Source organism: Hyperoodon ampullatus (genome assembly GCF_949752795.1).
Source record: "Hyperoodon ampullatus genome assembly, chromosome: 10".
Taxonomy (NCBI): domain Eukaryota; kingdom Metazoa; phylum Chordata; class Mammalia; order Artiodactyla; family Ziphiidae; genus Hyperoodon; species Hyperoodon ampullatus.
The window spans coordinates 21,932,131-22,004,219 of record NC_136923.1 but is presented as its reverse complement, the minus strand read 5'-3'; the positions used below and the strand labels follow the sequence as shown (position 1 = coordinate 22,004,219).

Sequence of the window (72,089 nt, the reverse complement as noted above, 5' to 3'; positions counted from 1 at the left end):
AAAGAAAATAAAATAAGGCTAGAGAATTAAGAGAACAGGGGGATGGGTTTAATTTTGATTGGCTGCCCAGGGAAGGTTCCTATGACGGGAGTGAGTTTTGAGCAAAGACCTCCATGACAAAGGCCATCCAAGCAAAAATCTGCCAAAAATTGTCCCAGGCAGAAATAACAATTCCTCTTCTAAGAAAACGTCCATGCCATTTATTCTGTAATGCTCTTCCTTTCTCTCTTTGCTACCCATTTTGCATCCTTTGAGGTTGTACAAAATCAGTCAATGTCTTTTTGATAAAAGTGGGGTCAAGGTACTTATCTTCATATGTAAGAACCCGTGAAGGTCGTACCAACAGGGTTTTGCACACACTTACAAAACATCCCGTGATGTGCCTCTGTGTTTACAGGTAGTGACATCACGTGACTTGAACATTGTGTTTATTTTCCTCACTTGTATAACATCTAGCATACGACCAGGCATGTCCTGGTGATTAATCAATATGCTGATGAGTGACTGTGCCTCTGAAAGAACATTCCGAATCTCCCAGGCCTATTTTTAAAATGCTCTTATTATCAAGTGAAGCTTCAGTTCTAAATTTTTGCAATGCTAACGTACTCTGAAGATAATTTTTACTTAAGAGACTAATAGAAATAACAACATTAATCAGGGGCTTGAATGTGGCTCACTCTGCTAAGTGCTTCCCATGGATTGTTATCTCCATCACCCTACAAGGGAAATTCTTTTTATAACATCCGTTTCACAGATGGGAAAACTGGGGATCAAAAAAGGTAAAGTAATAGGCCCAGGGTTAAAACCACTATGGAATTGCAGACTTAGCCCTCGAGCTGGTCTCTTTCATTGTGAGGGTTGTGCTAGGGTGGATGAGCTGAAAGCAAAAGCATTTGTCTATTCTTTTGCATTTGTCTTTGAAATGTTCAAAGCACTGTTTTCTAACTTTTTTTTTTTTTTTTTTTTACACGCCAGCCCTCTAGCTTTCAAGTTCACTTTTCTAGCCAGATATTTGCTTTGCTTTCTCTTGCTTCAAACTGGAAACTGCAAGAACTTTGATAAATGAAATGACAGATATACTTTTTGTTTTCAGCCTGTCTGTTTTTCAGCATCCTCTGGGAAACGTGAGTCAAGCTTCTTAGAGGTCAGCCTACTTTGACAGACATCCGTATCTCATACACTGACAGCTCCCCATCACCAAGATCACCCTCCTCTTGCTCAACTCATAGAGAAAATTGTGCCCCCTGCCAGACCAAATGCTGTGCACAATGCATGATGCCAGCTCTGGCCCTCTTTACACAGATACTAATAGATCCTCCTGGCTGAGAGTGAACATCTAAAAGTGGCTTCAGCTGGCCTTTGTGAAGTGTTTTCTATTCTTGTGGCTTCCCCACAGTCCTGGCCAGCGAGAAAGCCTGGGGAACTTGCAGTGGTGAAAAGATGTGAGGTATCTCTTGTTGGATCCTGGATCCCCCTGCTTCGCTCAGAGAGTAGGCAGCCATTTTCTCAGTTCAATGACTTTCTTCCTGGGATGGCTTGGTCAGGCTTGCTCTAAACTTCCGGAACTCAGACAAGGTATCTGGCTGTTCACTTTGGAAGGCTCAGGTGGGTTTCACTATCCTTCCCTTTGCTAGCCACAACTCCTTCAATAATTTATGCCTTGGAAAAGCACAGCACTTCAGGGTAAATTAGCATAAGATGGACTTATGAAACCACAGTGGGAAGGCATTTTTAGACATCGAACAAGAGCTGGTGCATGGAGCATTATGAGCTAGTTCCAGGCAGGACCAGCCTCAGGTAGAATCATCCAAGAAATAATGCTCCTTTTGGTACCCTTTCTTCTTCCCATCCCTTCGACCCAGCATCTCCCAATGTGGTCATACTCCCCCAAGCTATGCAGGAGACTGCTGCTGTCATTCATTAATTCATTCTTTCATTGATTCTTTTATTAATTAATATAAAATTTTTGTTTGTCAAAGACATATGTGTACATCCATGTTCATAGTAGCATTACCCACAATAGCCAAAAGGTAGAAGCAATCCAAGTGTCCATAAATGCATAAACAAAATGTGATATAGACATACAATGTAATATCATCCAACCTTTAAATGGAAGGACATTCTTACACATGCTACAAGGATGAACCTTGAGGGCATTATGCTAAGTGAAATAAACCAGTCACAAAAACACAAATACTGTATAATGCTTTTTGTATGAGGTACCCAGAGCAGCCAAATTTATAGAAACATAAAGTAGAATGGAGTGGGGAGGTGGTGGGGATAATGGAGAGTTACTGTTTAATGGGTACAGAGCTTCAGTTTTGCAAGATGAAAAGTGTTCAGGAGATGGATGGTGATGATGGTGGCAACCAATGTGAATGTACTTTGTCACTGAACTATACCCTTAAAAAATGGTTATGAGTGGGCTTCCCTGGTGGTGCAGTGGTTGGGGGTCCGCCTGCCGATGCAGGGGACGCAGGTTAGTGCCCCGGTCCGAGGGGATCCCACGTGCCGCGGAGCCGCTGGGCCCGTGAGCCATGGCCGCTGAGCCTGCGCACCCGGAGCCTGTGCTCCGCAACGGGAGAGGCCACAACAGTGAGAGGCCCGTGTACCGCAAAAAAAAAAAAAAAAAAAAAGAAAGAAAATTCTTCTAAATCAACCTGAAATGGAAAATTTTTCAAGCTTAAAATGTGAGATGTGATTCAATTTGTATCACAACTTACCAGACTTAGACTAAACACACTTTCATGTAAACAAAAAAAAAAATTTTTAATCTTTGTGTGTGTGTGCTAGACATTGTACCAGGCAATCTAGATGCAGTTGTAAAAGACATTCATAACCCCTGACCTCAAAAAATTTAACAAAAGAATACCATGATGGCCTGATGGAATCCCTTACTCAGTTCATACTTTCTCCCTCCAATGAATATTTATTGAGTTTCTACTATGTGATAGGCTCTCTGTTACCTGCTCAGATACACTAGTGAACAAGATAGACACAGACCCAGTCCTCACGGGGCTGCCAATCTAGCAGGAGAGAAAAATAATAAACAAGAAATTAATGTTTCTCTAACTCCTCTGTTCCATCTAAATTTACTGATTCTCACTTAGACTCTTTCACGAACGACCTTATGAAGTCTACTAGTGATACCCAAGTATAAAGCTTCTAACTGTCATCCCTTCAATATTTGTAACATATACCTGCGGTAACATTAGAAACAATGTATTAATCCAGTTTTTTCCAAAATGTGGCTTGCATCCCAAAGATGGTTTGCAAAATGGTTTTAGCTAAAACACAGAAGAATTATTTTAACAGTTGTAACTTATTTTAATGCATATTAGGAAAAAAAGGTAAATGATAATATCAAATCTGTGATTTCCTGAAAACTGCTATTTAGAATGAGGCTAAATTAAAAGGTGATTCCAAGTGAAGAAAAGTGTTATGATAACACTAATAATTTAGGCATATGGCAAAATCAGGAAGGTGAGACCCAACAAAATCAGGAAGAGAGCTGACATTTGTAAAAATAGGAGTGACTCTATTGGCAGAAATGCTTGACCAACGATAGGCTGATGAGAATGATATTCTGGGTAAATACAGGTTTTATAGTCACCTTTATATCCCACCACAGGCCTAGCCTGGCTCCAATGTTCATGTTCTCCTCCCTTTCTAACTCTGCAGCTCTTAGAGGCAGCCACCCCACATCACACTGAGTGATGACATGCACTATGACTCTCTTCCTTCCCCATTCACCAGCTCAGCTTCTTCTGAAAAGACACAATCCAGAGGAGGATGGTGGTGAAGAATGGAAGATGGTCAGATATCTTTGGTGCTTGGGTTCTCAGCATGCTGAGTTTGTATTATGCAAATTGATATTGTAGCAAACTAACAGTAGAAACAATAATCACATTTCCATCCTTACCTGTCTTATTTACTCTCCTAGACGTCTAGTGCAAAGTTTTGGGCAAAGCAGAAGAATAAGTATTGGGTTTTATTCCAACTTTCTTTTCACCTGCCCTATTTTAATACATGCAAAAAAAAAAAAAACCCACACACCAGTTGACTTTTATTTTTGGACTTGAATTTTTTTGCCTCTACCTCAAAAGAACATTATTTAGTAAAAGGTCATGAATGTTAAAGTAGGATTTAAAAGGCTTCACTTGGACATCTGACATTTGGAACATCCTTGATCAGAGACTTACCCATCAGGGAAGCCAAATCTATCAGTAGACCTCAAATCCCATGGATTTAAAGACAGTGAAGGACTAGACATTTGCCTGCCTGCCAAACATCCCATCATGAGAAAGCATACTAGCCAGAACTCTTGATTGCAAGTGATAGAAACTCAACACAAACTGACATAGGCTGAAAGGGGTAACTGTCTGTTTACATAACTGAGATGCTCCAGAAGTGCTACTGGATACTGGTACTCAAGGGAGGGCACATCTTCTCCATCTCTTGGCTTTGTTTTTTTTTGTTTTTTGTTTTTGTTTTTGCATGGATGGACCTCATTCTTCCCAACCAAGAGGAGGCTTCTTCCCAAAGGCAGGGAAGAAGTCCTTCAACAGCTCTGTGCCATATTTTTCCAGCCAAATGACCCAAAATGCAACAAGAATTCTTCTTTGGCTTCAGGTTAAAGAAATATGGACCAGCTTGTTTCATAAGCCCATCTACATGCCCAGTTTGAGCAGAGGAGATGGCAGTCCCACCATAATCATATTATAAATTCCTCCAAAAGAGAGAGTGCTGGACAATAAAAACTAATGTCCAGGGGAATCTGCCCTACCTGCTTCCCTGATGGACCAACCCATACAACAACAGCTGATTAGATCAGTTTGGGCTTCTAAACCAAGAACTGTCCATCCATCCAATACTTCTGACTTGTGTGGCCTGCCTAGAAAAGTGGCATGGGCTAATCAGGATTTTCCCCTGGAATTTGAAAATGGGAGCCCAAGAGACTGAACATTTAGATGGGGCAGTTGAACTAAATGACATGACAGACAATTATAGGCAATGTGCAGCCAAAGCTATGAAGAAGCCAGCCTACAGGAACTGGAGATCAGAGCACAGAGAAACATTGACTCTGAGACCACATCACTTCTGAATGACAGGTTCAGGGAGTTGCTGACTCAGTTTACTGCTTGAGGTTCTGCATGTTCTGCACTCTACCAGAAAAAGAGAGATTGGGGCAGAATTGGGGGTGATAACAGTGATCATGCTTCTAGGTGCCATAAGATGAAAGGGACTTCTAATAGTTTGTTTTTGAGGGCTTGGTAATTTTTCTGCCATGCTTATGTGGTTTCATCCTCACAATGTGCCCAGTCTGAAAAATTCAAGAGAATCTCCCTTTTACACATGAATTTCTAAGCAAGCCTTGCAAATTACCACAGGCCTAAAGGGCCAGAAGGCAGAGAATGAGGTGGAACTTCAAGAAGTGGGTGTCAGGTTGAATATGGAGACCCCCCCGCAAGGCAACACTTCCACCCAATCTTAATAAACAAGGTTCCACATTGAGTTGATTTTGCCCCTGGTGAATTGAGGATATTCTAGCATTTTAATAAGATTTTTTTAAAGCGACACAAAATAAAGTATGATTCATCATGTCAGCACTTTATTTTGTAAGGTTATTAGCACACAGTGACATAAATTTTAAGGAATAAATAAATGTTCTGAGATGATTTTTAAAATATTCCCTTTGCTTCCTTTTACTCTATGAACCTCCATCCCTGCCCAAAACAAATTTGAGCAGCTAGACAATATGCTTACCACCCTAGGGGAAAACATACCAAAGCCAAACTCGGAGAACAAAGAGACAAAGCCATGGCTTGTGAGTTTCAAAATAGGCCGCTGAAACCCATGCCAGAGATAATAGTTGTGAAAGGGTTTCTGAGCCTCAGAAGCCAGGTTTTTGAATATCAGAAAGCCACAACATACCGTGAACAATAGATTGGAGAAAAAATAGCCTCCCCTCTAGCTTCCAGATAGAAGAGAAGATAGTTCGAAAAGAAGAAAGTCAGATGAGGGTGAGCGTTACCGAGAGACCACTGTGGACAGCTGCCCCTGAGTTGTGTGAGGTCAACCAGAAGTCTGGCCTAGAATGGAAATGCACAGGGCTCCTCAACCATGCTGTTATTGGCATTTTGGCTGGAAGATTCTTTGCTGGGGGGGCTGCCTTGGGCACTGTAGGATGTTTAGCAGGATCCTTGGCCTCTACCTGCTAGATGCTGGTACTACCTCCAAGTTTTGACTGCCAAAAATAACTCCAGACATTGCCAAAACTCTACTGGGGGAGTGGAGAAAAATTGCTGCTGGGTGAGAACCAATGAGATAGAGAAAGACAGAGAGGTTCCACATACATACACACGCGTATCTTTCTAATAAAAAAAGAAAGTTGTATATTCTTTATATGGAAAACTATAAGAACACACAAAAAAATCACCCCCCCAAAATTATCTATACTCTACCCACTGAGAAATCATTATTGTTCATGTTTTGTCTACACACAATTTTTCATATACATATATGTATCTCCACATAACCCAAAGTGGGTCCATATAAACATATGTTTTGTAATCGGCACTTTTTTTACTTAACAAGATATCATGAACTTTCTTAGACGTATAGCATTCCTTAACATACTCATAACATAATCTAATTAGCCAATCCCCTATTTCCAGACATTTAGGTTACTCCTAGTATTTCACCATCATTGGTAATGCTCTGATGGACATCTTCATATCTTCCTTTGTTTTCTTAAGATAAATTCCTAAGGAATGTTCTTAACAGAGAAAACTGATATTTGGGGGTTGTATCTATAATATTTACTATTTCACTGGTTTAAGCTATAATTTACTGATTTAAAATATACCTTTTATTCCTCTAGTGCTTTTACCTTTCCACAGTGCTTTCCACTTTTCCAAGTATGCAAGGCAGCTACCAATTGTCCCTTTTTGCTGATATGAAAACTGGTGTTCATGGAAATTAAATGAATTGCCCACAGCAACACAATTATTTAGCAACACCATCTCACCTGAGCCCTGGGTTTTCGTTACTGCTCACATTGGTAAAACACATACCGCCAAAATTGAAATAATCCAGAGAAGATCAGAATGTCCCCCGTTCACAGACGATGTGCAATTCTGTGAGCACTAGGATGTTAGAATAATTCTTGGTTATGAGTTCTGTCTCTAAGTACAATTTTGTGCAGATTCCAGAGGTCCCAAAACATAGTCAAGGCTATGAAATCTTAGATGCATGAATCTACCACTTCCCATGCAAAATTCCACAACCCATCTCATCTCCCAATGCTGACTTAGAGGGATAATATTTAAAGATGCTAATTCCAACATCTGCTTCCTTTTTATCCCTGAAGCCAAATTATGTTGGTACAGTCTGTTTTTACTTCCAGTTATACTCTAACACAGATTTATTACCAATTAATTTCTTATTGAGGAGAAAGAACCCCATCATAAGTATTTGAGATAATGATATCGAAGTATTTTATATTGCTTTTACTATGAACAGTTAGAATAGAGAGTGCATCCAGTGTTCATTACCTCTTAATGCTTGCATTCTTTTCCATGTTTTGATTCACAAAAAAGAAAAAGGAAAATGCTACCCACTGCCTAGCCATTTTTTAGGTTTAATGAGATTCTGAGGGGGAAAAGTACAGCTTAATAATGTTTTAAGTGGTTTGTAGAAACATTCCTTCTACCACGGGCATAATTTTAAACCAAAGCCAACTTCTGCAGTGCCACTGAAGGCTAATGAATGCCTTAATAATATGCAGAGGAAAAAAACCGATGATTCTAGATACAGAAATATCTGACCTCTGAAATATGATAAGAAAACAACTCAACTGTACTCAGAGACAGAACTCCTAACAAAGAATTATCCTACCATCCCAGTGATCCATTTCACTACCATTAATAATAAGTGATTTTGGCAGCATATGGGGAGGTAATTGACACTCAATGATTTGAGGGCTAGACTTTAAAGCTCCAGATAAAACTTGAACCAATTTCCCTCCGTTCTAATAATACCTAGAAAATGAGCACAATTTGGAACGTCATATAACTTTTCTATTTTCTAAAACCTGGTTGATGCCAATCCTCCCTCCAGCTAATTAAAACTCTTTTGCAACTTTGTACTTTTTTTTTTTTAAACAAAGTATTCAACAGATTCATCTATAAATTTTATTTTACTTTTCCTGGTCACCTATCTAGTCCTAGGAACTGTTCTGTATGTGCCTGTCTCTGTGTGTGTGTCTGTCTCTGTGTGTGTGTGTGTGTGTAAGATTGTTACCTTCAAACATACTTGATTTCTAATAGTTAGATATCTAATTGTGTCTAACATAATGTAATGTATTTACATTACACAAACCTGAAATAAACAGATTTTCTTACAGTCTGGCAAACTCTAAGATGGTTTTTACTTGATCCTTGGAGTCTGGAACAAAGCGATACATTAGATGTGACACTGCCTGGGTAAAGAAGGCAAATATCAAATAGCATATACTATTAGGGAGGGAGCTGTCAAAAAAAGTGAAGGATCAACAGACAGGAAAATGCAGGGAGAGCAAAAATAAAAAGGAATGAAGTACTGATACATGCTACAACACAGATGAACATTGAGAACATTGTTTGATTCTATTATTAAATGAAACCAGCCAGTTACAAAAGTCTACATACTGTATGATTCTATTTATCTGAAGTGTTCAGAATAGGCAAATCCATAAAAAGAGAAAGTAGATCAGTACCCAGGGGCTGGGGGAAGGGGAAACAGGAAGTGACTGCTAAATGGATAGAGGGTTTCCTTTTAGGTGATGAAAATATTCTACAAATAAGTGGTGGTGATGGTTGCATAACTCTGTCAATATACTAAAACAACTGAACTGTATAGTTTAAACAGGTGAATTTTATGGTATATGAATTCTATCTCAATAAAGCTTTTAAAAAAACAACAAAAACCCCCCAAAACAAAACAAAACAAAAAACAGGCAGACAGAAAGGAGTCAGAAGAAAAGACCTAGAGGGCTGAGAGGTGCAGGAACCTCAGTCACTAAGAGAAGCTTCTTTCCTCATTGGTGTAAGTTGACTGATGAGGTTTCTAGGCAACTTTGACATAACTAATTGGAAATTTTTTAAAAAAAACAAGATAAAATCAATACTGGATCTGTGTTCATCTCAACCAGCTAGATTCAGCAAACACTGCCTAGCACCTACTATGTACTAGCCACCTAAAAAATAAAGAGGGCTCTGCCCTCGTGGCATCACAAGCTTTTGACTAGAAAATAACATATTTTTTTAATAAAGGAAGAGAGTACAAATGTTAAAAATGATTCTTTTCAGATGATGGAATTATAAGAATTTTCTTTTTTTAGTGGTCTAGCATATAATGACTTTTTATATTATATAGAGAGGGAAAGAATTTTTAATGAAAAAATTATAGAGAAAAATATAAGTGCTCTCTTAAAGCTATGGAAGTACAGAGGAAGGAGAAAAGAGTTGGGGCTAAGGAAAATCAGAGAAAGTTTGACGGGCAATCCTTGGTGTTAGTCCCAAGAGATGGGAATCTTGGGCTTGGAGAACTCTGAGGATGTTTCTCCATTCTTCATTCCTGATTTGCAGGACATGAGAAAGACTGACTCAGTCTGGAGCCTGCTAGAGGGGGCCACAAGACTCATCATCCCCCTGACCCCTACCCAAGGCCCACTCTGGGGGAACCAAGGGGCTATAGGCTCTGGGCCTGGGCAAATACCATTCACTCCCCCCAGATACCCACTCAGCTCCACCCACCATTAGGACCGGCTTTTTGTTTCAATAAGGGCAGGAAGATTGTTAACAAACGGAAATCATTAAGAAGGAATTAGCTTCTGGATTTGGGCCAGTGGGTACCACTTCAGACTCTTCTATTGTTGCCAAAGCACGTAACACAGTAAGATGGTTTGCCGCAGAAGTAAACACAGAGAGCTTTGCTAGTAGTGCACACACAGCGTGGGCAACAGGTAGAGGAAAACCTCCATCGGTTCAGTTATTCTGTAGGAGAGATAGCTGCCTTTTCAAAGCTGATGCATGGTGTTCATTTATCATTACGAACTGTGTTCATCACCACCATTCTCACCCCATCATCCTTTGCCTTGCGCTTGCGGTATCCCAGCCTTCTCTGCTGGAACAAAAGAAGATGGCAGAAACCACACTGGCTCAAACCCATGGTCCATCCCTCCCTGCATTCTGATTGCAAAGCAGGGAGGCAGCCTATGATGAGAAAAGAGCATGGCTTTGGGTTTGAATTCTAGCTCAATCAACCCATCAGCTAATTGACTTTGAGAAAGTTATTCCAGCTCTCTGGTGCTTTGCATTTTCCTCTATAAAATGGGCATAGTTTTAATAATGCCCTTGTAGGGTGGTTGTGAAAACTATTTCAAATAAGATACACACAATCACCTGGCAGCATAGGTATTGAATAAATTTGAGGTCATTTTCATCAGTTCTCCTAATGGAAGTTTCTTTATAGCAACAGCTCCCAAAGTTTAAAGACAATGACTATGAATTCTACCATTTTTCTTCATTGATTTATTTAGCCAACAAATATATATTTATGTATACATAAACACATAGACTATACATAGATATATATACAGGTACATGTCTATACAGCATCTACTTTGTTGGAACGGTCTTTGTTGCAAGTGACATAAATTCAATTTCATCAGCTTAGAACCCTTCCAAACATTTAGAGGCTGTTTGCTGATACACATATATGAAAAGTCCAGTGATGGCTGAATTTCAAGCACAGCTGTATTCTGAGACCCAAATAATACCATCACAAATGTGTCTCTCTTTATGTTTTAATCTCTGCTTTCCTCTGTGTGGTTGAGTGAATTAACATACATAAAACACTTAGAATAGTGTTGGGCTCATAATATAAATATTTGTTACTATCATTTCATTTAATCTTCCTACCACCCTCTGAAACATGTACCACTAGTATCCTACTTTTGTATATAAAGAAACTGAGGCATGGGGAGGTCAGATAGCTACTCGATCACTAAGCTGGGCCAGGCTGTCTGATTCAAAAGTCTTTTCTTGACCACTTCTCCAAACTGCCCCCTCATTGGGCTGGAAAAGGAGGTTGAGCCCTGATTGCAAAGGGATGGGAACCCTAAAGACAGGTGCTTCTAGTTAAAGCAAATGCACAAGAAAGTTTGGGTCACTTGCCACTTGATGGGATACTACCCTTTCAAATCTGTTTATTTTTGAAGCACAAAATAAGTCCCTTTTTCTATAATTCACGCATGGATCCTGTCACTGCTACACAAAAGCAGGAGTTACATCCGCTTAAAAATTCTCGAGACAGAACGTGGTTGGAATATGAGTCCTAGTATTGGTTACTCTTTGTTGACAACACCATCTCCCATCCCCAATCTATTTTCTGCTTTCGCCTGTCCTACTCTGTGCCCTACAAGGCTGACCTATGTGGACTGACCTCTGGGTTACTTTTTCTTCTGGCTTCTCGTTGGGTTTGGCCAGTGGTCACCTGCCTGTGTCAGTTCAGGCCCACAGGGGGTGATGGTTACCATGGTAACTAGTCCTTGTGTGCTTTGTTCCCCCTTGTTGGTTTTCTTAACCCAAATCACACCTTTGCAAAGAGCCCCTTCACCTCATTCTCTTCAGTGAAGAATCTTTGAGTCTGCCATCAGTTTCCAGGTCTACACAACGACTTTTATGGACCTTTTATGGGCTTTTATGTAACTAGTCCTTGTGTGCTTTGTTCCCCCTTGTTGGTTTTCTTAACCCAAACCACACCTTTGCAAAGAGCCCCTTCACCTCATTCTCTTCAGTGAAAAATCTTTGAGTCTGCCATCAGTTTCCAGGTCTACACAATGACTTTTATGGACCTTGGCATTTCCACCTTTGTGAATTCCTTCCTCCATAAAAAACTATTAAAAATTTTTGTTTTATGACTACATTGATATAAAGATGAATATAATCCAGGCTGGATTATAGCCACTTTTTTTCTTCTGGTTGTAAAAGAAATTAAAACATTTTCATGGGCTTCTAAAAGTATCATGGGCCCCAGACACTGAGCTTGCTGTGTTTAATGGAGAAGTTGGCCCTTGTTGTTTTCTGCAGTCTCTTCTACCTACAGACCTAACAGGCAGAAAATGGACAGAAGCTCCCAAGTAGATAGGCTACTATCTATCATGTTAAAATAATGATCCTTGGGTCAAGTTTCCCAAACAGCCTGCTTCTGTTACAGTAAACCCAGCACCCTCGTCCCTAAGCAGATCCTATTTCCAAGTCACAGCTATGATGACATGATAATAACAGAAAGAAATGGAATATCTAGTGTTGAATTAATTCCTAATTCATTTATTACTCACCACATTCCAGTGCCTGAAGACACAACAATCAGAGACTTTATCAATAAACCTCACATTCCCATATGTAAATCTATCACTTGATAGTTGTAAAGGAGAGAACTTTTTCTATATGTTCTCAGAAAGATCCCATTGTTTTGCTGAAGAGCAACATTACAGCTTGTTTTCTCTTTAATTGAGAACTGAGAGTTTTCGGATGGTGCAAATCGCCTTTCATTGGTCATTGGTTAAGTATTGACGATACTGAAGGTTATAGTTAGGATTCTATCTGCTTAGCTGGCTCTCAGTCTGTGGCCACCTCACAGCCCAGGGGGGAGAAATGGACCATGTAAAATGATGCCGGGAAGACAAAGCTAGACAGCAGAAGGATTTTTTTTTTAAATTTATTTTTGGCTACGTTGGGTCTCCATTGCTGCGTGTGGGCTTTCTCTAATTGCAGTGAGTGTGGGCTACTCTTCATTGCGGTGCGCGGGCTTATCATCACGGTGGCTTCTCTTGTTGCGGAGCACGGGTTCTAGGCACACGGGCTCAGTAGATGTGGCGCAGGGGCTTAGTTGCTCCACAGCATGTGGGATCTTTCTGGACCAGGGCTCAAACCCGTGTCCCCTGCATTGGCAGGCAGACTCTCAACTGCTGTGCCACCAGGGAAGTCCCAGCAGAAGGATTTTAAAATCTAAGACCAAGTTATTGATTTTCTGTTGGAGGTAAACACTTCATACCCAACTCGAATGTGGGACCAGTGCCACCTCAGATTCACTTCGCCTCTTTATTTAATCTTCATTTCTAATTTCAAGTGAATGCCACATTTAAGCCTCTAAGCCTCTGGATCTCTCTGCATCCCTTTGCCAGTCAGTTCTTTGACAGACTGGAGGAGTGAGAAGGTCCCGAAAAGGACAGGGGAAGCTGAAAATTTGCCCCTCGGCACCCTAAATATCAACCATAAAACTAATGAACTGTGGCAACTGAATTGTCTAAGTTCATTCCAAATTATGTCTTGGTAAAGTTCATTTTTGTTTTCACTTATCATCCTGGAATCATAAATGTCGAATCTGAGGTACAACTTCTCAGCTCTCTGAATCTTGTTTGCATTCTTCTTACTGTTAAGCCCATGATATGCAATTGCTCACTTTGTTGAATACTTAGGGCCATGAATCCTCTCTTGGAAAAAATTTAAAAGACAAATAAAAAAACCAAACTCTTTTATTTTTAAGGAATTAAATATGAAAAGGTCTCTGAAAAAACTGCCCTGATTCAACGAATCTCAGTTTTGATGTGTTGCTGTAGATGGTGTTTTTAAGCATATGCCCCTTAACTATTCATAACCCAGTTATAAGTTCATGTATATTTTATATCTTCTTTTCCTTCATCCTCTTAGGCCTATATAACATTGACCCTGACAAGTTTATAAAGAATATTGAGGTTGATACTTGCTGGTTCTTAGTAGAAATTAATCAAAATCCATCTGTTCCCTTCTCAGCCTGGACAATTTCATCACAACTAAACCAGGGATTAAAGGATTCTTACAGCTTCTTTTTTTCCTACCCAGTTCAGTTGATTTAGAAACAATGATTAAAGCTGCTTATTTTAAGGAAGATTGTTTCCAATCTTCCCTTCTTGCAAGGCAGAGAAAGATGAAAGCATCTTGATCCTGAAATATTGATATCTAAGGCTGGAAATCTGTATCGGAGGCATGATGAATGATTCCACCCAAAGACTTTTTATTTTAAAGTTGTATTTATCTTTACACTTCACTTTCCTCACAAGCTGGAGGAAATAAGCACTAAACACACTCACTGCCCCCTATCCCAGGTAGATTTTCTATCTTTATTTAATTGTAAATCCAATGTGGCGTAATAAAGAAACTCAAAGATAAAGATTACCTTTCTGACACTGACTGTTTATAGGGATAAATATCAGTTATCCTTATGTGGCCTTAGAATGACTGCCTTCAAAGGAATGCAGAACACAAATTAGAGGGAATGAATTTAAGCCTCCCACAAGGACATACCTTGATCTGGGATTCAAGAAATCTGAAGAATTAGAAGTGATTACTAGAGAGTAATTCTGGGTTTACCCAGCCTTACACAGGTGCTATAATTAACTATTCTCACTTTTAAAAAAATCTGGTTTCCACACTTTTTTTTTCCGCTCTAATGCCCTTTTGGTTGAGGTTACAATGCTCAGATCTTCAGTATACAGTTGGATCGTTTTGATAAATGTACACACTCATAGAACCATCACTCCAATCAAGATCTAGAACATGCCCCACTCTTAATTTTTGTGTGTGGGGCTGTGTTTTTAAAATGAGGATGATTACAGCCCTCTGCTGCTAGGAATGAACTCCACTCTAAAATCCAAAAGGGATAAAATAAAACCAAAGACCTGTGAGCTGGTTCCCTATGGAGCCAAAAGCTGTTTGAAACTGGTCCATGTCCAGGGCCTTTGAACAATATAACAAAAAACGGGAACTGATCTTGACTGGCAGGCAGAGGGGATGGCATCACAGCCCAAACATCAGATTAGAAACACAATAATTCCCTGGGACTGGACGCTAAATCCTGGCAGACGATGCAGCCTTTCACCTTCTGAAATGCAGAAATTGAATGAAGCAAGGCCAATTCTGGGCCAGACTGTTGGATGAGATTCTTTTTTTTTTTAAGTTCCTAACTGTTCTGCATAGACATTAAAACTTCAATTACTGCAGACCTAGAAACTGCCCTCCTGCCCTTGACATTTCCTCCTTCCACACAAGTTTCTGTGTAGCAGGAAATCAGTTACCCACCTAGATCCCCAGACCTCAGAACCCTGCCCTCAGGGGCGCTTCCTTGTATGACAGGAATCCTGCTGCATAAAAGTATAAACAGCTATCCTTAGAAAGTTTGAAGGGAATATCGTATAGGCACAGCCTAAGGAGCGCAAAATGCTCTTCAGTTCATTCAGGAATTGCTGCTTGGGGACTTACATACAAAAATAAAGTATGAACAGACTGTAAAGTATAATAAAAAAGAGCTGAATTCTGGGAAGTTGTTTCTGCTAGTTTGTTTAAAATGAGGAGTTCTGGGTTACCAAAGGGGAAAGGCTGGGGGGAAGGATAAATTGGGAGTCTGGGATTGACATATACACACTACTATATATATAAAATAGAGGGACTTCCCTGGTGGTACAATGGTTAAGAATCTGCCTGCCAGTGCACAGGACACAGGTTCGAGGCCAGGTCCAGGAAGATCCCACATGCCGCAGAGAAACTAAGCCCGGGAGCCACAACGACTGAGCCTGCGCTCCAGAGCCCACAAGCCACAACTACTGAGCCCGCATGCCTAAAGCCTGTGCTCCACAACAAGAGAAGCCACCGCAATGAGAAGCCCATGTACCGCAACAAAGAGTAGCGCCCACTCGCTGCAACTAGAGAAAGCCCGCACACAGCCACGAAGAACTGACGCAGCCAAAAATAAATAAATAAAATTTTTAAAAAATTTAAAATAGATAACCAACAAGGACCTATTGTATAGCACAGGGAACTCTGCTTAATATTCTGTAATAACCTAAATGGGAAAAGAATTTGAAAAAGAATTGATACATGTATATGTATAACAATCAGTTTGCTGTACATATGAAACTAACAAAACACTGTAAGTCAGCTACAGTCCAATATAAAATAAAAATTAAAAAAAAAAAAAAGAGAGGAGTTCTGTCCTGGCAAGTTTTACTGTCACCGCACTGTGGTACCAGAATATCCAAGTTCAAGTTCTGACTCTCACATATATGATATGTAACTTTGAACAAATGATTTACTTCTCTGTACTTCCGTCTCCACCTCTGTAAAATGAGGGCAGTAATGGCACCCACCTCAGGGTTCAGCGAACTTTTTCCATCCAAGGCTGGATACTAAGTCCTTTAGGCTTTGTGGGTACCATGGTCTCTGTCACAATTGCTCCGCTCTGTCAAAGCAGCCCCAGACCGTATGCAAATGAATGGGTGTGGCTGTCCCAGTAAAACTTTATTTATGGACACTGAAATTTGAATCTCATATCATTTTAAGGGGTGAAGAAATATTCTTCTTCCTTTGATTTTCTTGTTTCAACCACTTAAAAATGTAAATGATATTCTTAGTTCACAGGCTGTACAAAAATAGGCAGCAGCCAAATGTGGCCAATGGGGCCATAGCTGACCAACTCCTGAATTAGCTCACAGGGTTGTTAGACTATTAACACATATACAGCTCTTACATCAGTGCCTAGCACATCATTATCACTACTTCCGTGTTATGATTTGTGATTATTATCTATTAGAATGTGATTAGTGCAATGGAGAGTACATTCTCCAGGGGTCTGATATCAGTACTATTTCCCAGAAAGTTGACCTTATGGGCTTCTCCTTTTGAGAAAAAGAAATAGAGGTCCTAAGAGAGAAAATGATCTTAGTGTCTTCCTCCCATATCTAAGAAAGATATAGTGAACACTGTCTCCAGATATGGATCCAACATACAGAGTGCGCCATTGTATAGATCCCATCATTTGGGGAGTGATTTTTTAAAGCCATTGCTGTCCATTTTTGCACATTAAATCCCACAAAGAGATTTATTTACAACATTAAATCATTTCCTTGCTGCCTGGCTACGTTTTAACTATTAAAATATTCATCACATATTCTAAGAACCTAATGCCAAGTGTTTTATGACCTTTTAAAGGATGGTTTCTTTAAAAAATCATCTTCAAATGTGGATGTCAGTTTACGGGCAGGTCTGATGAAGAGCAGTCCATTGTCAAACATCAAGGAGATAAACATGAGATCGCTGCCCTGGAAAGCACCCCTGGAGATGGGCCGATTAAACAGAAATGTATGTGATGCACAAAGCCGTTGGTTGGGGCTGGGGAGCTGGGGATGAGAGGTAGGGAGGAGTACGGAGCAAAATATTTTTGCTTCCTACTATGAGAAACACACTCTATTGTCTACGGCACTGGTTCTCAAAGGGGGCAACTGGGTCCCTAGGAGACCTTTGGCAATATCTGTAGACTCTTTTGGTTGCCGTGACTGCCATGAGGGGTGGGAATGGCTATAGCATCTAATGGGTAGCAGCCAGGGACGCTGTTAAACATCCTGCAAAGGCACAGCATAGCCCACCCTGCCCCCCAACACACACACAAAGAATTATCTGACCCCAGATGGTCAGTAGTGCCAATATTAAGAAACTCTGGTCTACAGGAATCACCCCGGCTGACCCCCACCACACATCTGATTTTATTTTGCTTTGACTTTGAATTGGCTATTACAGGCATATGTCAAATAACTAAAGATAAACCCAGGAAAGCATCCCTCCCTGTGTTTCTATTAAGGACCACAATTCAATGTGAACTCTCCATCCACCCACTTTCTCAAAGTCATCATGATGGAAAAATTGCAAGATTGGTGTTCATTTAAATTACACAAATTAATTCAATTACCCTGAAGAAAACTGGTACCAGATCACCAGATTGCTGAGCAACTGATGCTAATTTGGTAATTCAATTTACTACAGAGGTAATTGACAAATATTTAAAAGCTAGTCAGCTGCACTGAGTATCAAGCCATCCAAGGAAGCCTCTTCCTTCTGGGTATCAATTTGGATCCAATCTTACTACTTGTTCTCGACCAAAATGAACCTGCTCAATTTCCTTAAGTAAATAAAGCCCTTTTAGACCAACACAAGATGAAAGGAGAGCTGAAAATCAACTCCCATCCTTTTACAAAGAACCAAAATACTAAATAGACAAAGAGAACTGTTACAAAGCTTCCAGATCAATTTATGGAAAAGTCAAAGTCATTCTGATGATCCTAATGTAACTTAGTCATTCTGATGATCCTAATGTAACTTCAAATTATAAGTACACTCATTAACATTGAATAATTAATACCATTTTTAATTTTTGTAATATCAGTTTAGAACTTTCTTTCCACAATAAAAATCTATTTAAACTGTATTGATAGAGTGCTTTACAGTTCTATTTAAATTCATCTATATTTGTAGAGTGTTTTATAATTTATGAAGTGCATTCACGTATATTATTTCACTTGGGCCCTAAAATAATTCTGAGCAAAAGGGATTGCAGGTATTATCATCCTAGATTTACAGGTGAAAACATAGGTTTTAGACCAATGTATAGGTCCCTTTGGCTTAAGAGAATACTCAACTGATAGCATCATGTTTCAAAGCTGGATTAGGAGGCAGTGTGGCACAGATAACTCTTCCAGTGTTCTACTGCCGAATAAACAACCCCAGACTCGGTGACTTAAAGCAGTAAACACTGCACTGTACCTCACAATTTAGTGGGACAGGACTCCGGGGGGAGCTTGGTTGAGCAATTCTGCTCCGTGTGGTACTCACTGGGCTCACAAGTGTCGCTCTTGATATTCAGCTGTTTGCTGGGTTGCAGGATCCAAAGCAGCTTCACTCACCAATCTGAGAGGGCAGATGCAAGCGGGGCTCAGCACCTATGTGCTTGTTTCTATTCTCTGCGGATTGACGGCTGTCTTGGATCCTATTTATTCCCAAGGCTTCAACCACCATTTCTATGCTGGGAGCATCTATTCTGCCAAGCTGCAAGACTCCTATACCCACAGGATACCTCTGCGTCACAGGCACCTCAAACTCAGCACATCCAAAATGGAACTCAACATCTTTCCTCTACAACCAGCCTCTCTCCCTGCTTCGCTGATGCAGCAAGTGACACGATCATCCAGGCTGTTTTCCAAATCGGCATCCTTAGTATCATCCTTAGCCTCTTCACCCTCAGTTTCTTCATTAAATTGATAATCAAGGTCTATGGATTCTAATGCCTAATATGGGCCCACTTCCCTCCATCCACACTGTCACTATAGATAGTATCCTATCTATACTTGCCTCCTATTTCCCCTGCCCCCATCCCCGTCTTGCTTCCATACAATCCAGATTGACCTTTCTAAAATACAAATACGATTAGGTCACTTCCCACTTTAGTTGGGAGACATATGGTTAAGGATAAAATCCAAACTCTTTAATGTGATTTACAAATTTTGTTCTTGTGTGATTCAATTTGAGGACACCAAATGCCATCCTGCCCCCAAATATTTCTCTCTCTGGCATTGCCAGTAAAAGGTCCCAAACATCCATTCCTTCCAGTCAAGGCATCTGGAGTGTCTGTTAATTGCAAATGGTATCTAAGAGGAGGGGCCCCAATTAACATCATATCAGCCATTAACTCCTCTACTGGGGTTCACTCATCAAAGTATCTCTGTGGCTATTCAATTCTTTGGGAATGGGTCACAGGATAGGTAAGTTCTGGAAAAAGCAAGCATTGTCAAAGTTTGCCTGGAGTCATTTCTAATGCATAACAATTAAAATAACTTATTGATGTACATTTTTAAAAAATCAAGCATCTGGAGAGATGCTGTATTGTGAAATTATCCTGTATGCTATTTTTTGGATGAAGAAATTAGTGATCAGTATTAGTCAAAAAGTAAGTGTTTGATGAATGGAACAGTGGAGATAGCCATCTTTGATCCAAAATTTCAAAATCACGTGGAGAATCATCCAACCATTTTCACTTAATAAGATTGGCATAGCTAGAAAGTCAATCAAATCCCCCAAAACTAAATTCCATGGGATGACTTACATATGTTGTTCACATATAAACTTGCAGTATCAATCATTTCTGGAAATTAGGGACCCATCAGGCAAGACTTAAAAATTATTTCCATACATAGCTCAACTTCTACATTGTAGTAGTATTTATTACTATGGTCTGACTTGACCTTTAACAGAATTTAACATTTTAAAAACTCAAGTTCTCTGTCTTGTCCTTGTCCACCTTTCACGGCTGTTTCACTTCTCCCAGTTTCTATCCTGGTGCCAAAAATGGAACACAGACATGTGGCCACAGTGATCAGAAGACCCACGCCCTCACTGTCCCACATGCCTGGGCTACTGGTTGTTCCTGCTGATGATCCCTCTTCATTGATCTGCTTTTCTTTTTTTCTGACATACTTGTCACATTTTCCATCTTCTCCTTTCCCAGCAGCCTCTTAAGCCTCTATATCTCATCGCTCAGCTTTCCAAAGCTCCCATGTCATTTGCTTATAAAACCAGAATTCCAGTGATGACAATGGCGATGATGATTAGTTAACAGTTTTTCAGTTTTTGATGTTATGTTATCTTGAACTATCTTCTGTAATCCTCCCAATACCACTACCGTGTCCAAGTCTTATTAGTATCCCTTTTACAGAACAGGAATCTGCGGCTCAGAGAAGTCATTTTGCTGAGGATGAGTATTTTCCAAAGATATTCTGATAATGCTAAATCAGAAATTTTAATTGATTAGGACCCATCACCCCAAATCACCTTTTTATACACTGAAATATTTACGAGTAAAACAATATGATGTCAAAGATTGGCTTCAATATAATTCGGTGCTGAAGTAGGTAGAATTTAAATGAAACAAGAGTGGCTGATGATCATTGTAAGTGGGTCACGGGTACGTGGGCATTCATTGTTCTACTCTACTTCTGTGTATATTTGAAACTTATCAAATAAAAAGGGCTTTGTAAATGTCATCTTTTTCATACAATTAAAAACAACCCAAGCCTACCAGGATAGCCATTCAGTGTTTGTAGGTAATTTCAAAATGTTCCATTATGCATCCAGGCTTATAAATACCTTAATATGGGGATATCGGAAGGGCACTCCAGCTTTAGGTACAAGTGTCTCATCTTTGTCACACAAGTTTATTTTTTTTCCTAGACCCCTGTAATATGCATTGCATACTTGTCCAAGTGGAAGAAACAATTACCTAATGCTGTGTCCAACTGCATGGTGTTACCTTTTAATTAACCTGTGTAGCCTTCCTTTTACTTAACCTACTTTGAGAAGTGACAGCCACCGAGGCTGTCTAAATAGTGTTCGCCACTGCTCCTTTATCGGGTCTATTCAATCAAAACAATAGTTCCTGGTGCATGGTTCAGCTCTCCAAAACTGGAGACACTTTCTATTCAGCCATGGTCCTTCTTTTACAAACATCAGGATTGTAACCTGTCTTCCTAACCAGAGTGCTCAGAATTGTTTCAATATATGAAACACAGATTGATCCAATATGTTCTCGTCTCTCAGTGTTTTTGTGTAAAAGCTATTCTGCAACTCTACTTAAAAACCCTTCTGCCAACGTATCCAGCGTTGGAATATGTGGGGTAGTTGCACATTCAGATATCTGCTGAAGGGTTAGATGAAAAGTGCCACATTTCTGGATGGAAAGTTATCAGTATGTTATCACATCGCTAAAAATGAGTATGTCCTGACATTCAGCAGTGCTGTGTCTACGAATTTATCCTAAGAGTTGGACAGATGCATAAAGATGTATGTGTAAGGATATTCAAGGCATGGCAATTTTTTTCCTTAATGATATTAAGCAGCTAGAAAGAGTTTCACTGCTCAGCAATATGAAGATTGGCTTCATGAAATTACCTGCAAACATTAAAAATGTTGATGTAAATATTTTTATGGTAATGGGGAGGTGTCCTTTAAATCCTGTTAGTAAACAATAGGTTATCCAGAAATACACATAGCATGAATATGTATGTATTTATAATTTAGCATGAATAAAGTTATATCTATATTCCTGTGTGTGTACAATTCGTGTGTATGTGTTTGAGGGAGTGTTGGCGGTGTGCGTACAGCCTAGGTCTGCATTGATAAATACTATGATTTCCTTTAAGTGATATTTCCCCTATCTGTATTTTCATATATTTCTCCAATCAACATTAGCAGCTACATAAGAAACAAAAAAGAAACAAAAATAACAGACAAGGTCTTTCAAGAGTTCAGATAAAAGGAAAATGAAATAACCCAGAGAAGATGTAAAAAACCTTTTGCGAGCACTGCTTCAATAAAGAAAACATTTCAGTATTAATTATTGAATAGAAATGATGGAAAAGGTAATGTGGAAGGGAGCAGAGAGAAAAGCGAAGATTTACCTTGCAACTGGTAACAATAGCTCAACTCAAGGCAACAATAGCCCAACTCAAGGCTGGGAGCTGGGAATGGGACGTGCTGCCCCCATCAAAAAAAAAAAACCACACGTGAAATATTGTAGCACATCTTCCCTCCCTTTTTTGGGGGGATGGGTGTTGTCAGAGCTCTTTGGAGCTCCCATAATAAGCCAGGCATGATTTGCTGATCCTTACAGCAAGCCCTGAAGGTAGGCATTCCTAAAGGGTAGCCCCGGGGGTCCGATGGCCTTGTCCAAGGTCATAGAGCTGGGAGCCTTGAGCTGAGGTTATGAACCCACATATTCCCTTTACACTACCCTTCAGGGGCTCTCTAGGACAGACAGAAGAGAGAACTAGGAAAGCTCAGAGAGAGGTATGGTCACTGTTGTGTTAGTGACCAAGATAGGACCTTGATAACGTCTGGGTAGAATTCTCTGAAGAGGAATGGGGTCAAGCTGAGTCGTGCAGGAAGTAATGAGAGGACCGTTTTAGGAACAAGAAGTGAGCCTTTGTGACTGTCAATTATTCAGGCTAGATGTTTACAATGAGCAGTCTAGCTTCTGGCCAATATTGACTTCTGTTCCTATTACTATCAGATTAATTGCATTTTGTTGCTCTTTCTAAATGCACTTCAAATCAGGAAACCTATAATTCAGCAGTTAGTCATTAAAGTAGCGGCGGATCTGCAACTGTGTTATCTGAAGCTCATCTACAAAATGAAACAAAAATTCACGGTTGGTTTTTTTGGCATGATAAACAGAGCATTAATAATAAGTAACGAGTATATGATTTCTAAGTTGAAAAATGTCTAAACTGAAAAATTCTTCAGGTAAAAAAAGAAATCAAGGCAAATAGACAAAAGAGGATTGAAGGAACATGGGTAAATTTGCATTTTAAACAACGGCTCTCTAGAACACACAAAAAATATGGTTGTAAAAACTGTCACTTCAAGATTATAGAAACCATGTAATATACAAATACTGTGTATGTTAGGATGTTCATGTACAAAGGTAAGATAGACTTAAGGGGAGTTGGTATTATCTGACAAATTTCAAATACTAAAATATTAAAAAGTCTTATTTCCCATGTACTTCAGAGACTATATATAAAAATGCATGTGCATCAATATATACACATAAATAAAATAGTCTTCATTTTTCATTGTTCCCCATGATCACATGCCTTTACTTGCAGCTGATTATCAAGTACTGTTCCACAGCTGATCAATAAAACACGGTTTACATCAAATGACCAGAGAGTTGTCAATTTTTAAAAATCCCAGCCTCTCTGGTCGGTTGCTGACTTCAAAGATATGCATTAAGATTATTAAGCAAGTGATGATTGATTTATTACATAACATTAAGAAATGTTTTCTTTGAAGCACAAATTAAAAGGTCATGGATGCCCCAATTTTTCTCCAGGTTGAGAGTTAAGAATGCAGAATAGATCATTTTGCTGGCCGTGAAGGACACGTAAAGGGGATTTGAAGTAACTCTCCTTTCCAGGCAATATTTTAATGAAATGCTTAATATTCTGCAGTGAATTAATGAGGCTGTTCTCTATTTTCAAACAATGGTGGACAATTAAGACCCAATCCTGAAAACAAATTGACATTGCTGTTATTTTGTGACAGTATTAAAATGACCATCGCTGGAGCAACAGGGCATTATTTAACAGGACAGAAAAATAACCATTGACATCAAGCAATTCAGTGGAGATATCTGAGGGGAAAAAAATGTCTGTGGCAGCTGCTGCTCCTAGAAAAAAAGCTGACATTTTAGGATGAAAGCAATTTGACCAGCTGAAACCTCGACGTGCTTTGTGCCATGTCCAGAAGTCACCCAAAATACATGCCAAGGCCTTAAACATTCCCCATAAAGCCAGCAGCAGGCTGTGCAATTTCTCAGCCCTGGTTTCAAAATACTCAGAGAGGAGATGGGTGCAGATCTTTGAAGAGCTCAGACTTGCAAATGAATGGAATTAATTAGCCACAGGAGTATAAGAAAAACCATACATCAAGTGTGGGAAAAGGAATCTACATATACAGATTAACTGGGAAAAACTGACCTTCCAAGTGAACTCAAAATTCAATCCAAGACTGCCATCAATACCCACACGTCCTAAATAATCAGGAACTATATTGCTCAGCAAGCTTGCACCACGATGCAAACAGAATAATAAACGATCTCATAGGTTCCCAGTGCCTTATTATGGAAAATGAGGATGAAATTCCAGTGGTCAATGAGAATGAACTATTTTTCATGCCCAAGATTCGTAGAACATCAGGGAACTTTTCTTATACTTTTGTGAGTTGTAATTGTGTTTACCTCACTATCTTCCCCAAGGAACATTTTTCTAATTCTACTTGTCAAAGCTCCAGTCTTTGCTTCCCAGGTTGCAAAGTTATTTTGCTTGCTATTTTAGATAACTTCTATAATTTAGTCCTGCCTCCCCCCACAAAAGAAAAGTCTATATGGCCAAATTGATGGCCTAAAATGATAGGTTTAAAGAATAATTCATTATACTAACAAGATCTTGGCATGCCAGTTGCTGAAAAGACTATTTTGAGCTGTCAGGTCTAAAGCACCTATTTTTTGATTGACTGACATGTCAAGTGCTTGATGGAATAATGAATTGTTCCCACTGACATGACCATGGCATTCAACCCTTGGACTCGGTGTAGCATTTTTCAGGTTGATGAATAACACTGCCACTGTTTCCGTGGTGGATCAAACTGAGAAGGTGAGGTCAGGTACAGGGACTTGCCGAAGGAGGGGATGGGGGTTTAGGGATGGAGGGAAGCGTGGGGAGAGGACCAGGGACATAATGTCAGCCATGATGGTGGTACATGTTCTACACTTCTCAATTAAAAATATACACAAGTCCACATTTCTACAGGATTGCAGCAAAATAGCACGTTCCAAGTAGTATTCTGCTTTCTTGCTCGGAAAGGGTTTTTTTTTTTCTCCTTTTTTTTTTTCTGACTTGCAATCTATTTGCTGCTACTGCATTCAACTCAGAAACTCAATTCCTCTGACTCAGAGTCGAGCAAGCCAAAAGAAGGCACCCAGACCAAAACCATTCGAGCATTATCTTCAGCACAGGTCCTGTACATATTCCCAAGATACACTCTGCTCCTGAGGTATCATCATCCATCCCTGTATCTCTAGAGTAGGCCAAATCTAAACCTTTCTAGCCAAGGGAACACCTTCTGAAAGCCTGAAGACCCACTGAGCAGACACGTCAGGAGCCCTTGGTGATGTTAAGGGGCAGACGGACAAAATGCTGAATACTGACAAAGGTCTCCGTCCACATAGGCAGTAATGCATTAGGCACTTCTCATTCATGTAAAGAACTTTTTTTTTTCTGTGTTTCAAAGGCAGGCTTGGATATTCATTGAGACAAATCTCTACTTTCTCTATCATATTTGCAAATGATAGGATTGATAATGGGTGACTATCCAAATTTATCACTAGTTCATACAACTTGAAATCAAAAAAAAAAACAAAACCTGATTAAAAGATGGGCAGGAGACCTGAAGAGTCATTTTTCCCAAGACGACATACAGATGGCCAACAAGCACATGAAAAGATGCTCCATATCACTAATCATCAGGGAAATGCAAATCAAAACCACCAGGAGGGCATATACTCAGAGAAAACCATAATTCAAAAAGACACATGCGCCCCCAATGTTCACTGCAGCACTATTTACAACAGCCAGGTCATGGAAGCAACCTAAATGCTCACTGACAGACGAATGGATAAAGAAGATGTGGTACATATATACAATGGAATATTACTCAGCCATAAAAAGGAACGAAATTGGGTCATTTGTAAAGACGTGGATGGACCTAGAGACTGCCCTACAGAGTGAAGTAAGTCAGAAAGAGAAAAACAAATATTGTATATTAACGCATATATGTGGAATCTAGAAAAATGGTACAGATGAACCGGTTTGCAGGGCAGAAATAGAGACACAGATGTAGAGAACAAACGTATGGACATCAAGCAGGAAAAGTGGGGTGGGGGCATGGTGGGATTAACTGGGAGATTGGGATTGACATATATACACTAATATGTATAAAATAGATAACTAATAAGAACCTGCTTATTAAAAAAAATTAAATTAAAAAAAAACCACAATGAGATATCACCTCACGTGTGTCAGAATGGCCGTCATCAAAGTGTCCACAAATAACAAATGTTGGCAAGGAGGTGGAGAAAAGGGAACCTTCATCCACTATTGGTGGAACTATAAACTGGTGCAGCCACAGTGGAAAACAGTATGGAGATTTTTCCATAAAACTAAAACCCGAACTACCATACGACCAAGCAATTCCACTCCTGGGTATATTTCCGAAGAAAATGAAAATATTAATTCGAAAAGATATATGCACCCCAATGTTCATAGCACTATTATTTACAAGAGCCAAGACATGGAAGTAACCTGAGTGTCCAATAACAGATGAATGGATAAAGCAGGTGTGGTTTACAGCAGAATACCACTCGGTCATAAAAGAGAAAGAAATTTTTCCATTTGCAGCAACATGGATGGACTCAGAGGGTATTGTGCTTAGTGAATTAAGTCAGACAGAGAAAGATAAATATTGTATGATATCACTTACATGTGGAATCTAAAGAATAGAACAAACTAATGAATATAACAAAAAAAAAACAGACTCACAGATATTAGAGAACAAACCAGCGGTTATCAATGGGGAGAGGGAAGTGCGGGGGGGCAAGACAGGGGTAGGGGGTTAAGAGGTACAAACTACTATGTATAAAATAAACAAGCTGCAAGGATATATTGTACAACATGGGGAATATAGCCAACATTTTGTAATAACTGTAAATGAAACATAACCTTTAAAACTGTGAATCACTATGTTGTGTACCTGAAACATATTGTACAGCAACTGTACCTCAATTTTTTTAATAAAAGGGGGTGGCATCAGGCTTGGAGCTTCATTGAGACAAACTCTAATTTCCAGGCAGAGCCCTTCTCAACCACGTTCCCCCGAGCAATTAGCATCATTAATAATACCTGCCTCAAGAGTTCCCCCGCTCCCTCTACCAAACAGCAATTCACTTTATTTCTTTAAAAAAGTAAAATAAACACAGCTTTGGTTTCCCCCCCTTCCTGGTAGTCATTTTCCTACATATAATTGAAAACTCTGGGCTATACCAGGATTTCTTGACGTTTCAGCCCATCCTTAAACACTTTAGCAAATAAATGAATCCCCCCTCCCCCCAGGATTAAGAACGCGCATTTTGGAAAAACACTTGAGCGTGAAGCCCAGAAGAACCTCCTTCCCGTCAGAGCCACCTTGCAACTACCTTACATAACTGACCCGTGAGTTTACATATGTGCATATATTTGCACAGATCACGTACCATTTGCCGTTTCATCACAGACGTAAGGAGGAGAGGCAAAGCTGAGATGCGGGTACCCCTCACGTGGCAGCCGAGAACGCTGAGGCGAGGAGAAGGCAGGTGGGCGCTCAGGCCTTTATGGTTGCTGAAATCCTCAGGTGATACTGACAAACGCACTCAGTGGGAAGCCGAGTTCGACTCCTACAGCCCTAGAGCCTCCGCAACTTTTGTCTGGGGCCCATCTTGGTCTCTGTGAAGTTTTCCACCTCTTGGACTGTCAGCCCATGGCTGAATCGAGCAGACCTCCGTGGCCACGGTCCTCAGGGCATCTCAGGCTAAAGCTGTCACCCACGGAGGTTTCTCTGGTGCTCACACGCCTAAGACTCTAGCTTCCTGTGGGTCTGCATCTTCTTCCTCCGTGTCAGCCACCTCGTCTTCTTCCTTCTTCCACCTCCCAGCTCCTCTCCCTGCTTAGGAGGACTCTCTGTGTGCCAGACACGAGGTGTGTTATCTTATATTTGCTTGGGAGGGACCTTCCGCGGCCCCTCTACGCCCCAGCTCCAGCTCCGACGCGCACGGCATCTCCCTCGGTTACAACACGCTCCTTCCCTTCCCCGCAGCCCCGCAGTTTATCCTTATATACCTCACCTGCGTGATTACCTGATTAAGATCAGCCTCCTCTGTTCCTCACAATTGTTTGCTCGGCAGAGTGCCTTGTGGGTAGGAGGACCAAGTAAAGCCTCACGACAACCTTCAGGTTGGTTCCCTTAATAGCCTGCATTTACAGATGAGAAAACTGAGGCTCCGTGGGTGTCAGTGGCTTGCCTGAGGTCACTCGGGCGGTAAGGCGCAGGCCAGAACCTGTAACGTTCACCACCCAGCGCCTCCTCATCGCGGCTCTGCGAAGCCTCTCTCATTTCCCCTAAGCCTTCACGTGTTTGCACTTGCCCAGCATCATTACCCTACAGAAGACCCTCGGAGGGTCTCAGGAAGCCTGAGTGGGGGAAGTGGGCATTATCCACGTGTACCATGGGTCCTCCTCCCAAGGGACAGCCCAACAGAGTAACTGCAAAATCTGCTACAAGGTCTTACCGCCGTGGGTGACCACCCAGACCACGATGTTGTTAGTCCAGACCTTTCTGCAGCGTTCCTGACCAGCCGTACTTACTTCCACCAAGAAAGCCGACTTTTAAATGCTAATATTGGGAGGAGGAGGATGGAGAAGAAGAGGGGGAGGAATAGGAAGAAGAAGAAAAAGGAGAACTAAGGTAGAAGCAGCAAAAAGACAAGAGCAGACTACAAGATCCTTCCCAGCTGTTGGCGCTTCTCACTAATCTCAAAGCAAAGTCGTAAAAGAATGGGTGCCTTTTTCTGCATATTACTTTTATTCCTTGTCCCCCAGATTTACTGCCTGCACCAAGTAGCAGTCACCATAAAACCCTTTTCAACAGACTGCTATTTGAATTGCAAAAGCAAGACTATTCGAGAACATATAATCCAGTACAAAGTCAATATGATAGCATCACCAAGCGATTTCTTGAGAGGCGGTTTATTTGCATAGAGATACCCGCCGGGCAGAACCGAAATCCCATCTGGGCTCCGTGTCTCGGTGTGGTGATGGCAGTACAGATGCTCCACCATCACATCTTTCTTTTAATTTCACAGGCAAGAGGATGCATTGACATCCTTGTGAACCGGAGGAGGAAAAACTCCCAGTCCCATTTCCACCAAGTGAACCATAAACACTTCGAAAAACATCTTGTGTAAATTCTCTAGCTGAACGTTGCTGAATATTCCCTGCATTTTTGAAAAGTGATATGTAGATAAACATATTTCTCTGGAGGATTTACATTTTTCTATCGGGTGTAGAATTGCTCTCACTGTCAATCAGTGCTTTCTTGCTTTGCTCTCCATTTTCTGCCGGCCCTAGGGGGCTGGAGCACTTGCTGCAGTAAGATGTTGCTGAAGGAAGCAGTTGCTGCCGGTTTCCTCAGCGTTTGCATCGTCTTCCTCTGCCTCCTTTTCCTCAAGCTTTCCAACGTTCATGCTGGCCTCTCCCTGCCTTTCCTTTGGCCTGTTCAGTGTGTCTGGTACTTCCCTCATTTCACTCTTGTCCTCGCCTTTATTTACTGTCTATTCCACCTTAAGGGTGGGTTTTCTTCTGGGACTTGGAACCTTGACCTTTAACTTCATCACCTGCTGGCTGATTCCTCATCCAATCATCTCACAGCAAACTGGCCTGATTTCTCCGGCACCTTTATTTAACCCTGTGCCCAGCTCCTATTTCCCCCTAAGACCATAGGTATTTCTACAGATTTGTGTCCTTGCTATTTACTTTCCAGATTTTTTTTTTTAAACTACCATTACATTTTACCTCCACTTGTCCTGCTGATGCCCTTGAGAGTCAGGAATGTGTTAGGGTAGCTGGATGGCATTAAACTTGGAATACGAAGGCCTGAGTCCACTTCCTTCCACTGCCATAGTGTAGTGTGGGGGTAATCACACCTGGAGACTGGCATGGCTACGTTAGTTGGGTTCTTTCAGGCTGGAAGGAAGAGGTCATCCAATGCATGACCTGAATGTACAAGTGGCCTCGTGGATACCTGGAGAGTAGCTCATAATTGTACTTGATGCAAAAGAAGCGCCAGTAGCTCAGACCTGGTGTCTTGGTACCAGAAACCTTGGCATCCTCCTCACGTCTCACATCCAAATGTCCCTGCTGAAGGAATCTGCGTGGGTCATTTCTTTACCCTTTATCTTACAACTGCCCGAATGGATAGAATGCAGCTCACTTATCGATCCCTGGTCCAATCAACTGTGATCTGGTAGCACCGTTGATTTAACTCACAAACAAGATGCAATGGGCCAGAGTGACTTCACACTAAAAGCACTGCCTGGTACCCATTCCCCAGAAGGCAGATACAGCCGTGGCCAGTTTACAGCAGCCTGCCTGGAGGGGGATTTTTGCAACACTAATCCTCATGCTCCCTGAGAAAGAGGTCCAGTGGTCAAATGAATTTAGAAACGGTGCATATTACCTCTTCCTATTTAGAAATTCATGGTGTACATTAGTGTATCAAAAGTAGGGAGAAACCCTGCAAGAAACACCTCTACTCGGCTTGAGGCAGCATTTCCCTAGTAAACCATTTTTTATGTAACATCTTAAGGATACCCAGTGGAAGAGACTTTGCCAAGCGCTGGCTTGGACCTCATAAGCTGTCTAGTGTCATCAGCTGTCACTCTCTCCTAGAGCGGCAGCTCCCAACCCCTGTGCATCAGAACATCTGGGGACATTTGACCAAACAGAGTCAGCCGATGGTACCCCTGAGATTCTGATTAACTTGGTTTGGGGAGAGGTCTGGAGATCAGAATTTAAATGCTCCCCAGGTACTACAGCTTTAAATGATAATAGTCCTATGTGTCATAGTATAATAATAGCATTTACTGAACAGATGCTATGTGCCAGGCCCTAAACAAGTGGGACTTAATTTTTTTATTTTATCCTTAAATCTACCCTACCTAATAGATATTGCCGCCAATTTAGGAGAAAATTGAAGTTTCCTGAGGCTAAGCAACAAACCCATGGTCGCACAGCTTCTGTGCTACAAGGATGAGGAATCAGGCCCTTCTGATTTCTGTAACTGAATTCTTGGGTCTACACAACATGCCTCTCGCAGGAATCTTCTCTCTTGGTCTGAAAGTGCCTGTTAATGGTGGGCAGTCAACAAACCACTGTGGAATGAACAATGCAATGAAGGATCTCCAAGTTCCTTTTCAGCAAAAACATCCCAAAATTCTGCAACTCATGGTTGTGAAAAATAAAGGAGAGGAAATACCCGGAGCACTGCGTTAGATCAGATCCACGTAAAAACTCGATATTAACACCCTTTGTGCTGAAAAGCCCTCCTCAATTAACATGCCACCATTTTTTGGCATCTAGACTTAAATGAACTCCTCCACTTACAGCCTGGTTCTTCTCAAACTAAATGATAACAGCACTTGCATATGCAATAAACTATAAAGCCAATATAAGAAAGAATTTAGCTCCTAAGGATTGAGGAACTAACGGGCTATCTCGAGATCCTACAGTAGAGCTCTCCTTCCAAGAAAATTCCTTTGCATCAATGAGAATGCATTGATGAGAAAGCTAAACAGCTTCTCTCACTAGAAATCATCTTCCCAGGACCAAATGCTCTTTGCACAAGATGATCAGGAGATATTACAGAGGATTCAGGAATTGGCTGCAGCTAAGAAATGACACACTTAAACCTGAAAACTGTCCAGGATAATTTTCCCACTTTCCCTCAAATCAGGGATGAAAAAAATCCAACATACACAGAAGCAAGGCCCTACTCTTGGCGCTCAGGTGTCTGGAATTTACAACGAGATAATTACACTCAGGCTTCTGGGAGCAGAGGCCATTTGGAAGGGCTTGACTGCCACCTTGTGGTCAAAATGTGCATTACCGTTCAAAGTGAGGGCCCACATAACCTGTACCTGGCTCCAAGCCACTTCTTCCATGACACGAGGGCTTATGACATCTTTTGCCATGCGCCAATAAGCTAACAGAGGAGGACAGCATTAAAGTGTCTGGCAATAGCCTTTGGCTGGGAATATGGTATTTTGAATGACTGGTTTCTCCAAGGCAACCATACCTGAGTTGATTTGCTTATATGCTCCTAGTTTCAAAAAAGCGAGTATTTTTCTAATTCTCTCTCCACTGACTATGTTTCAAAGAAAACTATATTGTAACTGCAAGAAAAAGCCTAACTCCAGGACTACGTTCTCTATTTTCTTTTCCACCCAATTTCCCTCTTCTTTTCCCTTCTCTCCCTCCCTCCTTCCCTCCCTTCCTTTCTTCCTCCTTTCCTTCCTTTACTTCCAACATTACCTCCCTGTTTAAATTCCTCCACAAAGAAAGCCCTATATCCAATCCATCTATTACTTATTAGCTGTGTGGCTTTGGGCAAGTTCCTTAACCTCTCTGTTAAACATCCTAAAGAATGGTTTTTACATTTTTTAAAAGATTGGGGGTGGGGACCAACGAATATTAATATGGGACAAAGAACTCATATGGCCCACAAAGCCCAGTCTCGCCTTCTACCACATGAAGTACACGGGATCATCTATAAGGAGTCTTTAAAACAAATAAAATCTGAGGGCTTCCCTGGTGGCGCAGTGGTTGAGAGTCCGCCTGCCGATGCAGGGGACACGGGTTCGTGCCCCGGTCCGGGAAGATCCCACATGCTGTGGAGCGGCTGGGCCCGTGAGCCATGGCCAATGAGCCTGCGCGTCCGGAGCCTGTGCTCCGCAACGGGAGAGGCCACAACAGTGAGAGGCCCACATACCTAAAAAAAAAAAAAAAAAAAAAATCTGAATCGAATAAAGCCTTAGAAGCCTGCTGGCAAGCAGTAGAAGGGCGAATGGAACAAGATGAAGGGCATCACCCTGGCCCCGTTGTGGATGCTGCAGTGGGTCTCGGAAGTTCCCCCATCACAGTGTCCTGATTGCTGGGCATGTTGGCTACTAATGGATTACGGCCGGACTGCCCTCAGCTGAGGAGACCTGCCCTGCCTAAGGCTGCTCCCCTCCAGGGAAAAGCCAGTATTCAGGCATTCGTCGCTATGAGGATCTCTTGCCTCTATAATGAGCTCTACAGCGCCCCCCTGAGGCCTCACCTGCTACTGCATTGCAGCGCCATTCCTCCCTCCACCCAAGACTGGTCCCCTTCCTCACAGGTGTTAATCATGAGCCTCCTCCCCGACCTGTGTATGAATCTCCATCCCAGAGTCTATTTCCCAGGGAACACGACCTAAGACATCCCTCCATAGTCTGTTCCCAGCATAACAGCTAGAGTTACCCTCTTCAAAGTAAGTCGGGTCATTCCTCCTGTTTGAGATCCCTTCAATGACTCCCAGCTCATAAGCATCAAAGGACAAGAGCCTGGCCATCTGCACCCCAGGCCCATTGCCTCTTTGACCTCATCTCCTACTCCTCTGCCCCTCGATCACTCCAGCTACACTGGCTTCCTTGCTGTTCCTCAAACACACCAGGCATCCTCCTGCCTCAAGACCTTGGCATGCACCATCCGGTCCTCCTGGGATGCTCTTTGTCCCGCTGTCTGCTTTCCTCCTCCTTTAGCTGCTTTAAATCCTGACTCAACGGTGACCTCAGCGAGGATTTCCTTACCCTCTACCTAAGTGTGCCCAACTCCACCCCACCCCAGAGCACCACATCCCTCGTCCCCGTTTTAGTTTTGTCCATACTATGTATCAACATCCAGCACACAGTATATCTTCCTTATGTATGTTAATATTTGTCTCCTCCACCAGAACACAAGGTCCATGAAGGCAAGGACTTTTTTCTGTTCTGCTCACTGCTGTATCCCCAGAACCTAGAGTAGTGATGGTACCCAGTAGTTGCTCCATCAATAGTAAATAATTGAGTGAATAAATGGAGAACTATGGACATGGATTCAGAAGACCTGTGATCTTTAGAGAAGTCCTTTAAACAGCATCTGACTCTTTTCACGTTAAAAATGGGAACAATTCTGGGACTTCCCTGCTGGTCCAGTGGTTAAGACTCCATGCTCCCAATGCAGGGGGCGCAGGTTCAATCCCTGTTCGGGGAACTAGATCCAGCAATGAAGATCCCGCGTGCTGCAACTAAGACCTGGAGCAGCCAAATAACTAAATAAATAAACAAATAAATAAATAAATAAAAATGGGAACAACTCTTATGTCATTTTTAAAAGATTATGCAATATAACATTTGTGAAAGCATCATATAATAAACTGCTAAATAATTGTAAGGTACAATTTTTCCTTAAACTGAATTCTTCATCAGTGAGCTACTCAATTTGTATAATCTAGAGCTGCCAGATTTCCGAAAAAAAAAGTAAGTGCCAAAAAAAAAAGTAAGCATCTGACATTCAGACACAGAAAACCCTGAAAATAGTCCGGTATTCAAATAAATTGTAAAACGATTTATTCCAAGGCCATACCCCACATGTACAAACAATGACATGCACCTCTTCAAAGACTTAATAAAAAGAGCAGTCTTTACATTTTAAATTTTATAACAGTTTGAAGACCTTCTTTTGCTCCCATCAAAAGTCTGATAAAACTGAGTTCCATAAAGTATATAATGTATTTTCTTGTTTCTATAAAACATATTGTCTCTTTAAATGTGAAATATGCAAATGTAACATTTTATTATGAAATTGTTCTCAATGTCTGAAATTCTTGATCATCTACAGAATCACACTGCCATATAGTTTTTAAAATGAGGTAAGAAGATAAACTGTTGAAACCTTTTTTGAGGCCATTTTTTCAGATGTTTACACCTCTCTGACTAGAAGTGCAACGTGGTCTTGACAACTCCTTTTACGTGAGCAATCTCAGTGGTTACTCAGTATACTGGACAAAGGACAGCAGCAACACCACTCATTTCAAAATTCATATGTTGTAAGTCTTTTAAAACAATGTTAAGATCTCAAATCAAAGCTATTGCTACAGTGATTCACTAATTCCTTGACAGATATTTTAATAAATATTCCTCAATTCTAGAAAACTGTTCATAATCCTTTAAAGCAGGAGTCAGCAAACATGTTCTGTAAAGGTCCAGATAATAAATATTTTAGATTTCTCAGGTCACTTCTCTGCTGCATATTCTTTTTTTTTTTTACAACTCTAAAATATTTTTTTTAAATGCTTAGCTCTGCTGTACTCTGTTAATCCCCTATTTAAAAAAACAGAAGTTGCTAGTCTCTAAATTAAACTGCTCAAGTGTTAATAAAATGTAAACTTCACATTTTACAGTAAAATAAATCCATGGTTTCTGACCACTAAATTGAAAGTTCATAGACAATAGGAAATGAAGCCCATTCAAAGAGTGGCACTGCATTTCAGATATCCTGTTTAATCAATGGCACTTTCTTATGGCTTCTTATTCATTTTGAATTGGACAATTCAGGCATGTCTTTACCTTTTTTGTGTGTGTGTCTTTACTTTTTTCATAGGGAAAAAAATCTCCTCTTGTGACTAAAGTTTGCAAAATCAAAGGCTGGAATACTTCCATGCTAAAAGAGGTAGACGCATACACATAGGTATATGCACTTACAAGCACGTGTGCAACAAAACCACTATTTGATTTATAAAAGCTCTCCATGGCTAAGAAGGAACCAGTGGAAACCAGCTAGAAGGTACACAAAACAGTCCTAAAGGACGTCCTCATTTGTTTTTATCATATGTGGTTGTTACATGTGAGGAAAACATGATTTGCATATGAAATGTGAATATGAACTAATGCAACAGCATGGTTAATTCAGGTTCTTGATGAATATAACCTGGCATTGACTAAAAAGATACAACAGAGAATTCAGCAGGAGTTAGTTTAGACTCTGATACAGTTAAACAGATCTGTTTATAATACTGTTTAATCTATAACACGGGCCTATAGCTTGGTACTGAGAACCACAACTGTGTGTGTGTGTGTGTGTGTGTGTGTTTGCATGTTTTCCTTTCCTACTACAAACAGTGCTGTGAACAAATCATGGCAAATAAATGAGTTGTGAATTTGCTCAAATATATCATTAACAAGTTGGAATCCTCTTGAATGATGAGCTCATGGTATTCTATAAAAACATTTACAAATTCTAAAGCTAAGAAAGTTGCAAACTTTGGTATCCCTAAGAAAAAAGCTCAATTATGGCAGTGAGCCCAGGCCCAATTTCTGAACTATAAAAAGTAAAGTTTTCAGTGCAAAAAGAGTATCTTGATAAATAGCAATGACACAACAATCACATGAAACAGTTAAAGACTATAAAACATATAAGTAATACCCTGAAGGCATGTTTTGGTATTAAAAAAAGGTACTTTGGGGCTAGGAGAAAACAGGCTGTTTTACCTATTTAACTGTGAGGTGAGTCTGGGTGGAGGACCGTTTAAACACTCCCTTTTGGCAAAAAGACTCAACACATTTATAGCTCATCATGTTTTTTCTTAAATGGCCACTTCGGGTGTTGCAATACGTGGTCTGCAGCCTGAAGGACAAGGTACATAAATTCTTCTACATCAAAAGAGTAGTTGGTAAACTTTGGATGTTCCCCCAGAGTTGGGTGGTGGCCCTGCAAAAACGAAGCAAAAGACAAATTTGTAAGGTGTTGAGGATGTGGTTTTCTGAACAAGAAGAAAGTTATTTTACTTTGGCCACAGGAACTATTTTAGTTTAGGCTCTACATCAGAGGTTGGCAAATTTTTTCAGTAACAGGCCAGATAACATATATTTTCAGCTCCATGGACCACAAAGCCTCCACCACAATTATTCAGCCCTGCCAATGAAGTGCTCAAGCAGCCATAGACAACACATAAACAGAGGAGCAGGACCATGTCCCAATAAAACTTTATTTATAAAAACAACTGGAGGGCCAGATTTAGCCCACTGGTCTGTAGTTTCCTGATCCTGTCTCTAAATAATTTAATAGATCTCTCTAGGCCCAAATTTCATGAAGTTCTCTTTTCCACATAAAGAGAGAGAGTAATTAATTTCTCCTTTCCCCCAGTTTGCAAATATAAAGCACAACAACTCACGATTCCAGAGAAGAACCATTTTATCTTTGGATTGAAGTTCAAAGATAGTTTGTCACGTTAACCAGACACTTTAAACCAATTAAAAAGAAAACAGGATGAGTTTTTTCCTGGAACTTTACCTTATCTTGAGGAAATACTTTGCTCTGCCTTCGCCAAGTGATGTAGTGGACGCCTCTCAGCCTGGCCAGGTCCAAGTAACAGCGTTCATCTCCACAGTTGTATCTAAAGACACAAGGGCATCCACACATGGGGCTTTTGCCTGGGATTGCTGGCCAATACGCAGTTCTCTGGGGAGAAAGCTCATCTCCCAAATATGTTCTTACAAAAGGTTTTATAAACGGTAAACAAGAGTGAGAGAGATTCGTGTTCATAGCAGCAGCGTTCACAATAGCCGAAAGGTACAAACGACCTGAATGTCTACCAACTGATGAATGGATAAATAAAATGTGGTATATCCATACAAGGAATAATTATTGACAATAAAAAGGAATGAGTACTGATCCATGCTACAACATGGATGAACCTTGAAAACATGATGCTAAGTGAAAGAAGCCAGTCATAAAAGCCCACATATGGTATGATTCCACTTATGTGAAATGTCCATAATAGACAAATCCATAGAGACAGAAAGTAGATTCGTGGTTTCCAGGGGCTGGGAGGAGGATGGAATGAGAGTAACTGCTGAAGAGTACTGAGTTTCTTTGGGGGGATAATGAAAATTTTATAAAATTATGGTGGTGGCAACAATCAGAGAAGAAAAAGAAATAAAAGGAATCCAAATCGGAAAAGAAGAAGTAAAGCTGTCACTGTTTGCAGTTGACATGATACTATACATAGAGAATCCCAAAGATGCTACCAGAAAACTACTAGAGCTAATCAATGAATTTGGTAAAGTAGAAGGATATAAAATTAATGCACAGAAATCTCTGGCATTCCTATACACTAATGATGAAAAATCTGAAAGTGAAATTAAGAAAACACTCCCATTTACCACTGCAACAAAAAGAATAAAATATCTAGGAATAAACCTACCTAAGGAGACAAAAGACCTGTATGCAGAAAATTATAAGACACTGATGAAAGAAATTAAAGATGATACAAATAGATGGAGAGATACACCATGTTCTTGGATTGGAAGAATCAACATTGTGAAAATGACTCTACTACCCAAAGCAATCTACAGATTCAATGCAATCCCTATCAAACCACCAATGGCATTTTTCACAGAACTGGAACAAAAAATTTCACAATTTTTATGGAAACACAAAAGACCCTGAATAGCCAAAGCAATCTTGAGAACGAAAAATGGAGCTGGAGGAATCAGGCTCCCTGACTTCAGACTATAATACAAAGCTATGGTAATCAAGACAGTATGGTACTGGCACAAAAACAGAAATATAGATCAATGGAACAGGATAGAAAGCCCAGAGATAAACCCACGCACATATGGTCACCTTATCTTTGATAAAGGAGGCAAGAATATACAATGGAGAAAAGACAGCCTCTTCAATAAGTGGTGGTGGGAAAACTGGACAGGTACACGTAAAAGTATGAGATTAGAACACTCCCTAACACCATACACAAAAATAAGCTCAAAATGGATTAAAGACCTAAATGTAAGGCCAGAAACTATCAAACTCTTAGAGGAAAACACAGGCAGAACACTCTATGACATAAATCACAGCAAGATCCTTTTTGACCCACCTCCTAGAGAAATGGAAATAAAGACAAAAATAAACAAATGGGACCTAATGAAACTTAAAAGCTTTTGCACAGCAAAGGAAACCATAAACAAGACGAAAAGACAACCCTCAGAATGGGAGCAAATATTTGCAAATGAAGCAACTGACAAAGGATTAATCTCCAAAATGTATAAGCAGCTCATGCAACTCAATAACAAAAAAACAAACAACCCAATCCAAAAATGGGGAGAAGACCTAAATAGACATTTCTCCAAAGAAGATATACAGATTGCCAACAAACACATGAAAGAATGCTCCACATCATTAATCATTAGAGAAATGCAAATCAAAACTACAATGAGAAAAATTAAAAAAAAAAAAACTACAATGAGATATCATCTCACACCAGTCAGAATGGCCATCATCAAAAAGTCTAGAAACAATAAATGCTGGAGAGGGTGTGGAGAAAAGGGAACACTCTTGCACTGCTGGTGGGAATGTAAATTGATACAGCCACTATGGAGAACAGTATGGAGGTTCCTTAAAAAACTACAAATAGAACTACCATACGACCCAGCAATCCCACTCCTGGGCATATACCCCAAGGAAACCATAATTCAAAAAGAGTCATGTACCAAAATGTTCATTGCAGCTCTATTTACAATAGCCAGGAGATGGAAGTAACCTAAGTGTCCATCACCGGATGAATGGATAAAGAAGATGTGGCACATATATACAATGGAATATTACTCAGCCATAAAAAGAAATGAAATTGAGTTATTTGTAGTGAGGTGGAGGGACCTAGAGTCTGTCATACAGAGTGAAGTAAGTCAGAAAGAGAAAAACAAATACCGTATGCTAACACATATATATGGAATCTAAGAAAAAAAAAAAAGGTCATGAAGAACCTAGGGGTAAGACGGGAATAAAGACACAGACCTACTAGAGAATGGACTTGAGGATATGGGGAGGGGGAAGGGTAAGCTGTGACAAAGTGAGAGAGTGGCATGGACATATATACACTTCCAAACATAAAATAGATAGCTAGTGGGAAGCAGCCGCATAGCACAGGGAGATCAGCTCGGCGCTGTGTGACCACCTAGAAGGGTGGGATAGGGAGGGTGGGAGGGAGGGAGAGGCAAGAGGGAAGAGATATGGGAACATATGTATATGTATAACTGATTCACTTTGTTATAAAGCAGAAACTAACAAACCATTGTAAAGCAATTATACTCCAATAAAGATGTTAAAAAAAAAAGTTATGGTGGTGGTTGCACAACTCTGTCAATATATTAAAACCACTGAATTATACGATTTAAATGAGTGAATTGTATGCTGTGTAAATTATGTCCCAATAAAACTGTTTATAGAAACACGCACACACAATAGAGTGGGAGAGATTATTTTTAAAATGTTCCCATAACTAAATTATCTTAACTTTCCAAAAGGAGAATCGGATTAAAGAATGGAGGGGACCTTTATCAATAGGACTGTGAACTTGATATTAACTCCTAATACCCCTATCTTTGTACATATGAACGTGGCCTTGGGGTAGGTAACATATCCTCCAAAGCAGAAATTGATCCCAGCTCTGTTGACCTCCAAGGCCTGAGATTTCTCAACGACATTTCTTTCCCTCCTTTCTTCCCTCCCTTCCTCTCTGGAAGAAATGAAGAATTGAAATAGAATCTACAATTATCTGGCTATTTCTCTAACATATATATTTTTTAAATGTTTTTCAGGGTGTTGGAAGTTCATGACAACTTTTTTCTAATTAGTCTCTCATTTAAATGCCAAGTCAAGTCATTTTTAAAATGCGACCATAAAATCAAAATATTTAGATGCAAGGAGGGGAAATCAGCTAACAGTAATCACTATTGGTATCCAGAGTAGAATTATTAAAGGAGAGAAGTCCATGTCTCCATAACCAACCACCGAGTTAAAGGAACACTCTGGGAAAATTACTTTCCCCTTGAGGCCTCAGTCTCCCTGTGTATGGAATCAGTGAGCACTAGGCAAAGTGGTGGGCTTATGTTTTGGAGCTGTGCTCTTCACCAGGCATACAGGTACTCAAACTCTCTATCTCTCTTTTTTTTAATTGTGGTAGAAAACACACGACATACAATTTACCATCTTAACCACTTATAAGTGTACAGTTCAGGGGTAAGTATACCTTATTGTTATGTGACCAATCTCCAGAATGCTTTCATTTTGCAAAAGTGAAACTCTGTCCCCATTAAACACTAAGTCCCCGTTCACATCTCCCCCCAGTTCCTGGCAACCGCTCTTGTACTTTCTGTCTCTATGAATCTGACTACTCTATGTACCTCATATAAGTGAAATCATACGGTATTTGTGCTTTTGAGAGTAACTTATTTCACGTAACATAATGTCCTCAAGGTTCATCCCTGTCATATAGCATGAGGTAGGATTTCTTTATTTTTTAAAGCTGAGTAATATTCTATTGGATTTGTGTATCACATTTTGTTTATCCATTCAACAGTCAGTGGACAACTGAGTTGCCTCCACCTCTTGGCTAATGGAAAAACGCGGCTATGAATGTGGGTGGGCAACACACAGGTTCTCTTTTAACACAATAATTACACTGATTGTAGGGAGATGCTTTCAGTTTGACAGGAACACAGAAATGCACTCAGAGGAAGGAAACCGTAGATTCACATCTCCCGAATCCTGCTGAGATGGGGAAGGAAAGAGATATTTGCTTGCTAAGGGCAATGGCAGGCTGCAGACGTCACATTTTTAGTTTTAGGGCTTTTTTTCTTTTTAGATGCCTACATGATGTGGCTTCTTTGTGATGATTAAATAGTAAGCCTTTTGATGCTCTGAATGAAAGCCTCAGCTGGCAGAAAAAGCATTATCAGCTGCCTCAATGTAAAACTGTCCCCAAACACTTACAGTTCAAACACAGCAGCCCAGTCTGGAAGGAAAAGTAAATGCGTAAGACCAGCTCCATGCATTCCAATAAATATGTCCGTGTTATGCGTGATCCTTAGCTGATCTAAAAACCCAAGTTCCCTGTGAACATAAAGAACAACAAAAGAAAAAAGGGGAGGAGAGGGAAGGTATTAAGTTGAGTAAGCTCATGATTCAGGGTAACAGCATTTATACAAGTATCTTTCCCAATTTAAAGCACATTCTGCCATGATATTTTTTTGCCAATTTCAAGTCTACTCCAGAAATTAACAACTTAATTACTTAATAACATTTTCTCTAAGTTAAGCTCACTTTTTTTTAAACTTACATTTTCTTATTTTAGAAGAAAACTTTTATACCTGTCTTAAATGGAAAACCAGTAACTCATGACGTGAACAAAACTGTAAAAATAGATATAATGAAACTAAAAAGCATTCTTCCAATCTAGATAGATAACATTGCAAGGCAGAGCTCTGAGCCTGAGGCTTGCTCCCTCTTTATGAAAAATGAAATTAGCAAGCATTAAAGTGATGTTATGATATATTCGCACCAAATTGAAAACTATTTCCTTAAAATCATATAGGAATTTTTAAAAAATAAAACAAATTCTTCCTTGTGTGATTTGAGTCATTCAGTTACCATCTGGGTACTCCTAAGATTGTCTTGGATGCCATGAGGGCATTTTCCTGTCTTTGTGGATTTATGAGGGATAAATCCACAATTTTAGGCACCTTGGGACTGTAAAAGTAGTCTTTGAATTCAAGACACTAAAAGATGTGCAAACTCTGAACCGAAAGTCAGTGAGGCTGGGAAGAAATGATGGACAGAGGCTAACACTCTGAATAAACATAATGGAATCCGATCTCCCAGTCCCACCCACTCAAAGTGAAGAAAAATAAATAGATCCGCTGGCATCTAAGAAGGGAAAGCAAATTTCCTCTTAATCAGCTTCACCTCTTTAAAGAGCTTCCTCTCCCAGCAGAACAGAAACCCCACACTCCACACAAGGGAAGGGAGACAAAGGCACCAAGTGTGTCTCACACGAGGTACGTGTGCCTCAGTTTCCCCAGGAATGCTAACCGATACCGAGGCAAGGAGGGGCATTCGTCCGGGGGAATATATCCGTGGAGTTATTATTTCTGGGAAAGGCCTGAAGATCAGGACTCACAAACCTCGATGCCGTTAGGTTACTACTGTGTCCCTCCCATTGGCAAGGTCTGAATTTACTGTCACTCTTCCTTCACCTGGGAAACCCCTAGGTATTCTTCAAAGCCAGTCGGCGACAGAGTCTCAGAGGTCCCCCCCCCACCCAGTTCTTTCATCCTGACCCCGGGCCCTCTTCTACCTCCACATTTTTCCTCAGGTGGCAATGAGGGAGTCACCGTGACGAAGTGTCACCCGTCCAATAGGAATAGCTTCGCCAACCTCACAAGACTCTCAGAAGAGGGAGATGAGACACGGCTAGGGAAGCGTAAGAGTAAGTCTCAACAAATGACAGCTGTTCTTGCAACTGCTATTTATTCATACTCAGTGTCTGAGGTCCTCAAGACAAGAGCCATGCTTCCTCCATAACTGCATTCCTACTGCGAAGCCTGGTTACCGGCCCATGGCAGGTACCTGATAAAGATGTGTTGTATAAATGAACAAATGTATAATGAATGAGGTGCAAAACTCTCACGCTTACCAATAAGTTTAAACCTAGCTGTGTCAGGCACCCTATGCTGGTATGTGTATACTTTTGTTTTTACATAGAAAAAAACTGTTTGGAAAACAAGACTATGCTTGTGGGTGGGCAAAGGAGGGAGAGAAAAGTTTTCACTTTCCTTTGGAACTTTTCGATACTGCTTGACCTTTTCTACCAGGAACATGTATTATCTTTACAGTATTATTGTTTTCATGTCAACACAGGTTACCTAGACAGTAAATGATACGCAGATTCTGTCTTTCCAAGCTGTTTACTTGTATCAGAATTTTAAAAGTAATATTTGAAAAGATTTTTAGAAGCCTCATATTATTTGATGAACCTCAAATTATTCCCTTAATTATTCCCATATTGTAGGTCAGAAGTTGAAACCCAGCAGCTAGCAGGCAAATGAAGCCTACAACATTTTTTTCTAATTCGGAATTAGTTGTCGACTTTTAGAAGTTCAGAAATTTCAAATGAAAATCAGGATGCATCACTTCTCTTTAAAAAAGGGATGGTGCAGCAACATCAGGCCCCTCACAGCTGAAGAGCTTCTGCCCGCTACATCCGGGGTCCTCACCTGCCCATTTCATTCACCGATGGCGTCCGCTTGGCCCTTCCAGGTCTACATGCGCCAGCAACTCCCATTCTCAAAGTCCTTCCTCTCCCCCATTAACTCATCAAAGCCAAAGACGACAGTGTCTGCCCAAGAGTGGGTTATTACTTACTTATACTTATAATCGACAATCTGGACCTCAAAGGTAGATACCGTTTTCAGTGCATTTACAAGCTGGGAAAATAAGAGAAACCTTTAGAATTTCTTTTCCTTCCTTCTCTTCTGTTTCACTTACCTTGGAGTCCCCAAATTTTTATTTTTCATACCCAGTATTTTCCAAGCATTAAATATCCTTCAGGTCTATTGTGTTTAACCCTTAACTGAGTTCAAGTGCAGGCTCCACGCCTGCATTTTAGGGAGGATATGCTACCTCCCTAAAATTGCACTGCTCTGAGTTGCTATGAGGCTGCAGGGTGACAATTCATAAGAGCAAAGGGCTTCACATAGACGCACATGAAGTGCTAGCTATTGTTATTCCAATAGTTAGTCCCTCAACTTTCAACATATATTTGTTGGGTACCTACTTTGCTCCAGAACTTTCTTCCTACCCATTATCTCATTTCAGACAAACCCCTAGTGCTTTGGGACCTCATCCACCGAAAATACTAAATTCCAGGCAGAAAAACATTTTCAACATCTCTACGCAGGAAAACAACTATACTTTTAGTGAAGAGAAAACAACAAAGCACAATTAATCGATCATCAAATGCATCGCCATGGTTCTCTATGTCCCTCACAATTCTAATCTTGAAGTAGGGCAGGACTGCATGAACCATCATTTAATGAGAGCATCTGGGTTTTGCTATCTATTCACGAGCCAAGCAAAAGAGAAAGGTGCTTTCTGCCTGGGAGCTGCCTCTCCAAGAGATGCCAATCCTGGGAGAAAAGCAGCCAGTTGGGCGCTCTTTGGCTTGGTATTGGAGCTGAATTACCAAATCCCACCTTTGGGCAAGAGCATCTGGGCGAGCTGCAGAGCTGGATCTGAAAACGTCGATGGCTGCAGTGTAGCACCCATTGATGCTACCCTTCCACTGGACTTCTTTCCAGCAGCCGAGGCTGTTCCTCAGCCTGCCCCTTCCCAATGGACCGGGAGGCAAGGTGGGTCGGTCTCCTCCAAGGTCAAATTGTGTTAGAGCAGTGGAGCTCTCTGCTGAAGAAGCAGGCTCAGACCCGGACGAACTTGGCTCACCCCTCGTTACTCTGCTCATTAGCTGGGTGACCTTGGGCATGTTTTTTAACCTATAAGCCTCAGTGTCCTTGTCCAGAATAGAGAATAAAAATAAAATACCTATATTTTCGGTTTGCTGGGAAAGTTGCAGTACAGGTATGGGGAGCACATAGCAGTATACTTGGTACATAATTGCAGCCAATACCTGTTACCTCTATCGATACATACTATTGATCTGCCTGCTAATGAGGCTTCTCACCTGTCTACCCCAACATTGCATTACGTGATACTTTTATTTCCAGGTGTTTAAAACACACATACATACACTGTTCATTTCTTCCATCCACACAGCTCACAATCAATGCCTCGTTACACCAGACGTTCATGTCCTCCATAATCCATATGCATCTCAAGAGGAGATGCTAATTACATAATTTGGATCAGCCTGTTAGGCATCCAAATTAATCTCTGTGAAACATTTTACCCATCAAAACCTGCCCCCAGTTGCCCTCCCATCTCAAGTCCACTGAACTGCTTAAGCTAAAAGCCCAGGAGTTCACGCTTGATTCTCACTACCTCTCCTGGCTGTACCTTAGGCTATAACTGTACATTCCCACAATAAGTATCATAGGCTTTATCTCCAAGATATATCCTGAAACCACTTATTTTGTCATCCCTACTGTCACCCCCTTCATCTAAACTCTTATCGGGACAACAGCTCTTAATCAATCTCCCCACTCCTACTCTTGCAGCCAGAGTCATTTACAAATAAATAAGTCCGTTTCATCTCTCTCTCTCTGTCTTCATTTTCTATTTGCTGCTGTGACAAATTACTACAGACTTATCATCTTAAAACAACACAATTTATCCTCTTATGGTTCTGTAGGATAGAAGTCCTACACAATGAGACAGAAGCCTCACTGGGATGAAATCAAGGTGTAGGCAGAGCTGCACCCCTTCTGGAGTCTCTAGGGGAGAATCCTTGCCTTTTCCAGCTTCTAGAGGCCATCCACATTCGAGTAAACCTTACTATTGCAAGGACATCGTCCAGTTATGCTGTTGTAGGGAGGCTTCCATGGTGATCTCCTTGAGATTAAGTATAATTTATGAATTAATGTTGTTGAAATGAGTCAGGGAGGATAAGAGGTGAACAATTCCTAAGACACCCATGAAAAGGATGGAGACTTTTCCAACTTAGTCTGCTGCTGGATGCCACAGTTCTGCCACAGTCCATCAGCCATCTCCCCAAAGATACTCTCCCATTGTTTTGCTGCTAGTTTGCCCAGAGACAAAAAGTTTGGCAATCCATAGCAGCAAAGGCAGGACTCAGGCAGTTTTGTCTCTGTTTCCACATTGAGGTGGTGCAGATGAATGTCTACAGTAAGGCAAAGCTCATTCAGCAATGGATGGTTTGATGACTTGCAGTAGAAATCCAATAAATAAACTGGGCACAGCCATCAGACTTTTCTAAAGCTAATAATTTCAAATCAAAGCATTTAGTATGATGTGAAAAAAATAAAGCACATCAGTCATAGGAAGTGAAATTCAATATGACGCTATTAAAAATGCATCCCCAAAACTAACCTCATTTTGGTTGAGTATTTTCCGGTATTCTGTGCTCCGTGCGAGAATGGTGACTCGAATTTTTCCATCCTGTGGAAAAGGCAAAATAATGCTGTGTATGCCTGGACAGATAAATGAACAACTGAACTTAAAATGTGATTTTCACCGAGAGACGAAACTCAATAAGGACACTTTCATGAAACTTTTTTTTTTTTTTTTAGCCTGATTTCTTCACAGTTCTCTCAGGGGATAAAAATGCATCCACTTTAGCCACAGAAGGCAAAACCCGTTCATTACACTACTTCTTTTTGGTTGGTTGGGTGGATTTGGGGGCAGAGTTTATGTGGGCTGGGTAGGGGTTTGGGGAAGGATGAAGAGATATAGGGAAAAGAAAAGGAAAAGAAAAGGAAAAGAAAAAGAGAAAAAAACACATTCTTCCACTATCTCTTAGTTTATTGAAATTTCCTCGGTTGTTGACATCTGATTTCAAATCACTCCAGGTCAGAAAACAACCCAGAAAACACTGTCTGCTGATGATCTCCTTTTTCTGCAAAGCTGGTATTGATTTTTATTCGGGGTGGAAAGTTAAGACCACCTCAGAACCCATAATGTAGTCATTACCTTGGGACCCTCTTGTGTGATGTTCAGTCTGTGCAGTACATGCTGAGAAAATGCCCGGAATAATCCAGTATTTTGACAGCCAGATATCTAAAATAAAAAAATATTTCCTATTACAATGAATAATATCTGCATTACTATTTAAGATGTTCTCAAGTTATATGTAAGTGTTATCTTAAAATCCATCAAGAATAAATTCTCTGAATAGGAATGTTAACCACAGATGACATGCTTACCAGAGGGGTATTATAGAACAGCCCGTATCTCATCCGGGGGAGTAAGGAAAAAATAGCTTCTTTAAAACATACCTAAGAATGAAGATATTTTAAAAGGTAAGAGAACACAGTTTGCACCCTTCACACCAAAACAGCACTAATAATTACAGAAAATAATTTAATTAATCTCTATTTTGCATCAAAATATTTTGCATAGCCAATTATTTCACTCAAGTGAAATTCATATTCTTAAAAAAGTTATGAACAAAAGGTTTTAAAAGCTACATGGTTAATAACCATGATGATTCTAGTTATTAAAAAAGAAACTGAGTTAGAAATCAAAGGTAATAGCTCATAGAAACTCAGATTAAATATTTATTTGATGAGTGAGTCATCTGTAATGACAGTTATTTACAGACATTTCAGTAAAGTTTCCAGTACCCTTTTGGAATCGTAAGTTTTCAAATGTATAACATCATAATCAGTAAATGCTTTCCATGTATCGGAGAACAGGTCACCATATCCGTAGGAGCTCTGAAAATGGAAACAAAGTAAGTTAGGGAATTTGGCTAAACTTGGCTTTTCAAAAACATGAGAAAATACCTGAATTAGCTTCTTAGTATTAAGAACCAGCAATCTGAAATAAGCTCATGAAATCCATAGGAAAAAAATGGATTTCCATCTTGGGCCTGAGCAAGTCCCTAATCTGATGTAATATCATCAGAAATAATCACCACAATTATAATCTTAGTTTTCCATCCTAGCCCTTTTTATTCTCATGTCCTTAAAACTGCAGTCATTGCGGGGGGTTTTCCCCCATGAATTTTCTATCCAAATCACAGATACACACAACACATATGTACACCACCTTTTGTACACACTGTGATATGCTCAGGGAGCAAAACCCATCAGAGCAGACAGAATACACTTTTGGAAAGAAATCTGAGAGCAAGAAAATGCCTTGACAGTTTTAACATTAAAAACATAATGGGGGCTTCCCTGGTGGCGCAGTGGTTGAGAATCTGCCTGCCAATGCAGGGGACACGGGTTCGAGCCCTGGTCTGGGAAGATCCCACATGCTGTGGAGCAGCTAGGCCCGTGAGCCACAACTACTGAGCCTGCACGTCTGGAGCCTGTGCTCCGCAACGGGAGAGGCCACGATAGTGACAGGCGCGCGCACAGCGATGAAGAGTGGCCCCCGCTTGCTGCAACTAGAGAAAGCCCTCACACAGAAACGAAGACCCAACACAGCCAGAAATTAATTAATTAATTAATTAATAGAAAAAAAACAAAAAAACTGATTAGACCCTTTGTAAGTTTATTAAAAAAAACCATAATGAATGTAACTCTAGGAAATGATGTCCCTATTGATTAATGAATAACATAATTCCCCACTGACATTAATGAGTAATAATAATAATATACTTTTTAAATTTATTTATTTATTGGCTGCGTTGGGTTTTCGTTGCTGCACATGGGCTTTCTCTAGTTGCGGTGAGCAGGGGCTACTCTTCATTGCAGTGTGCGGGCTTCTCATTGCAGTGGCTTCTCTTGTTGCGGATCACAGGCTCTAGACACACGGGCTTCAGTAGTTGTGGCACACGGGCTCAGTAGTTGTGGCTCACGGGCTCTAGAGTGTAGGCTCAGTAGTTGTGGCGCAGGGGCTTTGTAGTTCCACGGCATGTGGGATCTTCCCAGACCAGGGCTCGAACCCGTGTCCCCTGCACTGGCAGGTGGATTCTTAACCACTGTGCCACCAGAGAAGTCCCAATAATAATAATATTAATAGTATCCTGCATACTTCCTACATCTCAGGCACTGTTCTAAGAACTTGACATTATTAACACATTAAACCACCCCACTAACTTAATGAGCCAGGGAATACCATTATCCCCATTTTACAGATGAGGAAACTGAGACAAAGTTTAAGTAATTTGCCTCAACTGTAGAACTGCTGCGTTTACAGGGCTGGGATTAAATCCAGTCTCTTTGGTTCCAGACTCCATGATTGTAACCTCTATATGGCAGTTGCCTTTCGATGAGAACCAGTTTTTTCTGGCACACTTACCAAATGCATTTCATTTTTGAAAAGTAGAAATTAATTACGTGCTCCATCAGCTGAAGGAAGGTCAATTTATTTCAAAATGGTAGAACTTAGATGGAAAAATTCAGCCAAAAGAAGTAAGAAATATGTATTGTAGGGTTACATTCAAGGTCTACAGTTGGTTATACATGACTTTCATTATGTTCATGTCTTTTTTTTTTTTTTTTTGCGGTACACGGGCCTCTCACTGTTGTGACCTCCCCTGTTGTGGAGCACAGGCTCCGGACGTGCAGGCTCAGCGGCCATGGCTCACGGGCCCAGCCACTCCGCAGCATGTGGCATCTTCCCGGACCAGGGCACGAACCCATGTCCCCTGCATCAGCAGGCGGACTCTCAACCACTGCGCCACCAGGGAAGCCCCTATGTTCATGTCTTTTTATCTTTACAGCATTCTTTTTTTCAGATTTTGAAAATTTTATGTTGCACCTATTAGAGTTATTTCAAAGTTATTGAGAACTGTTAGATGTGGTGATAATGAATAAAAATTCTTTCCCTCGATGTTTCTCCAGTGCTGTTCTAATAAAGGCCCTTCTCAACACCATCAAAAATTGAATGTCCCAGTTTTGGTTTAATAATAAATAAAGGACAATTAAAAGAAGTGATTCTAGACAGTTTCCTGAGAAAAAAATACTTGGGATAAAATAAGATACCTTTGAAAGGAAAATTTAATAATAAAATAAAGTAATCCTGACTGGTCCCTTTTCAGAGAAATCATGTAGTATTCAGGAATAACCACCTCTAGAAGCTTCTTCTCTAGAAGTCCCTGAAATTCAAATTATCTGCCACAGGGGAAGGAGGGGTTTTCCAGTCTTATGAGGAAGAATAGCTGGATATTCTTAAAGATGACATAAAATTTCCTGTTGTTTATATCTCAAACTTGAACAACCTATGACTTAGAAATTCCAGTTATAGGAATCTGCCCTGCAGAAATGCTAGGATGACTATGTAAAGACATATGTATATGAAAAGGATGTTCAGCACAGCATTTCCGTAAAGAGCAAAGAACTGGAAACAAATTAAATGTGATCAGGGTGGGGATAGAGGTAAATACACACATTAAGGCTTCCACCAAACATCCATGACATCCAGCAAATGGAATAGCGTGCAACCACGAAAGAAAGGACAATCCTAAATGTGCTGACTTGGAAAGATGCCCACCATATGATATTAAGTTAGCAATATAAGAGAACATATTTTATTTTCTATAAGGATATAAACATATCCTTATACAAATTTTACATAACATATATATCCTTATACAAATCCTTACCTAAATGTTGTAAAAGGATATATTTACACTTATTAAAATAAAGTCTCCCAAGGGACTCTCACACATGTTAACCGCAGTTACCTTCAACGGAAATGGAATTGGAGAAGACAAAGGAGAATTTTTTTTCAACTTTACATACTTCTGTGTTGTTTGAACTCATTATAACCTGGTCTTACTTGCATAATTAAAAATGGCGATAATAAAGCTATACTACTGTTCCTTGTGTGCAACCCTGCTGTGCCCAGAAATGCATCTGCAGGAGCGTCCCTCATTGCATATGGCTCGAGGTTGGAGGCCCTACCCAATCCTGCCGAGGAAGCCACGTGCCTAAAGGGCAGCCAGACTGCTGAGCTTTGTGTGGACGAGAGGGGGAGGCCTCAGAGGCTTCCTTGTGGGACAGTTCGTAAAATGTCACTAGGATCTGACCTGCGGCCACTGCCACCTCCCTGTTCTTCCCCTGGGTGCATAGCTCGTCCGGGGCCTTCAGGACTGGCTCTATGGCCACACCGTCCACCATTGTCGGAAGCCATCCTGGAGCCATTGCACCATGACAAAGTCATGAGCAACGGAAGGCGAAACTGCAAGGCAGCGCCATGCCAGGGAGGTGGACTACAGCTCCGTTGTTATGTTTTATGATAATAAATTTACATACAGGGGCAATTTTGGGGGGATGTTGCTCCACGTGAAAGAAAAATTCCTCTAGGACTCCCCCTCCTGAAACTACCACAGAATGGGAAGTACCCACTAAAGCCCCGTGGAAATGGGTAAAGAATTAAGAGCCTGGAACTAAGGGGATTTTTTATGAAAAACACCCTCTAGTATGGAGTTATGGCCATGGGCCAGAGTTCCTGATGACGACATAGGAAATTTATGGTTCTATTATAAAGGAAGATTAATTATAGAAAAGCAAATGACTAGAGCAGAATTGGTTGCTAGGGTAGGGAGAAAACACTGTCTCAGTTGAAGGAAACAACGAGAAAGAGCATGCAGGGTATACTGTAAATATTTTCATGGAACCATTGTAAAAGGTTGCCCATTCAAGAAGAGAAATAGGAGCAAGTAGCTCCAACTTTTACAATTGAAATAATCATATAACTGCTTGGCTTGGTTACTAAGAAACAACCTGTGATTAATGGGAACTTGGAGAAATATTTTTAATAGGACATCTAGAAACTAGGGGATATTTGTTTTAAAAAATCTTTATAGAACATTTTGAGGTTTGATTGTGCTAAGATTGTTTGGCCACGTACCTGGTAATGTAATCAACTACAATATATAAACCTGTGATTGTAAACAATAGAAGAAGAATGAAGAATAAAGACATGAGAAAGAGAAACATGCAATGCTGATACTTTAAGAAGTGTAATAGAATTATTTCCTTCGCCGACGCTATCCATCCCTTGGGTATCCCTGGACTAGCTGGAGCTGGACTCCAGCACACCGTGGGGGGTTTGAAGCACCGTCAGCCTCGGGGAGGCAGGGTTGCTTCCTTCAGTGCCTCACCAGCCAAAGAGAACCGGTCAGCGGCCACACAACACCTCACCACCACCCCCATCCAACCTACAGGATTCCGTGGGCCTCAGCTCTGGAACAACCTGGCCCTCGCCTGTCCTGAGACCCTGACTGAGCAACTAGCAAAGGCCTCTCTGACCAAGAAAACAGGTTTAAAATGGACGCCCAGAGAGGGGCAGAGGAGGGAGGTCACACCAGGCAGGCCAACCTGCTCGGCTAAATGCATCCTGCACGTCCAGGGCAGTCGAGGTCAGGCTGCACTAACATCACACACCCAGTGAACTGAGCAACCAGGAAGCCCTGTGGTGGCCATGCATTCTCTTCACTCCACCCCAGCAGGCACCAAGAAGGGGGAGTTTGTAGGAGCTGGCTCGGTTTAACTCAATCCACTAAAGGAAGCCACAGAAAAGCATGCAACAAGATACAAGGAAGCTTCTGGAAAACTTTCCATCAACTTAACAAGTTCTGCAGGGAAGTACAGGGAGGCGATAAAGCACTGTGGTTGCAGGGCACAGGTCTGGGGGCAGACTGCCTGCACGGGCACCCCTGTCTCAACCCCTGGCTGACTGTGTCATCCTAGAGACACTGCCTGCCACTCAAAGCCTCAGCTTCCTGATCTGTAAAATAAACGAACAGAAACCCTAGTCCACGAAGGGTGTGCGCATTAAATGAGAGCTGCCAACAGCTGGTAACGTGGCCTGGAAGCCACAAACTTACGCAAAAAGAGGAAAGGGAAGGAACTTCTGATCCCTTTGTTCCCTGAAACATTGCCAAGAAATGGAACTGAGGTGGCAGCAAAACTGGAACACAAGAGGGAAACGAAAATCCGTACAAAGAAGGAAACTAAAAGGGAGCATTAGCATGCCAGGGATATTAGAACCCATTCCCATCAATCAGAGACATGAAATCAAACTACTACAGGCCTAGGAAGCCATGGTCATGAAAACCTCTCCACACAGCTCTGCTACCAGCCTCCTATCAGCATTAGCAAAATCATTAGCAAAATCATTAGCATTAGCATTAAAAAGCATTAGCAAAAAAAGCATTAGCAAAATCAGTTGCCCTTTTGCACAAGAACCTGACGTTCAGTTAATGCTCTAGCTCTGCTCTCTGGAAACAAGACAGTACATCTCCCCTATGCTCTAGGTAGCACTGTTTATAATTTTAAAAGACACCCGATGGGTACATTGCATGTGGACTGGGAAAGAGTACAAGGACTCCTGTAATCGGTTGTGTCTCTCAGGATCCTGGGGGCTTGGCCAACGCAGTTGTTCCAGAAGATATTGGCCCCCATGGGATCTATACCTGCCCCAGGTGGGTCCCGTCTCCTTGCATCTGAACTGTGCTATGTGGGCTGCTAGGACTTCCCGGAAGCAATGCCTGATGCTGCCCTGCCAGCAAGCCATGGTTCCCCTGCACTAGCCTTCCAAAGAGACTCAGGACAAAAAGGGGGCCTATAAGCGCCCTGGGCGCTTGGAATGTCTGGCTGACCCTGAGATGAGTTCTCCGTGGGTGTTCTCACTGACCAGGTTAGGCAGCCTTTTTCGTGTACACTATACAGCATGTGTTCTCCTGCCCACTGTCACTGTCGTGGTTCACATTCAGAGCCCATGTGCTGTGGACCAGGCATTGTGACTGTTCACACACGATATGCTTCGTCCTCAAAATGACACTGAGGGAGATACTGTAATAATCCCATTTCACAGGTGAGAGCACTGGGGCAACTCCCCGGGTTACCTGGGACGGTGGAGGGGCCAGCTATGGGGAAAAGCAGGGGAAAGGCAGGCAAAGAAAGAGAGGAAGGAAGAAAAGACTGCACTAAAAACAAATAAGCCCACAGCAGGTGGGATTCAACATGTGTATTTATGTGCAGATACACATGGCACAACCTGGCATAAAGCAGGAAATAACAAGGAAGCTGCAATGAAGCAAAACGGATGGTAATGACAAGAGGCCAAACTGTAACCAGAGGCAAGCTCTCCTCTCATGGGTCATGTGGGGAGTCACGGAGGTTAAGTGAATGCCAGTCTTTTATGCCCATCTCAGAGGAAACTTGAGCTCCACCGGCCCAAAGGGGGAAAGAAATCTTCTACAACCTCATTCTAAAATTCCAGGAATAAAGGTATATGCATACACCTGTATCTGCCCATATATTATACCTACATGTAAATTCAGCCACACAGAGGCACTCACACACAACTGCACACGTGTGGATGTATGTCTGTACGTGAGTATATGTAAATGTGTGTGTCTTAGAAAATTCCACTGCACAAGATCAGAGTCACACAGGTATTGAGCAAGGCAAAGACAGCGCTGAAGCAGGGAGCCTGTTTTTACTTACTGTGTCCCACATCACAACGTGCACATCTGTGCTGAAGGAATTATTAATGTGCTGAGTAATATAAAGATTGATGAAATCACAGAAGTGGTGATACATGTTAACACCTAGGATTGGAAAAAAGAAATCCATGTTAATTAACCCCGAAGAACAAACGATCACACAATTTTTATTCTACCCCGTCTACTTATCGTATGATAGACTTTTAGCTGAAACCAGTGGGGGGAAGATTAAGAGTTTTTCCAAACCTAAAATGATCAGGACACAGGTAGTTCTCAGTTGACAGACTGACTGTGTTCAAAAATTCACTTTCAAATTGGAAATTAGGAATAAATTTTCCCATATACACTAAGAAACAAATGGTCATTACATTCCCAGAAAAAATAACAGAAGCCTATTTAACTCAATATGGCGTAGAACTATAGAACTGTGAAGACTAATCACTATTTTTATGATCATTTATTGTTTTTAAATCAATGGACACCTGGTTATCATGGAAGTATTGACAAAGTATTGACAACTATTAACATTTTGGTATTTTTCATTCCTGTCTCTTTTTCTCCTATTTAATCACTACTTATATTGCTTCTTGGGAAAACATTAACCAACTATCATTGAAAAGAGTTGAATGTCTCATGTCCTAATTAAAAGAGCATAAACTCTGGAGTCGGAAGAACTGAGTCGAATTATGAGCAAGTACTCAGGCAAGTTTGTAAATTCCAAAGCTTTGGCTTTCCTACCAGAAATAGGAAATCAATATACTTAGGTGCCAGCTTTTAGGTAATGTACCTAAAGTACCCAGCCCAGCACCTGGCACAAAGTGAAAACTTAGTGAAGACCAGCTGGATCCTGCTGGGTCAGAGGAAAGGGGAGGGCAGTGCTGGTATTTTTAAGTTCCTAAGTCCGGCATTCATAAGAAACGGAACATTTTCTCAATCTCTCTCTCTCTCTCTTTCTCTTTCTCAGTCTCTCTCTCTCTGTCTCTCTGTCTCTCTCTCTCTCTCTCTCTCTGTCTTCTGCCCTCTCTCTCTCCCCTTTCTCTTTCTCTCTCCACTTAGGTATGGAGGACCCAATATTCAACCTGGAAATGTACAAATCTAAATGGGATAAAATTCCAAGAACTAACATTTAAAATATGCACTTTAAAGAAGGGAAAATGTTGATTAAAAGAAAAACAGTGACTCTCAAAAGCAGAAATCATAAAATATTCTGACTTCATTCCTACAGTGAATAATAATGTTGGTGCCAGAAAAGAAGAGTAAAAAGGACTCCATTTATGAAAGTCAGGTCATTATGCTATACACCTTTAACGTATACAGTGCTGGATGTCAATTGTATCTCAACAAAGACAAGAAAAAGGAAAATGATACTCCCTTCTTTTTAGACTGGTATCTTAGACGAATGTTTAGAGGGACTTTTCTCTTTCACCCAGAAAAATCTCGCCAAAGAGCATATTTTCAAATAAATAAGAAAAAGAAAATTCTAGGGCAACCCATCCCCTTTTCCCAGGTTAGCACACAGCACACGTTAGCTCTCTCATGAATTGTTCAGCAAGTTTACAACATTTATTGAGGGATGCTGAATGCACAAAATAGCACTTGGTACCAGGAGAATTTATAAAAGAGGGAGAAAACACAGGCTCTGTCCTCAAGAAATGGGCCCCAAATGAGTCTTGTTCTGCGGAATATTCATTCTCTCAGGGTAAGAGTTAATATGAAAAGGAACGCTGGATGACAGCGTAAGGTAGAAGAAAAAGGCAGAGTTATGAATACAGGAAAGAAATGACACATGTCTACCCTGGCCTATTATTCCTACTTTACATCCTTTATTGCGTAAGTAGCTACATAAATTTAACTGTTTGCACATGTTCAACCCTTTTTCAGGCAGATCAGTGTTTTCTTTGCCCCATTTTCATCTGCATATTTTAGAAATGAGTCAGGACCTTGAACACAGCAGTGTTACCCGCTCTCATTTCCAAAACCTAAACTTGTCTGATTTCTGAACCTCATACTTTGTAATATAACACTTAGGACTTCAGAAGGCAGAGCACATTAAAAATATGATCAATAAATTAGAGGAATTCTGAAATATTTGTGACAGGCGGCTCTCTGTATTTCACCTTGAGCCCAGCATCTCATGAATTTGGGTGTGGTGTGGCCTAGAAACCTCCACCTCTTGTAATGAGAGAGATAACGGAGTACGATTTGTGTTGCTCCCCTCTAGGGCAATGAGTTCACAAAGCAAACGCTGTGCTTGCACGTGGAGAATTAGAAGCTATAACCTTAAGTAGGTACATAATTTTAATTTTTTTTCCAAGAATATATGGCAGAGCTAACTTCCAAAAGAATTTTAAGTTAACTTTAGTCATGGAGATGACACCAGAAAGTTTGCCAGAGAGGTCATGGGCCTTCCTTTCCCACCTGCACTATATACATGGCTTTTAATTTTTAAAGAGTTCTACTGAAGCACCAGCTAAATCAAGCGATTAGAGAAACCACATGAGGTAAATGTAGTTACAAAAGGGGTACCCAGTCTTTCTCCTCTCATCTTTTGATTTTGATTGAGTCATTTGATATCAATGTGAAAGTTTCTTCTAGCATGCCGAAAATATAAAACAGTGGGAAGTCCAAATTAGTTCACTTCTTCACGAGAAGAAAGCAAAAAGCAAATCTACTGTTTAATGTCACATTGCCTGCCCCCAAATTATAGGAATACATATATCAAAAAAAGGAACAAAACCACATTAACCAATAAATAAATAACAGACAAATTAACTTCTCACCTGCATCTAATTTCATGAAGTAGGTTGGTTTCTCAATAACAATGTCACACTTAGCATCTTCTACTGGTCTGAAGTTGAGCTGAGTATAGCTTTGTAGCTCAGCAAACCTGGAATTAAGAATCAAGAGATACTTTCAAAGGGATCCTCCTGGACATCCTACTGAAACCTTGTAACTTAGGATCTGTTCATTAAGCAGATTTTATTTCTAGAAAACACTCTTATAAAGACATGTGGAACTTCTCAAACTTACTAACATTTATGCAACTTGATATCGATTTTAATGTTGAGACAAAAAGCAAAAACGATTTTAAATTTCAGCCTAATGTGCAAGACCAACTGGGAACTTTGCTGACAAAGAAAAAATTTACACATAGAGTTGACCAAAAAACTCTACCAGTAAAGTGGGAAGATTTAAAAAGGTTTCTTGCAGTCTGACGAGGCTCAAAAGTAACACTGACCCAGAGAACCTTCTTGGATTCTGAGAAACATGGCATTCCTAGAATTACCAAGTGCCTAGAAAAAACAGCAGACAGCTATGCCTCCCAGAGGAAAGGAACGTCTGTTTCTCGGAAAACAACTTTGGAAGCCACTTGGTACAATTTTCTTCCATACAAAAGAAGACAATCACAAGTTAACCTAAAGATCGCTGTAACTCTTCATCTTTGAGACCATGTCTGAGGTAAGACAAATAACAAATAGAGCCTTTTAAAACACACATAATGCTGAAATATTTATTGTAGTGGCTTCAAAAATAGGTCCAAAAATTCTGCGATACTTCTTCCTTCAGGAGGTAGAGATGAATATCCTCCCATGGAGGGTGAGCTGGACTTAGCGATTCACTTCTTCTTTTTTTTTTTTTTTAATTTATTTATTTTTTGGCTGCATTGGGTCTTTGTTGCTGCTCACGGGCTTTCTCTAGTTGTGGCGAGTGGGGGCTACTCTCTGTTGCGGTGCACAGGCTTCTCATTGTGGTGGCTTCTCTTGTTGCAGAGCACAGGCTCTAGGTGCGCGGGCTTCAGTAGTTGTGGCTTGCGGGCTCAGTAGTTGTGGCTCATGAACTCTAGAGCGCAGGCTCAGTAGTTGCGGCGCACGGGCTTAGTTCCTCCGCGGCATGTGGCATCTTCCCAGACCAGGGCTCGAACCCATGTCCCCTGTATTGGCAGGCAGATTCTTAACCACTGCGCCACCAGGGAAGCCCTGGTGATTCACTTCTAATGAGCAGAATATGGCAGAAGTGATGGTGGTCACTTCCTAGATTAGGATATACAAAGATCAAGGCCTCCATCTTGGGACATGCTTGTGCTCGCTCTCTCTCGCTCTCTCTCTCTCTCTCTCTCTCTTTTTCCCTCTCGCTCGCTCTCTCTCTTTCTCAGACAACATGCTCTTGGGGAAGCTGGCTGCCATGCTGTCAGTAGCCCTACGGAGAGGCACATATGGTAAAGAAATGACACCTCTGGCCAACAGCCAGACAAGAAAACCCAAAGATGACATGCGAGCTTAGGAAGCAGATTCTACAGGCCCAGCTGAGCCTAGAGAGGGCCACAGCCCTGGTCAACAGCTTGACTGTAGCATCCTCAGAGACCCTGGCCAGAGCCACCCAGCTAAGCTGCCTCCAAATCCTGGCTGTCAGAAACTTCGTGAGATAATAAATGTTTATCGTTTTAAGCTGCTAAATGTCTGAGTAATTTATTATACAGCAATAACTAATACAAATACACCCTAGGGAACTATCATGATATCAAAAGGTAGTGGGAAGCAAATATCAAACATTTATTTTGGATCTCAGATATCAAAGTGTGCTAGGAATCAAAATGCCCACGAGAAAACAGGAACTCCTACTGCAAAAGTCTGTTAAGTAAGATCCTGCTTTGCAGAGAGTAAAATGATAGACTGTTATCCTGAATGGTTTACTTAGCATGAATGTTTGACCTCAAAAATGAACTCTCTTTGACATAAATCATAGCAATATTTTTTTATCTGTTTCCTAAAGCAAAGGAAATAAAAGCAAAAATAAACAAATAGGACCTAAGTAAACTTTTTTTATTTTTATTTTTGGCCACTCCAAGTGGTGTGGCATGTGGGAACTTAGTTCCCTGACCAGGAATCAAACCCGTGTCCCCTGCAGTGGAAGCACAGAGTCTTAACCACTGGACTGCCAGGGAAGTCCCAGGACCTAAGTAAACTTAAAAGCAGTTGTAAGCAAAGGAAACAGTTGACGAAATGAAAAGACAACCTACAGAATGGGAGACTATATTTGCAAATGATATGACAGATAAGAGGTTAATATCCAAAATATATAAAGAGCTCATACAATTCAACACCAAAAAAACAAACAACTCCATTAAAAGATGGGCAAAAGAACTGAGTAGACATTTTTCCAAAGAAGACATGCAGAGAGCCAACAGGCACATGAAAAGATGCTCAACATCGCTAATCATTACGGAAATGCAAATCAAAACCACACCTGTCAGAATAGCTATCATCAAAAAAACACAAATAACAAATGTTGGCAAGGACGTGGAGAAGAGGGAACCCTCATACACCGTTGCCGGGAATGTAAATTGGTGCAGCAGTTACCAATGGGGAGAGGGAATTGCGGAGGGGCAAGACAGGGGTAGGGGATTAAGAGGTTCAAACAATTAGGTATAAAATAAATAAGCTACAAGGATATATTGTACAACAGAGGGAATACAGCCAATATTTTATAGTACCTATGAATGGAGTATAACCTTTAAAAACTGTGAATCCCTATGTTATATACCTGAAACTTATATAATATTGTACATCAACAATACCTCAATAAAAAGAAAAAAATGAACATTATATGAGTGTCCTGTGTGACTGTAAAGGGGAGCACGACAATTTCTAGGATGACAGAGCAGTTCTGTAGCGTGATGGTAATAGTGGTTACATGTACCTAAGCATATGATTTAGATTTTATAGAGCTATACATGCCCCTAAAAAATAAAGAATGCATGTAAGCATTGATGAAATCCAAATGTGTTTAGTTAATAATATTGTACCAATGTCAATTTCCTGGCTTGGATCATTGTGCTATGGTTATGTAAGATGTCATCATTAGAGGAAGCTGGGGTAAGGGTACAATGGAAATTCCTTGTACTATTTTTTAAACTTCTTGTACCATCTTTAAACTATTTTTAAATGTCTACAAGTCTCAAGTTATCTTAAAATAAAAAGCTTTTAAAGTACCCTAATTCTTTAATATCTAAAGATGGTAAATTTCTTGATAGAACTAGTTTAGTATTCAAAATGTTTTCAATCAAAATGTGTTCTCCAATCTTTACATAAGGTTCAAAAAGCTTCTCAAAGGTGCTTAAAGTCAGGGTAGTGTTTACCTTTGGAAAGGAGGGTGGAGGTTGTGTCTGGAAGGGAGCCTGGGTGGATGATGGTCTATTTTTGACCCAGGTAAGAGTAACTCAAGTGGGTTCACTTTTTCCTAATCCAAACTGTACATTTCTCTATATGTTTGGTATGTACTTCAATAAATGTATATTTTTAAAAAATGTTCCCCAGGGCTTCCCCGGGGGCGCAGTGGTTGAGAGTCCGCCTGCTGATGCAGGGGACACGGGTTCGTGCCCTGGTCCAGGAAGATCCCACATGCCACGGAGTGGCTGGGCCCGTGAGCCATGGCCGCTGAGCCTGCGCGTCCGGAGCCTGTGCTCCACAACGGGAGAGGCCACAACAGTGAGAGGCCCGCGTACCGCAAAAAAAAAAAAAAAAAAAAAAATGTTCCCCAAAACACATGCAGAAATTATGAGTTAAAAAAATTCAGTTTTGAACTTTTTTCTTTCATTAGCAAATAGTAAGTACTATATCATACTTCCGAATATTTTATCAATATATATTTAATTCAGATACAACTGATGATTCACTCTGGAGCCACCACTCCCCAGAAGCTCAGGCCAAATTATCTACAAATAGAGTAACATTTTCCATTTGAGAGTCCCTACCAAAATCTGCAAGCACCAATAATAAAGACAAATATTTCAGAAACATATTTTCCAAAAAAAAAAATCTTACCAAGACTGCAGAGGGCTTTTGCGCTGGCCTTGAGACATCAACATACGAATGTCAAGTTTACAGTGTCCTCCAATTTCCCCACTCTGGAAGAAATCTTCCTTAAATCTGGTGTACAACAAAAAATTAAGTTAAGCTTGGAAAATTTTTTCATGACTCAGACACGTGGGTTGCAACTAAAGTGGTTTGCCAACTTCCAAAATCAGTTTTTCATTAGAAGTTAACTCTTTATAATAGAATATTTCAAACATACACAAAAGTAGCAAAATGGTATAAGCAATCTAATGTACCCATCACCCAGTTTCATAATGATCAACTCATTATGACCAATGCGGGTCATCCATCCCCTCCCCCATTCCCCAACCTCATCACCATATTATTAGGAAGCAAATCCAAGGCTTGCAAATCCTGAAACTGCAGATATTTCAGGATTTCCCTTAGATGTTAACATCTCCCACTGAAGTACCTGTCGTGGTTTCTCTTGATGTTTCTTAAATCAAGGTAGAGATTGGTCGCTCTGCAGTACTGAAGGTACCGGGAACACACCAGACTTGAGTCATTCTGAAATAAGGTTGAGAAATAAGAAAAAAATAACTGCGATTATTAACAATTCCAGGACAGACCGGACTTGCTTGATATCATGCTGACAGCATGTTGCCTTCAGGTTCCAACCACACGATGTGATGAAAAGTGCTTCCCGATGACCACTTCTGTTGAAGGATTCCTCTCCCCGGCAGACATTGGCCAAGCATACTTTTACCAATTTGCACACCCTTAGGTTACTACGACGCACCCTTAAATGTTCTATCACCTTCAAACGTTAGAGAGTCAGCAGCTGTATTTGTGGTTCATTTCACCCTCCTGGAAAAAAAATAATGCACTCAGAACCCTCACTAAGCCCACAGCTATGTGAAAAAGCATTTTCCAAAGACCAGCCAAAGGAAACAAGGAAGAATGCACACGTCAGAGTCATTAAAATGCAAGGCAGGACGGGCAGTTTGCCAATTTGAGCTAGAGGTACTTTCTGCAAACCTTAAAACCTGTGAGAGGGCTTCCCTGGTGGCTCAGTGGTTAAGAATCTGCCTGCCAATGCAGGCGACACGGGTTCGAGCCCTGGTCCAGGAGGATCCCACATGCCGCGGAGCAACTAGGCCCGTGTGCCACAACTGCTGAAGCCCCCGGGCCTGGTGCCTGTGCTCCGCAACAAGAGAAGCCACTGCAATGAGAAGCCTGCACACTGCAGCGAAGAGTGGCCCCCGCTCACTGCAACTAAAGAAAGCTCACGTGCAGCAACGAAGACCCAACACAGCCAAAAATAATAAATTAATAAATTAAAAAAAAAACCTGTGAGAGTCTCTGTCTCCACAGCAGCGTGAGAGCCATGTTTTCTAACTCACTGAGGTAAAGGAGTTTTTGTTTGTTTGGGGTTTTTTTTACAAATTTATTTATTTTTATTTTTGGCTGCATTGGGTCTTCGTTGCTGTGCAGGCTTTCTCTCGTTGAGGTGAGCGGGGGCTACTCTTCGTTGCGGTGCGCAGGTTTCTCATTGCGGTGGCCTCTTCCATTGCGGAGTACGGGCTCTAGGTGCACGGACTTCAGTAGTTGTGGCACGTGGGCTCAGTAGTTGTGGCTCACGGGCTCTAGAGCGCAGGCTCAGTAGTTGTGGTGCACGGGCTTAGTTGCTCCGTGGCATGTGGGATCTTCCCAGACCAGGGTTTGAACCCGTGTCCCCTGCATTGGCAGACGGATTCTTAACCACTGTGCCACCAGGGAAGCCCCTGAATGGTGTTTTGGAATCTGGAGTTGGTAAGGGGTCATACCCTGCTAGCATAAAACCTAACAAGGCAGATCTTGGTGAGGAAAGCATTCTGCAAACCGCCTTGGAAGAGGTGTGCGAGGTGGAGACGGGGCGCTTCCCTGCCCTTTCCACATGAACAGCTAAACTCCAGACAAAGTGTAAAACGTCGTCTGTTAAAGACACCCCTCAGCAGTGCAGGTTAACGTCTTGCCTCCATCTTCCGGTTCAGCCACCTTGCTAGAATCGCTTGAAGTTCTTTCACGGGACACCCTCCAAAAGATGCTATACAGCATCTATTCAGTTTTTGAAAGCAGTTGGAAGCCATGTCCTCCTTTCAAACATATATCAGATTGTCATAGTTTGAGGCAATTAAAATATTTCTGGGTTTAGAATTATTCCCCCCAACATATACTAAAGAAGATAGGTTGATAAATTACATCTTTATAAATGCCCTTGCAAGTAGTTTGGGACACGTGATACACCCTCACCATGCTGTGTTTGTTAGCACTTTGCAGCTTGCAAAATGCTTTTCTGTATGTTTGCTGGCTTGATTCTCACAGTATAGCAGATAGGCAGGGCAGGTATTACCTATGCCACTGGACCAGAGAGGGAGGGATTCCTTTCACAGTGCCATCTATCTTGTTTTTATATTATGATCTAACCACTATGAGTGTAGGGGATTAAGAGATACAAATTATTACGTATAAAATAAGCTATAAGGATATCTTGTATAACACAGGGAATATAGCCAATATTTTATAATCACTAAAAATGGAATATAACTTTTAAAAGTGTGAATGTGAATCACTATATTGTATATCTGTAACTTATATAATATTGTACATCAACTATACTTCAATAAATAAATGAATAAATAAATAAATACTACGGGTGTTTCTGAATAAACACACTCGTTTATGAAGGGGTTAAACACCCACCATTCCCTTTGGCTGGCAGAGCACATGGAGTTCCTCCAGCCGCTCTCCAGAATACCCAAAGTCAGCTTGCTTCCAGAATATTTCCTGGGCTGATTCAAGAGTGTCCGTCCTGTTAGAAAACAAAAAATTCTGTGATATTCATCTTTTTACTTTTTCTGGACCTTAAATTTTCTAAGTGTTAAATTGCTAGAAGTCAGTCATTTTTTAAAGTAAACTATCATAATTTAAAAATCTATCCCTCACTACATGAAGTAACCAAAATAAGTTATTTATAGACTTACTCCCATATAATAAAAATACAAAATGGAAAGGTATGAAGTTAAGATCATCTGGAACTGAAGACAATGAACTGTTAATTACTGTATTTTCTTTACCCCGTGAACCCTGCGTGTGTTGGAAATACTGATTATACTTAACTCTCTTCTCCAGAACCAAGAGAAACCATCTATTTATCTTCTTAGCACATGCTGGGGGAAAATATTTTCTGTGATCCATACTGTTTTCTCTCTCTTGCAGAGGAAATGAGAGATATTCCTGTCCCAGTGGGAGACAGTTGAACTCATGACTGTGTAAGCAAATTAATATCTAAAGGAATTACTATCTAATACCAAAAGAGTCTAGCTGGGGATTGGAGCCTCAGCGTACACTGTGGAGAAAGGAGACAAAGTACAGGGGAAGAGGTATTCCATCCAGAAACTTACCATCCCATATCCACGTAGGTGCAAACAGGGTAACTAAACCTGAACTCTGGTCTGCAGGATTTCTCATAACCCCAGCAGTACTTTAAATTTTCTAAGTGTTTCTGGAACATAAGAGGTATATGTTTAGACTTGTCTACCTTCTTCTGACATTTAGAGAGGACTCAGATTTTTTTCCATGAGGAAAACAAATCTTTATAGAATTTTTACCTTCATGTTTTATAATACTTATTCATGTAATAGAAATAAGTAAATTCTAAAAAAAGCAGTCTCAAGTTTCTTAACAACAATTATCCTTAATCACCAACCCCTCCCCCACCAGGTGTGTCCTCCCACCAAAAATCTGGGTTTTAGCTAGACTACCACAGATCATTTGAATTGCCGTTTTTATAACTTAATTAATTAGTTAATTTTTTATTGAAATATAGTTGATTTACAATGTTGTGTTAATTATTGCCATACAGCAAAGTGATTCAATTATACATATATATATATGTATACCCACATCCTTTTTTTAATTTATTCTTTTCCATGATGATTTACCATAGGATACTGAATATAGTTCTCTGTGCCCTACAGTAGGACCTTATGTATCCACTCTATATATAAAAGCTTACATCTGCTGACCCCAACTTCCCACTCTATCCATCCCCTAACCTCCTCCCCTGAATTGGAGTTTCTTGAAGTAGCTTAATAAAATCAGTGAGGAAACTGATCCTAAAATCAGTCCCTAGAGAGTCACAAAAATTGGAATTTCTATCACCAGAAGAATCACAACTAAACCGAAGGGATCAGCAGAGATCCCGGAAGATGTCACACCTCTGCAGCCCTCGGGGGATACAGCAGCTGCTGCCAGCCCCCCGGGAGCAGTCCTGATCTGACTCCCAGCCCTGCCTCTCCGCATGCTTCCTGTGCCAGCACCGTGGGAAAGGAAATGGCTCACAATGCCCTGCTTTGATCTCTGAGGCCTCGTGAGATGTCTGAATGGGCTCCAATCTGAAACCTTTCCAACAACTCTAAAACAGAAGGAAGGCCGCAGTAATAGTCTTAATTATTTGGAGACAGAGGTGGAGGTGTTATTACCAAAATGAAGTGCTGAGAGATCCTCTGAAGTGCAGATTAAGGAGAGGTGTGAAATCCTCCAGTTACTTTTAACTAGATATTCTTTGCTGCATCAAATCTAATTCACTTCATTTACAGAGTATACACATACTATAGGCTGCCTATTTATTTTACTAGTGATTTAGATTTAAAATCTCACCTTTGTGAGTGGGCAAAGTTGAGTCACTAAGAAGCATTAGATGAAATACAAACACTGATTGACCTACAGTTGCAACCAAGAGACTAAAGTCTATTTTCAGGTTCAAGTTACAATGAGGAACTAGTGAACCAGCCTAAATTGCTTCCTTTTAAAAATATACAAGGAGAGAATAGTATTTACCTTATAAGGACAATGCGAGTCTTTCTTACAGACCATGGCAATATGCCTATTATTGTGCAAAAAGAAGGGAATATGCTCTTCTGGCAGGCGGAGGCTGGCATAGTTGAACAGAGGGGCGCCCAGAATGCCATCAGCCTGGGGAGGAACCTCGTCTTGGCCACTCAGGGGAACTTCATGAAGCAATGCTCCAAAGACAAGCAGCATGAACATAGCAACCTCCAAACCTAAAGGTCAAGTTGACAACATCCTCATTAAGACATACCCTTTCAAAGCCAAAGGGGTCAAGGGCTAAGCACAATTACAGTGAACTTCGCTATTTCACTGAATAATGTTCCTTTACTCTACAAATATTGATTGTGCACTTGTTGCCAGGCACTGTGTTGGGAGCTAGGTATACAGAGGTGAACAAAGCAGGAAGGACCCCTGCTCTCACGGAGCTTACAAGCTAGTGCAGTAGTCATAAACAACCAAATAAATAAGTTCAGATGATGACAAAGGCTGTGAATCAAATAAACCGAGGGCTGGCAAACTTTTCCTGGAAAGGGCCAGGTAGTAAACATTTTTGGCTTTGCAGGCCAGGCAGTGTTTGAGACAACTCCTCAACAGGGCCTTTATCAGGAAAGCAGCCATAGCTATGCTAGAGGAAAGGGGGGGCTGTGTTCTAATAAAACTTTATTTACAAAGATGGGAGGAGGACCTTGATAGGACCCTGTCTGAGTAAGTAAGGTAACGTGATACACAACACAGTAGGCTGGTTAAGCATATAGACTTTGAAGCTGGTCCACTGAGGTTGGAGTGTGGCTGCAGCCTAAGCTGTTTGACCTGGAGCAAGTTATTTAATCTTTCTGTGTCTCAGCTTTTCCATCTGTAAAATGGAAATCAGAATAACCCTTCCCCATAGGGCTGTTGTGAGTTAAATATTGGTAACGTGTCTAGATGTACCTGGCATGTTAAATGCTACGTTAAGTGTTTATTAAATAAATGTTTAAAGCTACAAGTGATGGGGTGGGGTTGCTAAGTAACGTTTGAGCTGAGACCTGCCAGATGAGGAGCAGTGAGAACATGCCAGGAAGAGAGAAGAAAGGAAGTACAATGGTTCCGAGCAAGTGTGTACCTGCTGAATAAAAACTAACAATCACTGCAGTACGTGAGATTATGCTACTTTTCTAAGTACCAGGATGCAGCAAGGACCGTACAGTTGAAAACTAAACTCCTAAGCCCTCGCGGAGCTTACATTCTAGGGGGTATAATAGCATCTATGGGGACTTCCCTGGTGGTCCAGTGGCTAAGACTCTGTGCTGCCAATACAGGGGGCCCAGGTTTGATCCCTGATCACGGAACTAGATCTCACATGTCGCAACTAAGACCCAGCACAGCCAGATAAATAAATAAATAAATATTTAAAAAAATAACAACATCTACGTTATTAACAACTAAGACTAAAACTAAGAAAACTCCAGGAGTGAGTTTTCTTAGTCTGCCTCAGGGCTGTGCCCTTAAACTCGCCCTGCCCTGCCTTAGTAGTGTGAAAAAAGATGATGGTCACGGACCTTACTGCATTTCTAACTCACCCTAGAAGGATTAAATCTCTTAGACCAGATTTCACTTATATTTCACAGATAATAATTGTGCCATTTGGGGTTCACTTTAGTGGTTTATTTGCTCTATTTTTTTTAAAGTGGTCTTCCCACCAGATGATAGAGCCCTGGTACACATGAGCAGCTCCCCAGCAGGGTCTGCTGTCACTGGAAAACACTGGAAAACCCAGCGTTCAAAATCAGTCTTCACTGACTATGGGCGATGAAGATGGAGCCTTTAGTAATAGACTGCTATGTTCAATCAGGCCTCAAGTCCCAAGGCCAAGTAATCATAACTAAACAGTTGGGACACCAAGAAGAAATCCCTTTCCCCTCTGGAGTGGGAAATACAGTGCCTCTTTTAGGTAACCCTAAAAGGAGTATATTGTTATTTGTTATAAAGGTCACCTGAATTAATATTTTTAGTTGGGACTTTTATCCAATCGTGAGTTGATAGCAATTTCACAAAATTTAAAAATACATATTAATAGCAACAGTGACTCTAATTATAATGAAAATATTTACCTCTTTAATCCTGAGAACCACCAAGAAGCTGTTGTGATGTTTCAGATATCTAAAATCTGTCAGAAATGAAACATATTACCTTAAAAGGATGTTAAAATAGACTTTCACATCCAGCTGATATTTTGAATTAAAGGAAATATTAAGAGAGAAGATAATTTAACAAGATATACCTGTAAGCAGAGGGACTGGCATTTAGTGAGACACGCCTTAAGCAGAAGGCCTGGCTCAGGTGCCCTTTCCTTGCCTTAACAAATACATACTGCTGAAAGCAAGGTTGCAGGTCATAACCCTCAAGACAGCAACTTAACAGAACAGATTCTAACAGTGAGCAGGAAGGAGATGACCCACTTTCTACAGGCACCAACTGGCACAGGCCAACAGGACACTCAGCAGATAAAACATTCCTAGGAGAAAACAATCTGCCTGGTTCTCACCAAAGTAATCCGACTCACCGAATCAAACTGCTCCCTAGGCTCTACTACAACCTGAGCTTTCAGACTCAACAGGCAGAATGGCCAATCCTTTGCTCATCCCTTCAGGAAATAGGTCACTGCTATGACCAAGTCTTGACCTTTGGTTATCCAAATCCATTGTCCTGGACTGAGCTCTAGCCATAACTAAATCCACTGATCCATGAAAGAGTAACACTTAGGTCAAGGGAAAAATCTAAAGACTCAGATCAGAAACCTGGCTTTTGCAGAGAGCATGCACCCGCTTGCATAAACTAGGAGTGGCTGCTACTGCTTGAAAGCACAACCTCGGGGCCTGGCAGAGCCCTTCTGGTGTTGAGTCCTCTTGCGAGAGCCTCTGAGGGATGGGAGGGCGCACTTCCCCAGCAGATAGAAGCTTTAGCAGCTGAGCTACTTTTTCCTTCAGCACAAAACAGCTGTTTCCACCGGCCTAAGAAGGGGAAAGGGAAAAGCCTGAAAGATGATGAGACATGAAAGCCCGAGGCTGATAGGGAACACTACGGGTGAGAGGGGATGATGTTCTGTGACAGAGCTTGCGAAAGTTTAAAGAAGGCAGTGGACAGGTGAAAAGTTAAACGCATTTGACACCCACGAGGACTCCTAAAACTGCTCGCCCCGACAAGTGCTAGAAGTTTTCCACGGCAGGAGGTTAGAAAGGGCCTGTCTGAGATACCCAGGTGAGGTCCACCAGCTGTCTGCTAGAACGTCAGTGAAACCAGGGCGGCCGGGTCAGCGGCGAGCGCCCTTCCGCGGCCTCGATGCTGCGCTGGGATTTGGGGCGCAGAGATCCCCGGGGGCCGCCCAACACCGCACTCCCCACCCCCGGTCCCTGGCGCGCCTGGGAGGGGCCTGGAGAGCGGCTCCGCCCTGGCCTGGGAAACCCGGTCAAGGGGGCGCCGGCCGGGGAGCCGGCGTTCTTCCCCGCGCCCAGAGGGCCCCCGGGGTCCCGTGCGCCGCTGCAGTCGCCATGAAGAGGCAGAGCGCTCGGGGTCGGGAGAGTCAGGATCAGCTTCCCCGCGTCCGCCTCTTCGGCCCGCGGGCGATGGGAAGGCGCAGGCGGACCCATGGAAAGGCGCCAGCCCTCCGGGAAGCCGCGCCGGGAGCGGGCAGAAGCGCCCACCGCGCGCCCGGCCCCGAGACCCGCTCAGCCTGCCGCGGTACAGAGGGGCGCGGGTGAAGGCTCCGCGGACCCCGGGGCGAGTCCCACCTGGAGCCGGGCGAACCGGGGCTGCGGAGAAGGCGGCGGCGGCGGCGGCTGCTCCGGAGGAGGGAGTCGTCATAACCGGCGACTGCAGCTCACCGGAAACCTCGGGCGCCGGAGCCGGGCCAGGGGGCGCCCGGGAGCCGCCGGGACACCTAGGCTGGCCTGCGCGGGGAGGCGGACCCCCGCCGCGCCGGGGGCCGCCGGGGTAGAAGCCGGGCCACGCGGGCCGGGAGGGGGCTGGGAGCGCGGGGCCCGATGGCAGGTCCGCGGGGATCGGGCTCGAGGGGCACCGTCTGCGGTTCCCTGCGTTCTCCCGCCAGGGCCAGAGAGCCAGACTGAACTGTCCTCCTTGGGAGGAAGGGATAAGGCGCTTAAAGGACCCTGGGACGGGTTGGGTAGAAAGCCTGACTCTCCTTCCCTTCTTCCTTCTCATTGCGTTGCATTGAGGCGGAGTTTTACTGTTTTCTTAATTAGAGCCGAAGTTGCCGCTCTCACTTTCATACGTGGGGCCTGCCCGTAGTTGGCAGCACTTTATGGTGGCCAACCGGAGGATGGAGGATTCTTTGGAGTTCTTGAATATTATGTAGTAATATTCTTGCCTCTCTTCGTAACTATCCGAAAACTCACCAAGATCAAATGCCGCTTTGTGGAGTTGGATTTTTATCGTTTTATTATTTTATAATTATTTAAACTGCAAATGCTTAATTATTTTATCATAATTATTTGAACGTCCATCTCCCATACTTCTACTCTTGGCGCCCTCGGTTCTCATAGTATGCTGCGTAGTAAGAGCACAGTTAAGGTGAGCATTATTGATTCAACTTCAACTGATCAAAGTTGGTATCATCAAAATAAACTTACGCTCAGACACATAAAATCACCGGTATTAAGTGCTATGATCATAAGAAAATACAACAGTTTGTTTCCAAAGGCTTACATAATCTTCAAATAATTTTTCAGACACCGTTATGAGAACAAGTTCCATTAGTAACTTGCTAAATGAGTAACATTATCTGGATTTTTTTCTTTCAAATAATAGCAATGCAAAAACACACGGTACTTGAGATGTGCCAAGGATTATTCTAAAGCACTGTGCAGTATTAACTCGTTTCTCTTCATGTAAAAGACTCTGCCTCTAAAGGAAGTACTGTTCTATTATTTCATACTTTGCCACCCCTTACCAATAAGCACAGCAACTTAAAAAAGTGCTTTCTCAGCTTACTTGCCACCAATCTATTTTGCCACATACAGGAAATAGAGCTTTCCTCTTAGTTGATTCAAAATGAATAAACAAGCTGGTTTGCCCCTGAATGATATGCGATAAAGATATAGAGATAGATACATAGATTTTTTTTAAAGAACGCATGAGAACAATATATGAGAAAGGCTTCTAAAAATATGTTAGTCTCATTCCAAGAGCAGACAAACCAATCCAACTGTTGGGAGGTGCACATGGTGCTATTTTAAATGGCTAAATATTAAGTTGTGGTCATTCTGGCTCAGGGGAGACAAAATGTGATGGGGCTTTAAGAACATGAGGTTGTGTTCTATCGTACTGTAACAGCCATTCTTAA

General features: G+C 41.3%; 1 protein-coding gene across 2 annotated transcripts; it reads right to left on the bottom strand.

The window, feature by feature from the left end:
• Positions 1-36,730: 36,730 nt before the first annotated feature.
• Positions 36,731-66,963, bottom strand: EOGT (EGF domain specific O-linked N-acetylglucosamine transferase; the record flags this gene model as incomplete). Of its 2 annotated transcripts, XM_079712440.1 has the most annotated exons (15): positions 36,731-36,877; positions 37,460-37,562; positions 41,939-42,058; positions 44,369-44,430; positions 47,009-47,077; positions 47,609-47,695; positions 47,842-47,913; positions 48,262-48,354; positions 55,048-55,151; positions 57,827-57,933; positions 61,868-61,972; positions 62,331-62,425; positions 64,601-64,709; positions 65,302-65,402; positions 66,740-66,963. In XM_079712440.1, 15 exons carry the CDS (start codon positions 66,947-66,949, stop codon positions 36,731-36,733), a joined length of 1,584 nt encoding a protein of 527 aa, XP_079568566.1. The 2 variants fall into 2 exon arrangements, with proteins under 2 accessions (XP_079568566.1, XP_079568567.1); XM_079712441.1 differs by lacking the exons at positions 47,609-47,695; positions 47,842-47,913; positions 48,262-48,354 and having other exon boundaries at positions 66,740-66,949.
• Between the last annotated feature and the right edge of the window lie 5,126 nt (positions 66,964-72,089).